The 60,948-nt window shown below is 37.8% G+C and overlaps 1 protein-coding gene across 1 annotated transcript; it reads left to right on the top strand.

Moving 5' to 3' along the window:
• The first annotated feature begins 31,540 nt into the window (after positions 1-31,540).
• Positions 31,541-57,683, top strand: LOC139195007 (uncharacterized). The gene is made up of 3 exons (XM_070820181.1): positions 31,541-32,288; positions 57,297-57,523; positions 57,672-57,683. The coding sequence occupies exons 1-3, from the start codon at positions 31,541-31,543 to the stop codon at positions 57,681-57,683; spliced, it is 987 nt and encodes a 328-aa protein (XP_070676282.1).
• The last annotated feature ends 3,265 nt before the right edge of the window (positions 57,684-60,948 follow it).

Consider the following 60,948-nt stretch of genomic DNA (forward strand, 5'->3'; position numbering starts at 1 on the left):
AATGTTTTGTCAAACAAAACATTCATCCATCTCTACTATAGTGACGGAATTAAATTCCTTAAAATTGGAATGTAAAGACAATCTTTGGTTTTTCCAATTTCTTTGGTAGTTCATATGAGGAAGTAAGTACCATCTGCTTTCGCAGAGATCTATATTTGATTCACTTTCCGAATGTGAAGTACTTTCTCTTCTCTCATACATCTTCTACTTCTTATTAGTCACACTTTTACAACAATTGTAAAACATAGTTACTAATACGGAATCAAGCATTCAAGTAGAAGAACCAACTGTTTTGAATTATTCAAGAACAATTTACAACACCTTTGAAAGGTGTGTTCTTGACACTTGCAAGACATTTCTTGCAAATACCCCTTCCAATGTCCATCCTTTCATAAAGAAAGTTTGTTCCCTTGGAGTTAATTTAATCTTCTTCATTTGACTTCTCCTTTGACTACAATAGTCATGGTCCCTAAACTCCCACTATCTCTCTTGAAACTTATTTCAATTGTGTTATACACATCAAATAATTTGGAGAGCGTGTGGTTATTGTTCACTATATAGTTTACAATAAACTTAGTGAACCATAAGGATAGGCACACAAAGGTGAAGTCCTTGCCTAGTTTCCGTCTCGTTAAGTGATTTATCACTTCAACACTCAATGATTCAAAATCATCATAAGTCCATGTTGATGGACTATTTTTGTCAACCAACCATTATGTTCTAAACATAATTACAAACTTTCAAGAGTTGTACAAGGCAACTCTCATTTCTTCATACAACAATTTGTAAGTGAAGAATCATGGCACATAAAGTGTCCATGCCATTGTGCTTTCTTCTTAAGTTCTTTGTTCATTTAACAAAGAAACAAGCACTAATGTTTGCATTGACTAAGGGTTGTTCAAAGCAACTCTTATTTCTTCATACAACGATTTGTAAGTGAAGAATTATGACATTAAAAGTGTTGTCCTCTTTATGATAGACCTTTTCTAACATATTCTTCTAATGATACATTATCAATAGGAAGATTGTGAGGAAAAGACTACTTAGGTACATTTATAAGCCATTAAAGACAATCTATGGTTTTGTAGTACCAAGTACGGAAACTAAAGCTTTCGGCTTTTATTTGTCAAGTGTTGGATAGCGTTTGCAAATATATTGGTAAACAAATACATAACGAGTGTAAATTGATTGATTTTAAGCCATTTGATTCGGGTCTTTAAATCAAAATAGCACCACCCACTATTTTTGGCAAATTCCATATCCCTCATTGGAATTCGAGAGTTTTGGATGAAACTCTTAGTAGGGTATGGGAGGCTCACTATTACCAAGTCCACCTCATAATTATATCATGTTGGCTAGCGTTAATAATAATGAGAGAGTACGCTTACTCATTTGCATCTCTTGCAAGTACCCATCTAATTTAGCCTCTAGAGAATGATGCCTCAGAATTATATCATGTTGGCGTCATTGCACTTAGTTAAGTCATTCCCACCATGCCTAGTTCGTGTAGGGGTTCAAGCATAGCCTCAGAATTATATCATGTTGGCTAAACTCGTTGCCTACCTCACTTCATCATGTATGTATATAGAACTCCTCCTGAGTGTAAACACGCACTTTGTACTCCCCCATTATAGGGTGAAGCCGATGTACGAGTCACATACGATTGGAGCCTACCACGGTGGAAGGCCACGAAAGAGTGTTCAAAGCACTCTCACGCTTATCAACTTAATAATGGTTTGGTTGAGGGTTTTAGGTCTCATCACATATAAACATACATTTTAATCTCTATTAAAACAATTTTGGTCCTATTACAACTATTGGTCCATATGATTGTTTTTAGTTGTATAGAATACTCCCACTATGCTTATAAAACGTTTTTAAAGCAAGAGTATTTGATATTACTAACATAACCTTTGCATTCATTTGATGGACTATATAGTTGCCTTAGGGCCTTAGGATGACTATGAACCTTTGTTTAGATTCAACACGAGCCTTGTGTTGAATCTCGGTCTAGGGATGGAGATTGATTTTAGTTACGCGTTTAATCACATTAAGGCGTGTTGTCTTAGGGGCGTTGGACCCAACTACTTCATTTTCATGCATATCATATAAAGCAAGAAATAAGTACTTCAAAGTAAAGGTGAGCTTATGCTCATTACAACATTTGCATAAAACAAATTACCTTCAAGTAAAGAAGGGCTTATGCCCTTTTACAACATTTGATCAAATCAAATTACAACCAAAATCTAATCTACACATTCCCATGGTTCAAACAAATTTGAAACGGCCTTTCACATAGCTCAATTATATTAGGCTTAGGTTCATAATCACCATTTCTTTAATCAATTAACGCTTTAACCAATTAAATAGAATGCAACATTTTCATTTGGTCTTTGTATCCATAAAATTGATTTAAATGGAGCTAAACAAAATGAAAATCCAATTCTCATTTAAAGAGACAAAACAATTTTGTTCTCTACTTAATTTGGGCCAATATGCAATAACCATAACTTTTTGGGCCATAAAGCAATTAACCTCAACTTTTGGGCTATATTGCAAAACTTTTGGGGTCACTTTGTAAAGACACAAAAGTCCACTACTTCATGTAATTACACTAGAACCCAAAATTTAATCAATGCAAAAACTTCATTAAAGGAGCAAAACAATTTGTCCTTTAGCGTTTTTGGACCTAAACGTAAAAACGTAAACTTTTGGGCCAAAGTGCAAATACACAAAAGTATCAAAACTTTATGTTATTGCATAAAAGACCCAAAAGTACTCCCATTGTGGGAGGGCCGGTTTTTAGAGAGGGAAAGGGAGTGGAGATAAGTCCACAAAAATTTGGAAATTTTTCAACAATTTCATAAAGCCTTGCAAGTGGAATTTGTGACATAAATTCATGCAAGTGGTATGTGACTTAAAGTCATGCAAGTGGTGTGTGTGTAAGAGAAGTACTTCTTACACACCTATCACCATTTCCATCACCTTACACAATTTCTATCACATTAAAACATTTGATAAAGCACAAAACAAAGACTTTATGAAATAAATCAAAACTTTGAATCAAAACACAAACCTTTTTGTTCTTGGCAAAAATGTCAAGAACAATGAAGAACACTCATGAAAAAACTCAAAATTTTCCATGAACATTTTTCACCCAAAAACATTCCAAAACCATTCAAACTTTAGGGAAATAACATCTAACCAAACTAGGGTACATAGGGGTTCCAAAAGTCACTTGAAAACACTTTTAACAAGTCAAACAAGAACCCAAAAATCCACCCTTTGGATTTGGCCGAAAATCCCCAAAGTCATGGCACCAAATTTTAGCTCCAATATTCATGCTCATATGAACTACATCTACAACATTTGAGATGGCAAATTTTCTAACAAAATTTACATTCAAAGAAACAAGAATAAAGCTTGTAACATATTACAACTTTTAAATCACAAACTATGAACTACAAAACCCAAAAGGATTCACCACCTACTAGACCTAGGCTCTGATACCACTTGAAGGAATATTTTGTGAAAACATGTTCATTTAAGCAACATCAATAAGCATGCAATTAACAATTAAAGGCGGAATCATGCTTGCATGCACTTAAAAACAAAACATTAACCATGAAATTCAAAGCCTAGTAGATTGGTGAACCAAGACTCAACTCAAATCAAAGTGAGTTGAGAAATATACCTTTGTAGATTCCTCTTTGCATAAGCAAAGGCTAATCACCCAAAGAGAGGGCCTTCATTCCTTGCATATTAAATCTATGGATTTGGATGGAAGAATAGGATTCTCCAAGTTCCCAAAATAGAGAACCTCTAAGTATCTTCACCAAGGTTAGATTGGAGAAGAAATGAGTGACCTTGGAGTAGTGGGATTGCTAGATGCACCCTCCAAGGGGCCGGCCTCTTTAGAGAGAAATGGAGAGACATGTTCTCTCCAATTTTCTCTAAAAAAAAAAAAAAACCCTAAATGAATTTTGGCTATAAAGTCATATTTATACCTTTATTCATTTGAGTGGCAAACTTGTAAATAAGTCCAAGTTCACTACCCTTAACCATATGGACGGCCTTAGGGTGTTGTTTGGGCTTTTGGGCTTTTGTGAATTAAGTTGTCATACAACTTAAGTCAATGGGCTTGACGTTCGAAGCCCATTGGGCCTAAACGTCCAAAACTATCCCGAGGTCTTTAACGAACTTATTCGTTTGATTAATTAACATATTAATTAATCCTTGCCATAAATAATTAAACCATTTAATTATTCTTACTCATCTCCATTGTTTCTTCAATCTCCACCTTACACGGTGTACGATCCATTAGGTTCCTTTTAGCGAGGCAATGGGCGATTCAAACTCTTTCAAATCGATTGTGAATTGAAACTTACTTTCAATTCTCCCTTTAGTGATTATACACGTTTAGGGCTTCCACAAACCACGAGTGACACCTAGCAGCATATCATGGTTACCCAAGCTAATCAGAAGAGGTGGAGAACCTATTCAGTTTAGGATTACAAATGCAATACGGTCTTTCTCTAATACAATGCTCTTGACCACATTGTTTGGTTTGATAGTTTATTTATTCATGTCTACTATTCAATGTGATTCGTGTGCTTATATGATTACCTTGAATGTGATTTGGAACGCATTCCTAAATCTCATTCATACTCTGGCCAGAGATTCTAATCATATCATAGAGTATTCTCCCTCAAACAGTTTGAAGGTTAAAGATCCCTTGTTGCGCATTCACTTGCCTCCATGGCTAAGTGGCTTAACCCCAACGATGCCGTGGACACTCCAATGGAATGATGTTTGACATAATCAAAGATCAAGGACTTAACCACAAGACAACGATGATGCCTCAGGTCAAAGGACTACTTTGCATTATCCCAACCATGAGTTCTCATGTGACATGAATATGAGAACTCTTCGTTGATCGTGTTCAGTGAACTCATTCTCTATTGAGCACCTACGTACTTGTCTTGATGTCACACACACCAATGACTCGAGACTAGTCACTCTCCCTGAGAGAAGACACAGTACGTACTGATCTTAACGGACTGTCAATGCCCAATTGGCAATCCTATGATCAGGAACATTTAGGATGTGTCTATGAAAGAATGGTCTCATGAATCTAACTTCATTAGATCGCATTCTCCCTATCACATATTCCTTGGACTTTATCGTTTAAGTATATAACATTTATATGAGACGGCTCAAACAATAATCTTTGCCTTTTATAGTTAAACTAGATTAGTTTAACATGTGAAATGCCCGTAAAGTATCATCATATGATTGGCTTTAGGGCACATTTCCAACATAAACTCCCCCATGATAGGGTGAAGGCGGTGTATGAGTCATACACAATTGGAGCCTACCATGGTGGAAGGCCACGAAGAAGTGTTCAAAGCACCTCTCCGCTTTCAACTTAATATTAGATGTTGGTTGAGGGATTTTAAGGTTTCATCATTTTATTTATTTAATCAAAGTATAATAAATTGTGTCCTATTACAACTACTAGTCCAAAGTAAATGAAATTAGTAGCATATGATATCTCCACTATTCGTTTTCATAAAACAAATCAATATCAAAACAATTTTTCAAAATATTGGAGATATATATCACTATTAATTGTGTTCATTTTAGTTTAGTAGTGTATGATACTCCCACTATTTGTTTTGAGAAAAAAAAATCAATATCAAAAATCGAATTTTTCAAATATTGGAAGTAACTACTACTACTAAGGTTTTTTCATTCCTTTAAATTTGGACTTTATAGTTATCTTAGGCTCTTTGGATGACTATGGACTTATTAGGTTGATTCAACAACGAGCCAACATTGTTGAATAAGATCTAAGGAGGAATGTATCGTTTTAATTACGCGCTTTCAATCCAATTAAAACATTTTTCATTGAGCCATTAGAAACGAAAGACAATCATTCATTGCTAATTAGGGCATTGGACCCAACAAATCTTTAATCTCATGGAAACCCCTTTTAATATGTTTCCTTACCAATAGTTAAAGAAACTCTAGTCTAATACTAGAGGGAATCAACTAATTGAAAGAGATAAAGAAGTAATAAGAATTACAAACCGATTTGTACTAATTCCTACAAATTACATATACTAAGAGGGAGAGAAAGATTAATGTCTAACATGTTGAGGTCCAATTGAAATAACAATTAAAACACATTCCCAAGGTTCAAACCATTTGAATTTAGCGGCCTTTCTCATAGCTCAATTATCGTTTAAGGCACAAGTCCATAGTCAACCATTTTACTAACTACTTAATCACATTAAATAATTAAATTGGAATGCAACATAATCAATTAGATTTAGTACATATGAGCATAATTATATGATGAGTTTAAGCTACAATCAATTAGATTTAGTACATATGGGCATAATTATATGATGAGTTTAAGCTACAAACAAAATTAAAATCATAATATTTTAATCTCATAAAGAGGTGGGGCCGAAATGCAATTATGAAAAGTTAGGGGTCAAACCGCAAATACTAGAGAGTATAATCAACTTTTAAAATTTCAAAATAAAGCAAAAGCCCTAGCTTTCCTTGTCACCACTTGTGCAAGTTGGCTTGAAAGGAATGATGGGTGAAAGGTCTCCTAGTCAAGTCTAGGATGGAGTCAATCAATGGAATGCTATTGATGGCAAGTTAATCACCCAAATTCAAAAAAACAAAGTATGAACACTAAAACAAAACCTTTTACACCAAAATCAAACCCATGAACACCAAGAACAAAACCATGAAAACAGTTTCAAGATTTGTACTTTCTTGGTGATTTTTCAAACCAAAAAACAAAAGTGACAAGGTCTCTACTTTCTTAGCTTCAAAGTGTGTGTGTGTGACTTAAAATAAAACACAAACACAAGCCAAAAAATCCCCCAAAAACTGTGCCCTCCCATATGGTACATAAGCCCCAAATTTTGTTCACAAAACTCACTCTTCATTCATGCATCCAAAACACTTTTTGCATACATATCTTTTTCAACTCTTGAAACACATTTTTCAACCTTTGAAAAAACAAAAGATAAACATATTTTGAATAAAGAAATAATATGTCAAACATAAAATTAAAACCCATATGCATAAAATCCAAAAAGGACACATCAAATATAAACATTTGGCTCTGATACCACTTGAAGGGAAATAATGAGATTTATGTGGGATTTCTAGTGACTAGCATGCATATACAATTCAAAATTTATATACATTAGCAATGGAAGCATGTTATCATAGAATATCAAAGTTATAGTCATGCAAATCCCCTTCAAGAAGCATAGGTTCATATATGATGCATCTAAGAATATATTGAAGAACAAAGTGAAGGTTTAGTTTTATACCTCTTGATCTAGACTTGAGACCAAGGATGGACCACCTCCAAGCTCTTTGTTCTTGGAACTCCTTGAATCTAGCCTCCCTCCTAGCTTCCTCCACCTTGAAAGATGTAGAGCTCCTTTCTCCTTTAGTCTCCAAAGTAGAAGACCTTTAAAGATCCACACCCACTAGTGTAGTGAGATGGATAATGGAATAACCAAAAGGAGGAGAGATGATTAGCTTTCCCTCCTCTTGGTGGCCGGCTATAAGTGTGTTGAGAGAGAGAGACTTGTTTTTCTCTTTTGTAAAAAAGAACACACAAAACCCTAATGAAACTTTTCATTAAACTTTCTTTATAAATGTCAAAGAAGTGAGTGAACAACTTGACTCTCTCTCTCTCTCTCTCTCTTTTTGGCCGGCCCCTTTGTGTTGTTTGGGCTTTGGGCTTTTATCAATTCAAGTCATCATATGCTTAAATAAAAGCCCAATGGGTTTGGGCTTATGGGCCCATATGAACCCGAACTTTTCTTTAAGTCCAAAACGATCTTTCATCGCTTCTATGATTTCTTTAGACTTTCTAATTAATCATAACACTTAATTAATCCAATTAATTTATTCCATCATCCTTTAGTTGTCTCACCACAAGAGTGTTTCGGTGTACAATAATTTTAGGTTCTAATTAGCAAGGCAGTGAGGTGATTGGCACCAATCCAATTTATTTGTATTAATCCAATCACTGAGTGAATTAAAACTTACTTTCAATTCTCATTCTTCTTTGATGACTACTTATTTAATCATCTATAAGAATTCACAAGCCATGAGTGACATCTAACCATATATCATGGCTACCCAAGCTAATGTAGAATTTGTTCGGAGAACCTATTAAGTTGGAATTACAATGTAATTCGATCCTTCTCTAATACAATACTCACAATCACATTACTAGGGTATGGATATTTAATGTCAAACCCCCAACGTGATTATATCAAGTTATATGATTCTATTGAGTCGTATAGGAACGCTTTCCATCATTACGCTCGATACTTCGGCCGAAGATTCCTTAATCATATCTTAGATTATTCATCCTCTCATAACGAGGATTAGAGATCCCTTGTTGATCATTCACATGCCTTTGAGAATAAATCACTGACCCCAACAATGCATAGAACACATCCAAGTTGAGATATGGTCACGTCTCATTATCAAAAGATCAGCAACGTATCCCCAAGACAACTATGATGTCTGAGGTCAAATGATTACTTACATTATTCCAACTAGTAGAGTTACTTACTTGACATGTGAGTAGACCTCCATGCAAGTACTCTCGTTTGATTATGTTCAGTGAACTCATTCCCATAATGAGCACCTACATACTTGTCTTAGTGTCACTACACGAATGGCATGAGACTTTCCATCCTTCCCATTGGAAGGGGACATAGTATGTACTGATCTATGTATTGTCAGTATCCCTTCAACAATCCTATGACCAGGAACCTTTTTGGACATCATGGTTATGTGAAGAAGGTCTCTGCAATCTAACATCATTAGATTACTTCTTCCATCGATCCATTGTCCATGGATTCACCTTTTAGGATGTATATCGTTTATTGAGATAGTCCTAATGAGTGATTTTGCCTTTTGATGTATTAGAGTTTTCCATACATATAGACATTGTCCTGAAAGGTTTCTTCCAAAGATTGACTTTCAGGGCATATCTCCAACATTTGCGAAGTGGAAAACAAGTTGGATCTGATCCCCAACCGTCCAATTCACGTTCCAATGAGGTTGAAGAGTTGATAATGGAAGAGGAGGAGCAAAGCACCCCCACGGCAAGGGTGGAAACACCTTTGCCGCAGGCCCCAAAAGCTCCTAAACCATCCAATTCGGCCAACAAAGGTAAGGAAGTTCCAATTTTGATTAATTCTAACGTTGTTCCTCCAAATGTACCCTTTCCTCGTAGGTTTATGCAATCAAAGAAGGAGGAGGCTGAAAAGGATATTTTGGAAATGTTTAGAAAAGTTCAAGTCAATATACCACTTTTGGATGAAATTAAGCAAGTTCCAAGGTATGCCAAGTTTTTAAAAGAACTTTGCACAACTAGGAAGAGAATTTCGAGCAAGGAGGTTGTCAAGGTAAGTGAAAATGTCTCAGTTGTTTTACAACGTAAACTGCCCACTAAATGCAAGGATCCGGGTAGTTTTACCATTCCTTGTGTAATTGGTAATACTCGTTTTGAATCTGCCATGTTAGACTTAGGTGCATCTATAAATGTCATGCCTTATTCAATCTATGCATCTATGCACTTAGGCGAATTGAAAAATAATGGTGTGATTATACAATTGGCCAATCGATCTAATGCCTATCCATTTCTACGTGCTTGAAATGGACGAGTCAGACCATTCCCCTAAATTGCCCATCCTCCTTGGACGGCCATTCATGAAAACTGCCTATACTAAGATTGATGTGTTTAATGGTACTTTGACGATGGAATTTGATGGGGAAGTTATCAATTTCAATCTTTCGGATTCTATCAAGTATCATAGTGAGGATCACTCATGTTTTTCTATTGATGTATTTGCTTCTTTGGCGCAGGACCATTTTGAACAATTGAATGACGATGCACTGGAATTGGTCATTGAACGAGGAATGGACATTCAAAACAATGAAGCAGTGATAGGAGCATATTTATGCGACTTAATTGGCTTGTTCTCGTGCATTTATGTTATGTTTCGTTAGCTATTTTAGTGTTTAAAGTTACTTTTGTGTGTTTTCAGATTCTAAAGGCAAAGTATGCATTTTGGAGCCTTTTGGAGCAAAATGGAGCTTGGAATGATTATCTAAATTAGGATTCCTAATCAACGAAGGATTCCTAATTGAAGATGGATTCCTAATCACATGAGGATTCCTAGAAGAACAAGGATTCCTACTCCAAGAAGGATTCCTACTTGAAATAGGAAAGTTAAGCCAAGGTTTCCTACTTTGGTTTGACCTTTCCTAAATGTTCCTAAGGTTTATCAACTTTGATGGTCTCCTAAGCATTCTAGAGCATCAAATACACATTCCTTGCACAAAACCATACTTTGCCGCACCCCCTTAATCTTTCCTCTTCCTTGCCGTGCAAGGGAGAGGGTCCTTTCCTGATTTCAAGCATTAAAACACATTCCTAATGTGTTTTAGGACGTTGCCGCATATCCCCTTGCCTTTCCTTTAATTTTCTGATTTGATTTCCTATTTCTAGAAGCTTTTGACTTAATTTCTGATTACCTAAATAGCCTAGGGTTTTTAATTTCCTAATCCCTTTAAATAAACATCCTTGTGCAGCCACAAGGATCCCCATTCACTCCCATTCACGCCAGAAACACCATCCCACTCTCTGCCGCACCTTTCCTTCACCATTCACCATATTTTCTGACCCAAAACCACCCTAGCCGTCCCATACACCTATCCCAGCCATAAACCCATCGTTCTACACCATCCATAACCCCCAAAACTCACCCATTCGTGTGTCGTAGCAAGGAGAAAGAAGGAAGGACTCTTGGAGGCTCAAGCTTCATCGTTGGTGCATTCTAGGTGTAATTCGTTTTATGATTTCAATGTTTAATTTCTTTTCCTTTCGTTTTGCTATGAACATGAGTGGCTAAACCCCTATTGGTTAGGGGTGATTTCGAAGCCATGACTATGTGTGCAATTTGATTTGATAAATTCCAGTTATGAGTTCTTGAATCGTGAATGCAATTGGCTTAACTGTGCGAGTAATGACTTATTTGTGTTTGTTAATTAGGGGTCGACACTTAATTGGCTTGCATGAATATGATGCTAGAATATAAGGTTGTTTCACATAATCGTCACATACTTATATTCATATGTAGTGAAGGTCGCTAGTCACGATCGCGTTAAGTCCAATTCCTAGCATGAGTGACATGATGTCATAGTTGCAAATGCTTTGTCAATGCTTATAGTTTTCATTGAACGTAATGATCTTTGATTGTATCTTTATTATGATGTCATGTAGGGAACTTTCGAGGAATGCTTTGGGTTGTCGAATGATGTCATCCAATCCAATAACACAAGGAAAACTTGAGAATTAACTAGTGATGTCACGGTTAATTTGGGGCATTGTCATTCATAATTCAATGAAGGAATAACTGGAAATCGAGTCGGTTGCATACTTGTCATGTGTGGAGAAAGAGCCTCTAACTAATCCATCATCCATTTAAAACCCCAAAATCGTTTGCAAATCTGTTTTTACTTTGCAATCTGTTTTGTTAGTTTATTTTCGTCCAAATCAAACCCCCATTTATTTTGAAGTCCTAGATTAGTTAGAAAGTGTTTTGGTTTATGTTTTTAGGTGTTTTGGTACAAGTTAAAACCCAAATTCGTCCAATTTGGTGCTTTGTGTTCAAAACTGCCCAGAAAGTGTTTTTAAGGCAATTTTGAGTCTTTTGGTTGCTGTTTTGAGTTTTTGGTTTGTTTTAGTGTTTTAAACTTTAGTTTTGCATTCTTTGAGTCTAATTTAGTGTTTTAAACTTTGTTTTTACTTTTCTAAGTCAGTTTTCAAGTGTTTAGCAATCCCTCCTAATCCCCGGTCGAGAACGATCCCTACTTACATACTTTACTACAATTGACAAAAAGAGGGTTTAATTTGTGTGCTTATATATTTCGCATCAAGCAGTAACCATGCACCCTCACGACATGAATGATTTTTCCCTTGCCGTGCCCTCTAATGAAGACGTGCTTGAGATGGTGGCTGCCCTTGAATCATTGCCGCTACAATCTGGTAAATTTTTGGACCCAATTTCCATTTCAGTTTCGGCTAATAAGTTACTTCCCTCAGTTGTGCAGCCACCTACACTTGAACTTAAGCCATTGCCAAGCCATTTAAAGTACGTTTTCTTGGGCGATGATGAGACATTGTCCGTCATCATCTCAAGCACACTCAGGCACAAGAGGAGGACAAGTTGGTAAGGGTGCTAAAGGAGTACAAAACAGCAATTGGGTGGACATTGGCCGACATAAAAGGAATCAGTCCCACCACTTACATGCATCGCATACTTTTAGAGGAGGGGTCTAAAACGTCTCGGGAGGCTCAACGCCAACTCAACCTTCTGATGATGGAAATTGTGAAGAATGAAATAATCAAGCTTTTATATTGTTGAGTGATCTATCCTATTTTCGGTAGTCGTTGGGTTTCGCCCGTTCAATGTGTTCCAAAGAAATCTGGAGTAACTGTGGTGATAAATGCTGAAAATGATCTTATGCCTACTCGAATCCAAACAGGTTGGAGGGTGTGTATCGATTATAGGAAGCTCAACGCCACCACTAGGTAGGACCACTTCCTTTTGCCATTCATTGATCAAATGCTTGAGAGGTTAGCAGGTTATGCTTTCTATTGTTTTCTTGATGGTTATTTTGGTTATAATCAAATTGTCATAACACCCTGAAGACCAAGAAAAAACCACTTTCACATGCCCCTTTGGTACATTTGCTTATCGTCGCATGCCATTTGGTTTATGTAACGCACCTGCCATATTTCAAAGATGCATGATGAGCATATGTTGAGAAAATTATTGAAGTTTTTATGGATGATTTCAACGTTTTTGGTGATTCATTTGATGGCTGTTTGCATAATCTCAGTTTGATCTAAAACGATGTGTTGAAACTAACCTTGTTCTCAATTAGGAAAAATGTCATTTCATGGTTAAACAAGGCATAGTTTTAGGACATATCATCTCTAAAAAAGGAATGGAGGTTGATAAATCAAAAATCGATCTTGTACGTCACTTACCCTTTCCTACTTCGGTTAGAGAGGTTCGTTCTTTTCTTGGACATGCAGGTTTCTATCGAAGATTTATCAAAGATTTCTCAAAGGTTTCCCAACCTCTTTACCGTCTCCTTCAAAAAGATGTGGCGTTTGACTTCAATAAGGAGTGCACGGCATCCTTCAAACAACTTAAGGAGTTGCTGACCACGGCTCCCATTATTGTTCCACCGGATTGGAGCCTTCCTTTTGAGCTCATGTGTGACGCATTCGATTATGCTTTAGGGGCTGTTTTAGGACAAAGGAAGGATAAGAGGTCGCATGTCATCTACTATGCGTCACGGACGTTGAATGATGCCCAATTAAACTATTCCACAACAGAAAAAAGAACTTTTTGTTGTTGTCTTTGCTTTAGATAAATTTCGATCATATTTAATTGGTACTAAAGTAATTGTTTTCACTGATCATGTAGCTCTAAAGTATTTGCTCTCCAAGAAGGAAGCCAAGCCAAGGCTAATTCGATGGATATTGCTTCTTCAAGAGTTTGATATTGAGATTCGAGATAAAAAGGGAAGTGAAAACATGGTGGCTAACCACCTAAGCCGTATGATTCATAATGAGGATTCCCTACCCATTGCTGAAACGTTTTCTGATGCACAATTGATGTCCATTAAGGTAAGTGAACCTTGGTATGCTGATTTGGTAAACTTTTTGGTGTCTAAACAAATTCCAAGCACTCTCACTAAACACCAACGTGATAAGCTCAGAAATGAAGCACGGTTTTATGTGTGGGATGATCCATATTTGTGGAAATATTGCCCGATCAGATTATTCGTCGATGTGTGCATGATTCTGAGTTTCATTCCATTTTAAGCTTTTGTCATACATATGCATGTGGTGGTCAATTTGGCACACAAAGAACAGCACTTAAGTTGTTATAATGTGGGTTCTATTGGCCTAATATCTTTAAGGATGCTAGAATGTTTTGCTTAACATGTGATAAATGCCAAAGAACAAGAAATATAAGTGCAATGGTGATGCGAAATATATAAGCACACAAATTAAACCCTCTTTTTGACAATTGTAGTATAGATGTAAGTAGGGTATCGTTCTAGGCCGGGGATTAGGAGGGATTGCTAATCTATTCTAAATTAATTTAAAAATATTAAATAAGACTCAAGGACACAAAACTAGGCTAAAAACTCTAATAACTCGAAACACACTTAAAATGACTCAAAATAATGAAAACAATTAAATTAAACACTAGGAACTGAAATGGACGGAAATTAAATTAAAAGACTAACAATAAAGAAAACTAACTAAATAATATAATTTAATAATGGATGGGTGTTTGGTTTTGATGAAAAGTAAATTAAACTTAATTAAATTACAGAATTGACAAAAACATAAAATTAAGGTAAAAGGATAAATGACGGACTAGCTAGAGGGTTCTTCTCCACACATGACACATATGCAACCTAAATTGATTTTCAGTTGTTCTTTCAATAAATTGTGAATCTCAACACTTCAGATTAACCATGAACAGCACTTTTTTAATCTTCAAGTTTTCCTTAAGTTATTGAATTGGACGGGAAAACGCATACAACAATTCAAAACATTCTTCAAAAGTCCCCTACGTGAAAAGCACAATAGAGATACAATCAAAGATCATTAAACTTTGTGAAAACTATAAGCATTGACGAGTCATTCGTAACTATGAAAAGCATGATACTCTTGCCAAGAATTTACTTAACGTGATTGTGACTAGCAACCTTTACTACTTGTGAAAATAAGTTCATAACGATTAGGTGAAATTCACTTATATTCTAGCATCAAATTCATGCATGTAAATTAAGCGTGCACTCTCAACCAACATACACAAATCAGTTTTTATACGAACGGATAAGTAAATTGAAATCACAACTTATGAAATCACAACCGAAGGTAATCAATTCATATTACAAATATATTCATGGTTTCGAATTAACCTCTAGCCAAAATAAAATTAATTACACATTATTAAAATAAAAATAAAATAGGAGTTTGGAAAGATTAAACCGAAAGAAAGGATCTGCTGCTTGGACTCTGAACTGCATGGACTTTGAACTGCATTTTCATGCTGACCTCCTGTCCTCCTCACCACTGACTTCCCTTCTCTCCGCAGCTTCACGCTGCCCAAAGGGCAGCCCTCTGCCTTCCACCAATTCCCCCCCTTATTCTCTCTTCTGCCAATCCCGTCTATATCCTCATGCTCCTGACCTCCTCCTTATTTCTTTTTTTTCTATTTTATTTTTTTCTGTTGCTGTCCACCACATTCTCTGCGCCTACTGCGCTCCCAGCTGTCTTTCCTGCTTTCCACTGACTTTTCCCGCTCCCACTTCTCTCTATCCTCTTTCTGCTGCCGCAAGGCAGCTGTCTGCTTGCTGCTTCTCTCTCCCTTTTTCTGCTTGTTTATATTTTTTTTTTCTTCTTTTCCTTTTCCTTCTTTTCCTTTTCCTTTCTTTTTCTTTTCTTTCTTTTTCTTTTCTTCTTTGCCGTTCCTTTCTTCTTCTACAAAACATGAATCATGATGATGTTTCAAACATCATCATGACTTGTTATTATTATTATTATATATATATTTATTTTTAATTTTATTTAAAAGCTGATCTACACAGACAGTTTTGACGAATTTATTACATAAAATTTCACTTGTTCTATTTTTATTTTCTTTGCATAACAAATCCTATAAACACAAAAATAACGTAAATAGCTCAAAAATATAAGGAACTAACTAAGAAAAGACGAGTGAATTCGAAGTAAAAATATATATAAATATCATCCGATCAAATACCCCCACACTTAACTTTTGCTAGTCCTCGAGCAAAACAAAGAAAACTAGAACAAGAAGTAACAAGAAAAACATTAGCTTCCCCCTATGTGACCCTCATAGAATTTCATTCGAGAAAACAAATCATCAAGAACCATAGCTAGCATCAAGGAAATAATCCAAGTTCATCTTCCTTATTCAAATATTAGCAGTAATCTTTAAATCATCCTTGAAGTGTAGTGTGTGAGATAGCCATGCTAATGCAATTTCAAGTTTTTATTTTTAAAATCATCATATGCAAACTAGCGACCTTCTCACGGGATATGCACTCAATCACACATGTGTTTAGTTTTAATGTGTTTCGCTCAAAGAATCAAATGTGAAATTTCTACCATAAGCTTGCATAAAGATCACTTCTCCACAGTCATAATTGCAAAACTTAAATCAAGAGGACTTTTATTGGATGTAATGAGGCTTAGGGATAGGGTTATTGAAATGAAAGAATAGGAAAACACAAGTTCCAAGCTATATTGCAAGCAATTCTTTTGTTTAGATTTATAAGAACTCAATTTTTTCAGCGATTCTTCTAGCACCTCCAACCATACCCTTAAACTGAAACTTTAAAAACTTTTTATTTTCTTTGTATACAATCTTTCTTTTTCTTTTCTTTTTTTCTTTTTTTTTTTTTTATTTTTTATTTTTTATTTTTTTATACAAACATGAAATACCCCCACACTTATTCTTTTGCCAAACACCTTCAAAGTACTTCACAAACATTTCTCATAAGACAATCTCACATTGCTCACTTGGAAAGGGTAAGGAAAAAATGTTTCAGGCATAAGGGTAGACATATCTGGTGATAAGAAATAAAAGGCTCAACATACACGGCTCAAATTGGCAATCTAATGATATCATTTTTCTTTGGGAAACATAGTTATTTGGGCCATAGTGGTAAACCTAATGCCTCTATCATTTCCAAGTTCATGCAATCAATGACAAACATTTCGAAAGATCGTTACGCAAGTTCTAGAGATGTATCTCACATAAGTTCATCACACATGAAAGAATAGGAGTGTATGAAAAATGCACACTTTCAATAGGCTCAAAAACTCACATAGGATGTATATGGTCACTAAATTCACATATGAAGCTTTAAGTCATACTTTAGTTTCACATTAACAAGGCTATGTGCATTTGGTTTTTCAAAGATGGTCAAACATGTACAAAACTAACAAGAGAATTAGGAATTTCACCAAACACATGTTAACTAAGTTCTTGATGATCATGGCTCAAATTTTTGATCCAATTATATCATTGGGTCGGGAAACTAACAAAAATCTGATTCAGAACAATAAGGGAAACAAGACAATATTTTTGGATTTTTAAATTTTTCGATTTATTTTTTTTATTTTTTTATTTTTATTTTTTAAGAAAACAAAAACTAACAACACAGAAACAAATGAAATTCTAGAGATTTCTACCCCCACACTTAAACTTGACATTGTCCCCAATGTCAGAAAACACTATAACGCAAATAAAAATAAAATAAATAAATAAATAATAAGAAACAAAATAAAACAATGGGACTGAAAACTTCCCTAATTTGCAGTAAAATCAAGCGATGACCCCCAAGCTAAAATTCTGCAATCAACTTCAAGGGTGGAAATAACCAAAAGTTCCTGCAAAGAAAAGAAATAATTCAGTTAAGTACGCAAGAAAATTAATTAAAAAAAAAAAATTGCAAACGAAAAATTGAAAATTACGATAAAAGATAATGAATAAAACTAATAAGTAATCATTGGTCGTGCTTGTTGACTTTCCACAGCTTTCCTCTTGAACAGGGTGACACTTAGCTTTTTACTATTTGATGATATTGTATGGCGGAGCTTTGCTCTTTGGGAATGTTGCAGTTCCTTATTTGTTCTCCAAGCAGATGTGGCAGCTTCTCTAGTTCCTCAGTTCGGACTCCTTCCGCTGGGATGATTGTGCAAGCTGCATTCTTCTCTGCTTGTTTCTTCTGCACAACGGGCAGGCACGAGGGAAAGGTGTTGGTCCTTATTTCTTTCTTCAATCTTTCCAAGTGCCCACCTCTTGCTTTCTTTCTCCTTGTCCCTAGCTGAATTGTCTCCACATGCTTCGAGGTATCATTTTCACTTCCCTTACTGTCCCCCAGGCAGATGTGGTAGACGAAGAGAAAGCATAAAATGATGAAGATGAGTACTCGAGAGCAAGGCTAGGTAAGCAATCAGGAAAGGGTTCCAGGCAGTTGGCTCCAGATTGGAAGATTGATACCAAATGCTGGCTGATTGCTCTCTTTCTCCTTGTCGGAAAACAAAGACAAGGAGAAGGACATGGAGAAAGCATGATATGAGATACTCTTGCTTTCAACCTTTATGATATGAAATACTTTTGCTTTGAATGGGTTGTTCGCAGGAGTATCCCAAGGAATGAGGAACACAGAGTGACTCGAGAGGATTCTTTGGGAATGCATTTTCGGAGATGAAGAGGTGTTGAGAGGGTGTGCTGAGAGAGTGTACTTTTGCTGTGGAAGGCGAAGGTAGAAACTTATAGGACTTGTCTTCACAACCGGAACTGTTCTCTCACTTAGTGTCGGCAGCCGGTGGATGGGTGAAGAATACAAATTACGCGCTTTCTGACAAAGCTGCCCGTAATTTCCGCAAAGCTGCCAGTTGCATGTGACAAGTGCTGACTAGGCTGAGAGAGACAGATGGTTGGAATCGGCACTTCGACAGACTGCCCGTGATTTTCGCAGAGCTGAGTTTGCGTGTGACGGGTGACAACACGTCTGGACGAATTGATCTTGCGAAATCCGGGGTTCGGCTCGTGGTTTCTGAGCAAGCCCAACTTTTAAGAAATGAACGCCTCTTTTGAGAAAAGAATCCGGCTTTTGAGAACGGAAACTCCTCTTTTGAGAAAAGAATCCGGCTTTTGAGAAAGGAGCCCTGACTCTTCGATTTGCGAGAGGACGCTTCTCTGAGGAGCGCCTCTTTGATTTCTTCTTTTTATAGAGGCGTTAATTTTGTTCCACAACACACTTGAGTACCCTCCTGTAAACACTCCCATCTTGCACTTGTTTAATCTTGATCAGTCCAACTCTCTTCTTTCTTTACCACCTCTGAAAAATGTCTGGCCCTTCTGATCGTCGTTTTGACTTGAACATTGGTGAAGAGGCAGCTCCGCCTTCACCAGACAACATATGGCGGCCATCCTTCATATCCCCTACCGGTCCCCTTACCGTGGGGGATTCGATGATGAAAAATGACATGACCGCTGCGGTGGTGGCCCGAAACCTTGTCACTCCCAGAGATAACAGACTGCTCGCAAGGCGGTCTGATGAATTGGCGGTCAAGGAGTCTCTGGCTCTCAGTGTGCAGTGTGCGGGTTCCGTATCCAACATGGCCCAACGCCTATATGCCCGAACCCGTCACGTTGAATCCTTGGTGGCTGAAATACAAAGTCTCAAGCAAGAGATTAAAGGGCTCAAGCATGAGAATAAGGAATTGCACAAGCTCGCACACAGCTATGCCACCAGCATGAAGAGGAAGATTGACCAGATGCAGGACACCGATGGTCAAATTTTACTTGATCATCGGAGGTTTGTGGGTTTGTTCCAACAACATCTGCCTTCGTCTTCTGGAGCGGCACCGCGTAGTGAAGCTCCAACTGATCAACCTCTGCCGCCTCCTCCTTCTGTGGCCCCGCCGACTGCTGAAGCCCCGCCTACTACTGAAGCACCACCCGACCAATGAATACTATTAGTTTACATCATTGTAAAATATTTGTACTTTTTTTTTTTTTTTTTTTTTTTTTTTTTTTTTTTATAAATGTAAATTAATGTAAAGAGACTTTGGTTAACCTTCCCCCATGATGCGAAATATATAAGCACACAAATTAAACCCTCTTTTTGACAATTGTAGTAAAGTATGTAAGTAGGGATCGTTCTAAACCGGGGATTAGGAGGGCTTGCTAAAACCTCTAAACTAACTCAAAAACATAAAAACAAAGTTAAAAACGTTTGAATAGACTTAAAGAACTCAAAACAGGTTCACAAGACTCAAAATAACTTAAAGACACTCAAAACTGCCTAAAAACACAAACTAGGCAGTTTCTGACTCTAGCACAACTTTGGACGAAATTTGGGTTTTGACTTGACTCAAAACACTCTAAAACACAAACAAACAAATTTTAAACACTTTGAAACAAGAAAGTAAAAGGGGGATTTTAGTTTTGATGAATTTGAAACAAACAAACAAGTTATAAAACTAGGAAGATTGTAAAACAAATTTAAGAAATAAGATGATGGATGGATTAGTTAGAGGTCCGTTCTTCACACATGACACACTTGTATATGAATTGATTTCCAATTGCTTTTCAATAAACTATGAAACTCAACACCCCAGATTAACCGTGATGCACTAATTAATCCTCAGATTTTCCTTGATTTATTGAATTGGATGAATGCATACGACAATCCAAATTATTCTCCAAAAGTCCTCTACATGAATGCATAATAGAGATACAATCAAAGATCATTACGTTCTATGAAAATCATAAGTGTTAACGAGGCATTCGTAACTATGAATGCATGATACGTTTGCCAAGAATTCAATTAACGCGATTGTGACTAGCAACCTTCACTACCAATGAATATAAACTTGTAACGATTAGGTGAAACTCATTTATATTCTAGCATCTAATTCATGCATGAAAACTAAGTATGCATCCTTAATAAACATACAAGAATTAGTTATGAATAAAATAGATAATTGAATTGCAATCACAACTTATCAAATCACAATTGGAAGAAATCAATTTAAATCTTAAGCATGTTCATGGCTTCAAACTTCCCCCTAACTAAATAGGGGTTTAGCCACTCATACTTACAAAGCAAAGATAAACAAATTTAAACATTGAAAACAAAAGAAAGAAAACACCTAAAAACGCTCCAACAATCCAATTTGAATGGCAAGCACGTCCAAGATCCTTCTTCTTCTCTTTGTAGCGGCACAAGGTGTGGTTTGATGGATGAGTGGTAAATTATGGTGGTGGATGGATATAGGTGGGTTATGGTGAAGGGTGGATGGGTGGATTGTGTTCTCTTTGGTTTTCTTCCTTTGCACATGACATGTGCTGTCCATGTTTAGATCCCCTTTGCATTTGCACACACTTGCTTCATCATTTCAACCACAAAACACACCATTTCCTTCCCCTTTGCCGTGTATGTCCCTTTCACTTTGCATGTGGGCTTCTTTGCATGTGTTTTCTCCCTCTCTTGCCTTGAGTTTGCATGTGGGCTTCTTTGCATGTGTTTATCCTTGCAATTACACACACACACTTGCACACACAAAAGCCCAAAACGTCCATCCTCATGTCTCCATGTTTGCACCATCCAATCTTAGCCCAAAAATGCTCCAAAATGCTCCAAAATGCATCTTCTTGCATCCTTGGCCCATAGAACCTACAAACACACAAAAATGGCTTAAACTACTAACATAACTAAGAACTAAGAACATAAATGCACGAAAACAAACATACTAAGTCGCATAAATATGCTCCTATCAAATTCCCCCACACTTAGCTTTTGCTAGTCCTCGAGCAAAACAAAGAAACAAAACATAAGAACAAAACAAAACCTAAACCTTCCAATATTTACCTTAGGGATTTTCAATGCAACATGACATGCAAAAGATCATCATAACCACATATGTTGGCCTTCCCTACCCTTGAGCACATACTTAATCATAGTCACCACATACTAGTTCACATATAACCAATTAAAACTATGTTTTGAATGTAGTAACATGCCTTAGAGAATCTGCTCAATTCCTTACAAGATACACTCTTATTTTCACTCCGATTTTCTGACTACACACCCTACACTAGGTGTATGTGAGAAGAGTGATGTAAACATGAAAACGAACACTCACATATGTTTATAGCAAAGAAAGCAATTTCTGGAGTTATTAAGCATGTATAGATATGATCTCATGACTGGAATGCTACTACTTAGATGCGAGAACCAGGGACACCATATGCTCGTACCAATCCCAAACTCCACATATTGAAACGCATAACACTCAAGATTGAAGTTAAGGGTTGTAACGGGGTTAGGGGTGATTGGCTAACAATGAAAGGTAAGGAAACAAACGTTTTTAAAGCATAATAAGCAAAGTAATGAAATTGATGCTTAGAATTCCCTTTGAATGCAGCAACTAACTTTAAACACAATGGGGTTATTCATTCAACTTTTTAGGGCCGATTTCAACTATAAACAACACTTGTGAGTCTTTCCTCACTTATTTCAAACTCTTTTTCTTTTCTTTTTTTCTTTTTCTTTTCTAACCCGTGCCTTATTACTTTCTTTTGGCACACAAAACACAAAAATCTCATTCCCCCATACTTGTTTTCTGCATAAGGACAATCAAAAGGAATTCATTTTAAGTCATGCTTCATTATGCTTTAAAAACAAGGGTATGGATAGTCCTAATCTAGGCTAGGTAAGGGAAATGTGGTTTAACAAAGAAAACAGGCTAAACAAGGCTCAATGGGGTTAAACTTAAACAAATATGCACGGGATAAGCTTTTTGGCTCTAGTTCACTACACAACTTCATCTTGAATATGTGTTATGCAAATCAATGTCATGCTTTGAATGGAACGGGCATAAGTTCTAGTATTTGGAACTAAATGATGAAACGCCTTCTAAGTAGCAACCCAGCAAAGAATGATGAGATCATGCAACGACTTTAGAAAACAAAAATGCACAGATTAATAACTCTCCAAAGAACGTATTAGGCTCAAGTCTCTCAAGGTTGTAGTGTTAGTTTGAGTTCCTTCCTTCAAGCATGTTACAAAAACTGATTTTTTTTCTTTGTGATTACATGTGAATTCGTAAACTATAACTATAACCAAGCATAAATCAAGAGCATATCAAACTTTCATCCATGTTTATAACTTTCTTTAACAGTCATGCAATTAACAAACCAAATCCTCATTATTGTGTTGGAAGGTATCCTAAGACACAAACAAACACACAAAAACAACTCTTTTTGGCTTTTTCAAAACAATTTTTTTTTTCAAACTTTTGTCAAATTTTCGGATTTTTATGTCAAAACATACTAACATGCTTAAAAACACACTAAAAACACTTAAAACAGCAAGAAACAACATTGTAAGTGATAGGTGAATAAAATCCCACGAAAATCATGCAACAACAACTTGTTTACCCCCCCCACACTTAAATCTAACATTGTCCTCAATGTTTCAAACATAAACTCACACAAAAGCAAACAAACAAACAATGAGGAAACATGATAAACATGGCAAAGTAAAAGCAACAGAGAGGAGGGTTAAAGAACGCAAACACCTGGTTTTGGAGTCGGAAATTCCTAGGTCTTCTTTATTTCCATGGGTTGCCTCCATCACTAATGAGAACTCTAGACATGCCAAACCTAGCAAAGATATTAGTTTTCACAAAATCTAGCAACAACCTTTGAATCGTTAGTCCGGGTGGTTTTGGCTTCCACCCATTTGGAAACATAATCAACAGCTAGCAAGATATAAGTGAAACCAAAAGATGGAGGGAAAGGACCCATGAAATCTATACCCCAATGTCAGAAAACACTATAATGCAAATAAAAATAAAATAAATAAATAATAAGAAACAAAATAAAGCAATTGGACTGAAAACTTCCCTAGTTTGCAGTAAAACCAAGCGATGACCCCCCAAGCTAAAATTCTGCAATCAACTTCAAGGGTGGAAATAACCAAAAATTCCTGCAAAGAAAAGAAATAATTCAGTTAAGTAACGCAAGAAAATGTAAAAAAAAAAAAAAAATTGCAAACGAAAAATTGAAAATCACGATAAAAGACAATGAATGGAACTAATAAGTGATCATTGGTCGTGCTTGTTGACTTTCCACAGCTTTCCTCTTGAACAGGGTGACACTTAGCTTTTTACTTGCAAGTGATGATTTGATGATATTGTACGGCGAAGCTTTGCTCTTTGGTGATGTTGCAGTTCCTTATTTGTTCTCCAAGCAGATGTGGCAGCTTCTCTAGTTCTTCAGCTCGGACTCCTTCCGCTGGGATGATTGTGCAAGCTGCATTCTTCTCTGCTTGTTTCTTCTGTACGTTGTCTCCACATGCTGTTGGTATCATTTTCGCTTGCCTTATCTGTTCTTCAGGTAGATGTGGCAGCTTCTTTGGAAGTACATCAGCAGTGGAAGACGAGTACTCGAGAGCAATTTCTCCATGTCCTGCAGGTTAGAACAAAGACAAGGAAAAGGACATGGAGAATGCATGATATGAGATACTCTTGCTTTCAACCATTATGATATGAAATACTTTTGCTCTGGATGGGTTGTTTGCAGGGGTATCCCAGGGAATGAGGAATACAGAGTGACTCGAGAGGGTTCTTTGGGAATGCATTCTCGGAGATGAAGAAGTGCTGAGAGGGTGTGCCTTTGTTGTGGAAGGCGAAGGTAAATACTTGTAGGACTTTTCTTCACAACCGGAACTATTCTCTCACTCATTGTCGGCAGCCGGTGGATGGATGAATAGTACAAATTACGCGCTTTCTGACAAAGCTGCCCGTAATTTCCGCAAAGCAGATTCCTCATTGATATCTGGAATCGGCGCTTCGAGCTCTGAGCATCGTCGATTGTAGAGGTAGCATGTGACACGTGCGGATAAATCTGGAAAAGAAGATTTGCCCGTGGGTTGAAGCCCAGCTTTTGAGAAAGCTAGCATGTCTTTGACTGTTGAATTTCCCTCTTCGATTTCTGAATTGGTGCTTCGACAAACTGCCCGAGAATTTCGCAAAGCAATTTGCGTGTGACAAATGACGACACGTCAGGACAAATTGATCTTTTGAAATCCGGGGTTCGGCTCGTGGTTTCTGAGCAAGCCCAGCCTTTAAGAAATGAAACGCCTCTTTTGAGAAAAGAATCCGGCTTTTTGAGAAAGGAGCCCCGACTCTTCGATTTGCGAGAGGACGCTTCTCTGAGGAGCGTCTCTTTGATTTCTTCTTTTTATAGAGGCGTTAATTTTGTTCCATAACACACTTGAGCTCCCTCCTGTAAACACTCCCTCCTGTAAACTTCCAAAATCTTAATCAGTCTGATCTCTTCTTTCTCAACACTTTCAGAAAATGTCTGGCCCTTCCGATCGCCGTTTTGACTTGAACCGTGGTGAAGAGGCAGCCCCGCCTTCACCAGACAACATATGGCGCCCATCCTTCATATCCCCTACCGGTCCCCTTACTGTGGGGGATTCGGTGATGAAAAATGACATGACCGCTGCGGTGGTGGCCCGAAACCTTGTCACCCCCAGAGATAACAGACTGCTCGCTAGACGATCTGATGAATTGGCGGTTAAGGAGTCTCTGGCTCTTAGCGTGCAGTGTGCCGGTTCCGTGTCCAACATGGCCCAACGCCTATTTGCCCGAACCCGTCATGTTGAATCGTTGGTGGCTGAAATACAGAGTCTCAAAGAGGAGATTAAAGGACTCAAGCATGAAAATAAACAATTGCACAAGCTCGCACACAGCTATGCCACCAGCATGAAGAGGAAGATTGACCAGATGCAGGACACCGATGGTCAAATTTTACTTGATCATCGGAGGTTTGTGGGTTTGTTCCAACAACATCTGCCTTCGTCTTCTGGAGCGGCACCGCGTAGTGAAGCTCCAACTGATCAACCTCTGCCGCCTCCTCCTTCTGTGGCCCCGCCGACTGCTGAAGCACCACCCGACCAATGAATACTATTAGTTTACATCATTGTAAAATATTTGTACTTTTTTTTTTTGTTTTTTTTTATTTTTTTATTTTTTTTTATTTTTTTTTATTTTTTTATTTTTTTATTTTTTTTAATATGTAAATTAATGTAGAAAGACTTTGGTTAACCTTCCCCCACACTTAAACTAAATAACACAAACTCACAGAAATCAACCAAATAACACAACTAACTAAACAAAACAAAATGAAAGCAGTAAAGATAAGGGTATAAGAATTCAAATCTGATTTGGTTAGCGATTCCAAAGTCTCCCTTCGTTGAATGCTTGGGTTGCCTCCCAAGAAGCGCTTGATTTAACGTCTTTAGCCGGACGAAACTTTCCTTTAAACTCCCCTCGGCTCCAAAGCATGGAATTTATCTTTTAATGGGAGGTGATACTTGAAATGATTCGGCAATGGTTTAAATTCAAGAGTGGGTGCCTGAATCATCAAAATTAGAAACATGTTAGTATAAATTAAAATTGAAATTGGAGAAAATGGCTTATTTTCTTTTTTCGACACAAACTCAATGACAAACACCACATTTGTGAACATTTCCGGGACTTTGAACTCGGCCAGGTTTACTATAATGGTTGTGGCTTGTCCCGTGTCATCAAATCCAACTGCTTTGGGTTTGATTGTCTCATGCACAGCCTCTTGGATGTATTCTTGATCTGCTTCAACCACTTCATTCTCTTGAATCCCTTTTCTTGGTGTGCAAGGTTCTTTGAACATTTCAATACCATCGGGAACTTGTTTTGGTGCACCAAGAATTGGGATATCACTTTGCACCTTTGGAAGAGCTTCCACAATGTCTTTTTCACTCTCTTTGATATTTGGAATCAAAAACCTGCAAGGACAAAGGACATTCGGTGGAATAATGTTAGAATGAAGTGAATTTAGACTTTCCTCACCTGAGTTAGATGACATAGGGATTTGAGGAGTTTGCAGCAAGAATTCTTCTAAACTGCCCAGGTCGTCCTCCTCCTCTTCTGCTTGCAGCAGCAATTCATCCATGTTCGGGCTGTGTTTGGATGGTTCTGGGACAGCTTCATCCTTCATGTCACCTTCCAAGGTGGTGGCTTCATCGATCTCACTTTCTGCCTTTGAATTTGCAATGTTTGAGTTAGAAAATTCACTTTGATCTTGAATCTGTGCCATGAATTCCACAATCTGCCCAACTTGCATTTCCAATTCGTCCACTCTTTTGACTCGGTCTTGCATCTCCTGGTTTTGATTTTCTACTCCCTGATTCAAAGAGGTGAGTAACTTATTAAGTGTATCATTATCCAAGGACGTACCTGAATTGAATTGGGTTGATTGTTGTGGTGGCTGTGACGGTTCATATGGCCACTGATAGAACTCTTCCGATGGCGGCAATTGTTCTTCTTTTCGTAAACCCTGCGCTACAGAAATTAGTCCTTCAAGAATTTCATTATAATTCATGGGCATACTTTGATTTGATTGGAATTGTTGTGGGGAATGCTGTGGTGGCTGCATAGGTCTTGAATAGAACTCGTCTTGCTGCCAATATCCACCTTGTTGAAATTGTTGAGGTTCATCCCACATATAATCTGAATTACCTCTCCAATCTGAATTGTAAGCGTTGGAAAAAATGTTGCCCCTCGATTGGTTATGGCCTTGATATCCCCAAACATCTTCATTTGCATAAAATTGAGGACTTTGATAACCTTGCCCATAGGGCACATCAAATGTAGGGACACTTGGCATTGTGGTCCGTTCGGCATTATGAGTCAATTGAGCAGTGAGCTGTGCCAATTGAGCTTGAATGGTCGCAAGTGCCATGTCTCGCTCCATTTGTACCTAAAATCAAAGAAAGAAAAATAAATCAAATATCAAAAGTAACACAAAACAAGGAAAACAAAACTAAGTCAGAAACTAAAACAAAAACAAACTAAACAAAAAGAAAAGAACCAAGGGATTAGCAAAGTTTGCTAATCCCCGGCAACGGCGCCAAAATTTGATGCGAAATATATAAGCACACAAATTAAACCCTCTTTTTGACAATTGTAGTAAAGTATGTAAGTAGGGATCGTTCTAAACCGGGGATTAGGAGGGCTTGCTAAAACCTCTAAACTAACTCAAAAACATAAAAACAAAGTTAAAAACGTTTGAATAGACTTAAAGAACTCAAAACAGGTTCACAAGACTCAAAATAACTTAAAGACACTCAAAACTGCCTAAAAACACAAACTAGGCAGTTTCTGACTCTAGCACAACTTTGGACGAAATTTGGGTTTTGACTTGACTCAAAACACTCTAAAACACAAACAAACAAATTTTAAACACTTTGAAACAAGAAAGTAAAAGGGGGATTTTAGTTTTGATGAATTTGAAACAAACAAACAAGTTATAAAACTAGGAAGATTGTAAAACAAATTTAAGAAATAAGATGATGGATGGATTAGTTAGAGGTCCGTTCTTCACACATGACACACTTGTATATGAATTGATTTCCAATTGCTTTTCAATAAACTATGAAACTCAACACCCCAGATTAACCGTGATGCACTAATTAATCCTCAGATTTTCCTTGATTTATTGAATTGGATGAATGCATACGACAATCCAAATTATTCTCCAAAAGTCCTCTACATGAATGCATAATAGAGATACAATCAAAGATCATTACGTTCTATGAAAATCATAAGTGTTAACGAGGCATTCGTAACTATGAATGCATGATACGTTTGCCAAGAATTCAATTAACGCGATTGTGACTAGCAACCTTCACTACCAATGAATATAAACTTGTAACGATTAGGTGAAACTCATTTATATTCTAGCATCTAATTCATGCATGAAAACTAAGTATGCATCCTTAATAAACATACAAGAATTAGTTATGAATAAAATAGATAATTGAATTGCAATCACAACTTATCAAATCACAATTGGAAGAAATCAATTTAAATCTCAAGCATGTTCATGGCTTCAAACTTCCCCCTAACTAAATAGGGGTTTAGCCACTCATACTTACAAAGCAAAGATAAACAAATTTAAACATTGAAAACAAAAGAAAGAAAACACCTAAAAACGCTCCAACAATCCAATTTGAATGGCAAGCACGTCCAAGATCCTTCTTCTTCTCTTTGTAGCGGCACAAGGTGTGGTTTGATGGATGAGTGGTAAATTATGGTGGTGGATGGATATAGGTGGGTTATGGTGAAGGGTGGATGGGTGGATTGTGTTCTCTTTGGTTTTCTTCCTTTGCACATGACATGTGCTGTCCATGTTTAGATCCCCTTTGCATTTGCACACACTTGCTTCATCATTTCAACCACAAAACACACCATTTCCTTCCCCTTTGCCGTGTATGTCCCTTTCACTTTGCATGTGGGCTTCTTTGCATGTGTTTTCTCCCTCTCTTGCCTTGAGTTTGCATGTGGGCTTCTTTGCATGTGTTTATCCTTGCAATTACACACACACACTTGCACACACAAAAGCCCAAAACGTCCATCCTCATGTCTCCATGTTTGCACCATCCAATCTTAGCCCAAAAATGCTCCAAAATGCTCCAAAATGCATCTTCTTGCATCCTTGGCCCATAGAACCTACAAACACACAAAAATGGCTTAAACTACTAACATAACTAAGAACTAAGAACATAAATGCACGAAAACAAACATACTAAGTCGCATAAATATGCTCCTATCACCCCACACTTAAACTAAATAACACAAACTCACAGAAATCAAACAAATAACACAACTAACTAAACAAGACAAAATGAAAGCATTAAAGATAAGGGTGTAAAAATGCAAATCTGATTGGGTTAGCGATTCCAAAGTCTCCCTTCGTTGAATGCTTGGGTTGCCTCCCAAGAAGCGCTTGATTTAACGTCTTCAGCCGGACGCATCTTTCCTTTAAATTTCCCTCAGCTCCATTTGTGCCTAAAATCAAAGAAAGAAAAATAAATCAAATATCAAAAGTAAAATACACAAACACCAATATAAACATAAACAAAAACAAAAATAAAAGGATTAGCAAAGTTACTAATCCCCGGCAACGGCGCCAAAATTTGATGCGAAATATATAAGCACACAAATTAAACCCTCTTTTTGACAATTGTAGTATAGATGTAAGTAGGGTATCGTTCTAGGCCGGGGATTAGGAGGGATTGCTAATCTATTCTAAATTAATTTAAAAATATTAAATAAGACTCAAGGACACAAAACTAGGCTAAAAACTCTAATAACTCGAAACACACTTAAAATGACTCAAAATAATGAAAACAATTAAATTAAACACTAGGAACTGAAATGGACGGAAATTAAATTAAAAGACTAACAATAAAGAAAACTAACTAAATAATATAATTTAATAATGGATGGGTGTTTGGTTTTGATGAAAAGTAAATTAAACTTAATTAAATTACAGAATTGACAAAAACATAAAATTAAGGTAAAAGGATAAATGACGGACTAGCTAGAGGGTTCTTCTCCACACATGACACATATGCAACCTAAATTGATTTTCAGTTGTTCTTTCAATAAATTGTGAATCTCAACACTTCAGATTAACCATGAACAGCACTTTTTTAATCTTCAAGTTTTCCTTAAGTTATTGAATTGGACGGGAAAACGCATACAACAATTCAAAACATTCTTCAAAAGTCCCCTACGTGAAAAGCACAATAGAGATACAATCAAAGATCATTAAACTTTGTGAAAACTATAAGCATTGACGAGTCATTCGTAACTATGAAAAGCATGATACTCTTGCCAAGAATTTACTTAACGTGATTGTGACTAGCAACCTTTACTACTTGTGAAAATAAGTTCATAACGATTAGGTGAAATTCACTTATATTCTAGCATCAAATTCATGCATGTAAATTAAGCGTGCACTCTCAACCAACATACACAAATCAGTTTTTATACGAACGGATAAGTAAATTGAAATCACAACTTATGAAATCACAACCGAAGGTAATCAATTCATATTACAAATATATTCATGGTTTCGAATTAACCTCTAGCCAAAATAAAATTAATTACACATTATTAAAATAAAAATAAAATAGGAGTTTGGAAAGATTAAACCGAAAGAAAGGATCTGCTGCTTGGACTCTGAACTGCATGGACTTTGAACTGCATTTTCATGCTGACCTCCTGTCCTCCTCACCACTGACTTCCCTTCTCTCCGCAGCTTCACGCTGCCCAAAGGGCAGCCCTCTGCCTTCCACCAATTCCCCCCCTTATTCTCTCTTCTGCCAATCCCGTCTATATCCTCATGCTCCTGACCTCCTCCTTATTTCTTTTTTTTCTATTTTATTTTTTTCTGTTGCTGTCCACCACATTCTCTGCGCCTACTGCGCTCCCAGCTGTCTTTCCTGCTTTCCACTGACTTTTCCCGCTCCCACTTCTCTCTATCCTCTTTCTGCTGCCGCAAGGCAGCTGTCTGCTTGCTGCTTCTCTCTCCCTTTTTCTGCTTGTTTATATTTTTTTTTTCTTCTTTTCCTTTTCCTTCTTTTCCTTTTCCTTTCTTTTTCTTTTCTTTCTTTTTCTTTTCTTCTTTGCCGTTCCTTTCTTCTTCTACAAAACATGAATCATGATGATGTTTCAAACATCATCATGACTTGTTATTATTATTATATATATATTTATTTTTAATTTTATTTAAAAGCTGATCTACACAGACAGTTTTGACGAATTTATTACATAAAATTTCACTTGTTCTATTTTTATTTTCTTTGCATAACAAATCCTATAAACACAAAAATAACGTAAATAGCTCAAAAATATAAGGAACTAACTAAGAAAAGACGAGTGAATTCGAAGTAAAAATATATATAAATATCATCCGATCAAATGGATCAAATGCCGCAGGTTTCCATCGTCAATGTTGAAATTTTTGACGTTTGGGGTATTGATTTTATGGGTCCTTTTCCTTCCTCACATGGCTTCCTTTATATCTTACTTGCTATGGATTATGTGTCAAAATGGGTGGAAGCAAAAGCCGCCCGAACTAATGATTCTCGAGTGGTTGCTGATTTCATTAGAATTAACCTATTTGCAAGGTTTGGAATGCCAAGAGTAATCATAGGTGATGGAGGTTCTCACTTTTACAATCGAACCATTGAGGCGCTATTGAGGAAGTACAATGTCAAACATAAGGTTTCAACGCCTTCTCATCCTCAAACCAATGGGCAAGCCGAGGTGTCTAATAGGGAGATCAAGCAGATTCTAGAGAAGACCATTAGGCCAACAAGGAAGGATTGGAGCTTGCGTTTGGAGGATGCATTGTGGGGATATCGTACGGCATATAAAACACCTTTTGGCATGTCCCCATTTCGGCTCATTAATGGCAAACCATGCCATCTTCCCGTAGAATTGGAGCATAAGGCGCATTGGGCCGTCAAAACATTCAACATGGACCTTGATGCTGCTGGAATTCATAGAAAGCTCCAATTAAATGAACTTGAAAAGATTAAGCATGAGGCTTATGAAAACGCCCAAATTTACAAGAAGAAGACGAATGCTTTCCATGACAAGATGATTCGAGGCAAATCATTCTCCATTAGGCAGAAAATGTTACTCTTTAATTCTCACCTTCGCTTGTTTCCTGGTAAGTTGCGTTCCAAATGGATTGGTCCTTTTGTGGTTACTAATGTTTTTTCTCATGGTGCAATCTAAATACAAAGTTTGAAGACACAACAAGAATTCAAGGTAAATGGGCACCATTTGAAGCCCTATTATGAGGCCTTTGATGAGCATGTCATGGAGAATGTACCCTTCCATGTCGTGGGCCCTGTTCAAGCTTAAATAGAGGTATTGTCCGGCTGGAAGACATTAAACCAAGCGTTTCTTGGGAGCCAACCCATGTATTCAAATAAGGAAGATTTTTGAATCACTCCACAATCAGTTTTGCGTTTCTAAAAACCTTCCATTTTCTGCATTTTTATTTTTCCATGATTGTCATTTTTATTTGTTGCATATTTAATTATTTTTGGGTGTGGGTTTATTTTTGAGACATTGACAGATATGCAAGGTATTTTCACATTCAAATTCATGGAAAAAAAATAGGAGATAGAAAAATACAAAAGGGAGCCTTCACAAAGGCTGTTTGGGAGAAGTCTCAGTAGTCAGTGGAGCCTCAGCAGTCGACGGAGCCTCAGCAGTCGACGGAGCCACAGAAAGAGGAGGTATCGCAGGTTGATCATTTGGAGCTTCACTACGCGGTACAACCCTAGAAGACGAAGGCAAATGTTGTTGGAACAAACCTACAAACCTCTGATGATCAAGTAAAATCTGACCATCAGATTCTTGCATCTGGTCAAACTTCCTCTTCATGTTTGTAGCATAGTTATATGCGAGCCTGTGCAACTGTTTATTCTCATGTTTAAGCCCTCTAATCTCCTGCTTGAGACTCATCACTTCAGCCGCCAATGATTCAACTTAACGGGTTCGAGTAAATAGGCGTTGGGCCATATTAGATACAGAACCTGCACACTGCACAATAAGAGCCAGAGAATCCTTAACAGCCAACGTATCAATCCGTTTGGAAAGTAGTCTGTTATCATTGGGAGTGACAAGGTTCCGGGCCACCACCGCAGTGGTCATATCATTCTTCATCACCGAATCCCCAACGGTAAGAGGACCAGTATGGGATATGAAGGATGGGCGCCATATGTTATCTAGAGAAGGCATGGCTACATCTTCACCAAGGTTCAAATCAAAACGACGGTCGGAAGGGCCAGACATTTTCAACGGTGTTGAAGAAAGAAGAGGTCGGACAAGTCAAGATTGTAGAAGTGTAAGAAGGGAGTTTCTACAAGTAGAAATTCAAGTGTGCTCTAAAACGTACTACGTGCCTCTATAAAAATCAGCACTCGATGGGATTTTAGAGATCGAAAAGGCGAGCACAGAAATCAAAGAGGCCAATTCAAAAATCGAAGAGACGCTAGCTTTCTCAAAAGTTGGGCTTGCTAAGAAACCACGGGCCAATCTTCTTTTCTAGATTTATCCGCAATTGTCACATGCAACCTCTGCACTCCACAGAGCTCTGAACTTGAAGAGGCAAGCTCAGAAATCAGAGAGGTATCTGCTTTTCCAGACGTGTCAGCATCTGTTACATGCACACTCAGCTTTGGGGAAATCATGGGCAGTTTGTCGAAGCGCCGATTCCAGATATCGAAGAGGCACTTGCTTTTCTAGACGTGTCAACGCCTGTCACATGCACACTCAGCTTCGTGAAAATTATGGGTAATTTGTCGAAGATCTCTTGTGAAGTAGAAAGCACGTGAAGTTTACTGTTAAATCATCCAACGGTTGCTGATAAGAGTGAAAGAATAGTACTGGTTATTAATTCCTATAAATGTCAACCTTCACCCTCTATTGCAAGGCAGACATACATAACCTTTCTTCATCTCTGAGAATGCTTTCCCAACGAAGCCTCTCGAGTCACTCAGTGTTCTTTATTCCTTAGGGTATCTCTGCAAGCAACTTATCCCAAGCAAAAGTATTTCATATCATGAAGGTTCAAAGCAAAAGTATCTCATATCATGCTTTCTCCCTATCCTTCTCCTTGTCGTTGTTTTCATCTGCAGGACAAGAAAAAAGAGAGCAATCAGCCAGCACTTGGTATCAATCTTCCGATCTGAAACCAACTGCCTGGAACCCCTTCTTGATTACTTACCTGGCCCTGCTTTCGAGTACTCATCTTCATCATCTTATGCTTCCTCTTCGTCTACCACATCTGCCTGGGGAACAGATAAGGGAAGTGAAAATGATAACTCGAAGCATGTAGAGACAATGTGCTAATTCATCATCAGCTAGGGACAAGGAGAAAGAAAGCAAATGGTAGGCACTTGGAAAGATTGAAAAAAGGAACAGACCATCACCTCTACCTCGTGCCTGCCTGTCATGCAGAAGAAACAAGCAGAAAAGAATGCAGACTGCACAATCAAATCAACCTAGCAGAAGAAGTCTGATTTGAAACCAAGGAACTCTGATATTCCTCGCTCAGAATTCCAAACCAGTTCGAGATCAAAGTTGTGGAAAGTCAACAAGATCATTTATCTCCAAAACTAGATTTGCGTTCTTAAACTCTACTCTGTCTGGTTTTTACTTTGCCATACTTGTCATGTTTATTCATTGTTTGTTTGTTTGCTTGTTTTTGTGTGAGTTTATGCTTGAAACATTGAGGACAATGTTTGATTTAAGTGTGGGGGGGTAACCAAGTTGTTTCGCATGAAATTCGTAGGAGTTTATCACCCATTACTTCTAGTGTTGTTCCTTGTTGTTTTTAAGTGTTTTTAAGCTATTTTGGAGTGTTTTAGTGTGTTTTGACATAAAAATCCGAAAATCTCATAAAAATTTGACAAATTGTTTTGAAAAACCCAAAAAGAGTTTTTTTGTGTGTTTATTTGTGTCTTAGGGTACCTTCCAACACAATGATGAGGATTTGGTTTTTAAGTACATGATTGTTAAAGAAAGTTATAAACATGGATGAAAATTTGATTTCCTCTTTGGTGTATGCTTGGTTGTGGTTATAATTTATGAATTCACATGCAATCATAAAGGAAAAATCAGTTTTTGTAACATGCTTGAAGGAAGGAACTCAAATGAACGCTACAACCTTGTGAGACTTGAGCCTAAACGTTTATTTGGAGAGTTAATAATCTGTGCATCATTGTTTTCTCAAGTTGTTGCATGATCTCATTATTCTTTGCTTGGTTACTACTTAGAAGGCGTTTCATCATTAAGTTCCAAATGCTAGAACTTATGCCTATTTCATTCAAAGCATGCTATTGATTTGCATAACACATATTCAAGATGAAGTTGTGTAGTAACCACCAAAGCCAAATTGTCGTGCCCTTATTTCATTATGTGTTTAAGTTTAACCCCATTGAGCCTTGTTAAGCCTATGTTTTTTGTTAACCCACACTATCCTTACCTAGCCTAGTTTTAGGACCATCGATACCCTTGTTCTTGAAGCATAGTAAAGCATGACCTAAAATGAACTCCTCTTTGATCAATGTATTGCAGAAAGTAAGTGTTGGGGGAAGTGATTCTTGTGTGTGTGTGCCAAAGTCCTTAATAAGGCACGGGTAGAGAAAAGAAAAAAGAAAAAAAAAAGAGTATGGAAAAGAGCTCTAAAGTGTTGTTTGTTAAAAAAAGGGTCCAAAACATTGAATTCGGCCCTAAGTGTTGCATGAATCTCCCCTTTGTATGTAAAAGTTGATTCTGCATTCTAAAATGAATTCCAAGTGTCTATTTCATTGCTTTGCTTGCTATCGCTGTAAGAACGTTTGTTATTCCTATCCTTTCTTTGTTAGCCATTACCTCCAAGCCCTGTTACAACCCTTGACTTCAATCTTGAGTGTTGTGTGTTTCAATTTGTGGAGTTCAAAATTGGTATGAGCATATGGTGTCACTGGTTCTCGCATCTAAGTAGTAGCATACCATTCATGAGATCATATCTAAACATGATTAATAACTCCAGAAAATTGCTTCCTTTGTTATAACATATGTGAGTCTCAGTCTCTAGTGTAGGGTGTGTAGTTAGAAAATGTGTGTGAAAATAGAGAGTAGAATTGAGCAAATTCTCTAAGGCATGTTACTACATTCAAAACATTGTTTTAATTGTTTAATTGTGAACTACTAAGTAGTGACTGTGATTAAGTTTGTGCTCAAGTGTGAAGATAACCAAAATTTGTGGGAATGATGATTTTTAACATGTCATTTGCATTGGAAATCCCTGAGGCAAATGTTGGAAGGTTAGGTTGTGTTTTGTTTGTTTTGTTTCGTTTTGTTTCTTTTGTTTTGCTTGAGGACTAGCAAAAGCTAAGTGTGGGGGAATTTGATAGGAGCATATTTATGCAACTTAGTTAGCTTGTTTCTTGGCATTTACTTAGTTTAATTCTAGTAATTTTAGTACTTTAAGCTATTTTCGTGTGTTTGTAGGTTCAAATAACAAAGTTGGCAACAAAGTGCTATTTGGAGCATTTTGGAGCATTTTTGGGCCAAGATTAGATAGTGCAAGCATGGAGACATGAGGATGGACGTTTTTGAACATTAGAAGGCTAGAAATCAGCATGTGTGTGTGCAAGTGTAACAGCTTGTACATGTGAAAATGATGAGTACATAGACAACACACACATGGGAAAGAAAGGCAAAGCATGGGCAGAAAAAGTGTTGATTTGTGGCTAAAATGAGGAAGAGCATGTGTGTGTGCAAGTGTAACAGCTTGTACATGTGGAAATGATGATTAGGTGACGGCAAACACACATGAAAAGATGGAAGAATGCATGGCATGGGCATAAAATGGGTTGATTTGTGGCTGTTCCATCCCTTGCCGTGAGCTCCATCCACTACACCCATTACATCCACTCATTACCACAACACTCACCCACTACACCCATTACATCCACTCATTACCACAACACTCACCCTTGTCCCCTTCATTATTTTTGTTTTCATGCACCATTACATTGAATCATTGCACTCAATTGGTGCATATCCCTTGTCCCCTTCACCCATCAGACTTCATTCACTTTTACCTCCACTACATCCACTCATTGGTGCACCACTCCTTCACTTTCCTTGCCCATGCCGTGCATCATGAATCAACCTGCACCTATGACTCATTTATGCACCATTCCACCTCCCTTCCCTTTATCTACCATGTGCACAATCATTCATGTTCCCTACTTGCATTCATAGCTGCAACACCACTCCATTTTACCCCCCATGCTTTGCATCATTATGTCACTTTCACCTTTGAATCATTGCTCACACCACCATTCATCCCTCTATGCCGTGCACTTCTTCTATAAAAGGAAGTGTATGTGGCAGCCATTACAGTAAGTTTTTGCTTGAGAATTCATCCCCATTTCAATACAACTTTCATCCAAACACATCCATTCATCTTCACATTCATTCCTCCATACAACAAAACCTTCAAAGACTCACCAACACCTTGTGCCGTAGCAAGGGAAGGGAAGGAAAGTGCTTGGACGTGCATGTTGTCCAACTTGGATCGTTAGAGCGTTTAGGTGTCTTCTTTCTTTTGTTTTCAATGTCTAAATTTGTTTATTGTTGCTTTGTAAGTATGAGGAACTAAACCCTTTTAGCTAGGGGGAATTCGAAACCATGTTCATGCTTGCAATATGATTTGATTACTTTCAGTTGTGATTCATAAGTTGTGAATTCAATTTACTTATCCAATTGAATTAAAACTGATTTGTGTATGTTGGTTGAGAGTGCACGCTTAATTTTCATGCATAAATCTGATGTGAGGATATAAGGAAGTTTCACCTAATCGTTATGAACTTATATTCACAAGTAGTAAAGGTTGCTCGTCACAACCGTGTTAAGTAAATTCTTGGCATACGTTTCATGCAATTCATAGTTACAAGTGTTTCGTCAATGCTTATGATTTTCATAGAACTTAATGATTCTTGCTTGTATCTCTATTATGCAATTCATGTAGGGAACTTGTGGGGAATGCTTTGGGTTGTTGTATGCAATCATCCAATTGAATGAAATGAGGAAAATCTGAGGGTTAATTAGTGCAATTCACAGTTAATCTGGGGCGTTGAGAATTCGTAGTTTATTGAAAAGCAACTGGAAATCATTTTGTTTGCAAGTGTGTCATGTGTGGAGAAGAACCTCCTAGCTAGCCTTCCATCCATTCAATCTACTCAAATTCGTGCAGATTTCATTAGTTCTTTAATTTACTTGTTTTGTTCTTTAATTTACTTGTTTTGTTTCCAAATTCGTCAAAACTAAAACCCCATTTACCTTGTTGAGTCATATTAGTTAGAAACTTATTTAGTTTGTGTTTTTAAGTGTTTCGAACCAAGTTAAAACCAAAATTCGTCCAAAAGTGTGTTTAGAGTCCAAATCTGCCCAGTTTGTGTTTTTAGGCAGATTTGAGCGTTTTTAGCTTGTTTTGAGTCTTTGGAGTTTGTTTTGAGTTCTTTGAATCTAGTTTAGTGTTTTTAACTTTGTTTTTATGTTTTTAAGTTAGTTTAGAGGTTATTAGCAAGCCCTCCTAATCCCCGGTCCAGAACGATCCCTACTTACATTCTTTACTACAATTGATACAAGAGGGTTAATTTGTGTGTTAAGTTAATTTTCACATCAAACAGCCCAAAGGCTTGGGAAAACCGGCCATATAGAGAAGGGTAGTGAACTTGGCTTAATTGCAAGTTTGCCACTCCATTATGAGGTGGTATGAAGGCAACTTTATAGCCATTTCATCCTTAGGGTTTCTTTTGGGAGAAAAGATGAGAACACAAGCTCCCTTTTCTCTCTAAGAGGCCGGCCACCCTAGAGGATTTTAGCTAGCAATCTTACTTCTTCTAGGTCACTCATCTCTTCTTCAAGTCCTACCTTGGTGTGGAGACATAGAGGTTATCAACTTTGGGAACTTGGAGAATCCTTTCAACCATCCTCATCCAAGAAATCCATGGAGCTAAGAAGCAAGGAATGAAGGCCCTCTCCTTGGGTGATTAGCCTTTGCTTATGCAAAGAGGAATCAACAAAGGTATAAAATTTCTCAACTCACTTTGTTCTTGAGTTGAGTCTTGTTTCACATAACTACTAGGCTTTGAATTTCATGGGTAATGTTTTGTTTTGAGTGCATACAAGCATGATTCCGCCTTTAAATGTTAATTGCATGCCATAGATGTTGCTCAAATGAACATGTTTTTCACAAAATTTTCTTCAAGTGGTATCAAGAGCCTAGGTCTAGTAGTTGGTGAATCCTTTTGGATTTTGTATTTTCATAGTCTATGATTTGAATATTGTAATTGTTACAAGGTTTATTCTTGCTTCTTTGAATGTAAATTTTGTTAGAAAATTTGTCATCTCAAATGTTGTAGATGTAGTTCATATGAGCATGAATTTTAGAGCTAAAATTTGGTGCCATGTTTTTGGGGAAATTCGGCCAAATCCAAAGGGTGGATTTTTGGGTTCATGTTTGTCTTGTTAAAAGTGTTTTAAAGTGACATTAGGAACCCCTAAGTTCCCTAGTATGGTAATATGTTTTTTCCCTTAAGTTTGAGAGTTTTTGGGGTGTCTTGGGGTGAAAAATGTTCATGGAGCTCTTATGGGTTTTCATGGATGTTCTTCATTGTTCTTGTTATGTTCTAACCAAGAACAAAAAGGTTTGGTGTTTTGATTCAAAGTGTTTGACGTTTTTCATAAAGTTTTGTTTATGGTGGTTGGTGTGACTTTATTGTAATAAATGGTATGACATGATTTGTCCTTTTTCAATCAACACCATACCAATCACTTACACCTTTTCCTTGTTTCAAGAAACCATGTTTTATGGAAATCACTTTTTCAAACCTACCCATCACCTTTCACTTTTGTTGAAAAATTCAAAAGTTTTATGACACCATCTCTCATCCAAAACTGGCCACCCTATTAAATAGGGTACTTTTGGGGCTTTTATGCAATTACATAAAGTTTTGATACTTTTGTGTATTTGTACTTTGACTCGAAAGTTTACATTTTTACGTAAAGGCCCAAAATCACTAAAGGACAAAATGTTTGCTCCTTTAATGAAGTTTTTGTATTTTGATGAAATTTTTGGGTTCTAGTTGTAGTTACATGAAGTAGTGGACTTTTGTGTTTTTACAAAGTGACCTCAAAAGTTTGTGTTTTGCAATATAGCCCAATAGTTGAGGTTATTGTTTTTTGGCCCAAATTAGTTGAGAACAAAATAGTTTTGTATCTTTAAATGAGAATTGGATTTTCATTAAATTTAGCTCCATTTAAATCAATTCTATGGATACAAAGACCAAACGAAAATGTTGCATTCAAGTTTAATTAGTTAAAGCGTTAATTAATTAAAGAAAGGGTGATTATGAACCTAAGCCTACGATAATTGAGCTATGTAAAAGGCCGTCTCAAATTTGTTTGAACCATGGGAATGTATAGATTAGATTTTGGTTGTAATTTGATATGATCAAATATTGTAAAAGAGCATAAGCTCTTCTTTACTTTAAAGTAATTTGTTTTGATCAAATGTTGTAAAAGAGCATAAGCTCTTCTTTACTTTGAAGTACTTCTTTCTTGCTTTATTTGATATGCATGAAAATGAAGTAGAGGGTCCAACGCCCAATAAGAAAACATGCCTTAATGTGATTAAACGCTTAACTAAAATCAATCACCATCCCTAGACCGAGATTCAACACTAGGCTTGTGTTGGATCGAATCAAAGGTTCATAGTCATCCTAATGCCCTAAGACAACTATATAGTCCATCAATGAATGCAAACCTTATGTTAGTAGTACCATATACTCTTACTTTAAAAACCGTTTTACAAGCATAGTGGGAGTATCATATACAACTAAATCAATCACATGGACCAATAGTTGTAATAGGACCAAATTGTTTTAATAAGATTAAAATGCATGCTTATATGTGATGAGACCTAAAACCCTTAACCAAACCATTATTAAGTTGATAAATGTTAGAGTGCTTTGAACACTCTTTCATGGCCTTCCACCATGGTAGGCTCCGATCGTTTATGACTCGTACACCGACTTCACCCTATCATGGGGGAGTACAAAGTGCGTGCTTACACTCAGGAGGAGTTCTATATGCATACATGATGTTATGAAGGTAGGCAACGAGAATGATCAACATCATATCATTGTGAGGTTGTTCTTGAACCCCTACTCGAACTTGCATGGTAGGTATGACTTAACTAAGTGCAATGGAGCCAACATCATATCATTGTGAGGATTCATTCTCTAGAGGCCAAATAAGATGGGTACTTGCAAGAGATGCAAATCAGTAAGCGTACTCTCTCATTATTATTGATGCTAGTCAACATTATATCATTGTGAGGTGGGCTTGGTAATGGTGAGTCTCCCATACCCTACTAAGAGTTTCCTCCAAAACTCTCGAATTCCGATAAGGGATATGGAATTTGCCAAAAATAGTGGATGGTGCTATTTGATTTAAAGACCCGGATCAAATGACTTAAAATCAATCAATTTATATTTGTTATGTATTTGTTTACCGATATATTTGCAAACGCTATCCAAAACTTGACAAAAAGAGCCGAATACTTTAGTTTCCGGACTTGGTACCACAATCCCATAGATTATCTTAAATGGATTGTATATGTACCTAAGTAGTCTCATCCTCAAAATCTTCCTATTGAAAATGTATCATTGGAAGAACATGTTAGATAAGTCTATCATAAAGAGGACAACACAAACAACCAATGCTTATTCCTTCGTTATATGAACAAAGGAACTTATGAAGATAAGCATAAAGACAAGAACACTTTTAGTGTCATAGTTCTTCACTTACAAATCATTGTATGAAGAAGTAAGAGTTGCTTCGAACAACTCTTAGTTAATGCAAACATTAGTGCTTGTTTCTTTGTTACATGAACAAGGAACTTGAGAAGAAAGCACAAGGGCATGGACACTTGATAAGAGCATATTTATGCGACTTAATTGGCTTGTTCTCGTGCATTTACGTTGTGTTTCTTTAGTTATTTTAGTGTTTAAAGTCACTTTTGTGTGTTTTCAGATTCCAAAGCCGAAGTGTGCAAAATGATGTAATTTGGAGCCTTTTGGAGCAAAAGGAATGGATGAATTGAAGACTTGAAGAAATTAGGATTCCTAATCAACGAAGGATTCCTAATCGACGAAGGATTCCTAATCGACGAAGGATTCCTAATTGAAGATGGATTCCTAATCACATGAGGATTCCTAGAAGAAGATGGATTCCTAATCACATGAGGATTCCTAGAAGAACAAGGATTCCTACTCCAACAAGGATTCCTAATTGAAGTAGGAAAGTTAAGCCAAAGTTTCCTATTTTGGTTTAACCTTTCCTAAGTCTAAAAGCACTTATGTTCCAGCCACTTTGAAGACCTCATACGCACTTTAGGACATAAAACAAAGATTCCTTGCACCATTCAAGGTAGTGCCGCACCTCACATACCCTTTCCTTCCCTTTCCTTGCCGTGAGTCCCCTTTCCCTTTCTTTTTAGGACACTATCCCTTTCCCAAACATCCAGCCGCACCACCCTTACCTTTCCTCTTCCTTGCCGTGCAAGGGAGAGGGTCATTTCCTAGTTCTTTGCAATTAAAACACATTCCCCTTTGGTTTTAAACCCTAGCCGCACCTCCTAGCCTAATTCCCTTTAGTTTTCTGATTCTATTTCCTATTTAGATAAGTTTTAGACTTAATTTCTGTTTACCTAATTAACCTAGGGTTTTAATTTCCAAAATCCCTTTAAATAAACATCCTTGTGCAGCCACAAACATGGCCATTCATCCAGAAACTCACCATTCACGCCAGAAACTAAACACCACATTCAGCCGCATGATAGGAGCATATTTATGCTACTTAATTGGCTTGTTCTCGTGCATGTAAGTTGTGTTTACTTAGCTATTTTAGTGTTTAAAGTCACTTTTGTGTGTTTTCAGGTTCTAAGGCCAAAGTGTGCAAAAAGAAGCAAATTGGAGCCTTTTGGAGCAAAAGGAATGCATGAATTGAAGTCTTGAAGAAAGTTGGTTTCCTAATCAACAAAGGATTCCTAATTGAAGAAGGATTCTTACTCATTCAAGGATTCCTACTCCAACAAAGGATTCCTACTTGAAGTAGGAAAGTTAAGCCAAGGTTTCCTATTTTGGTTGACCTTCCCTATTCCTAAATGTCCTTAATTTCCAGCCACTTTGAATACCTTTTAAACACTTTGGGACACCAAACAAAGGCCCTAAACCACTCTAGGACCTTTGCCACACCTTTCCCTTAATCCCTCTTCCTTGCCGTGCAAGGGATCCTATTTCCCTTTAGTTTTAGGACATGTTCCCTTTCTTAAAACATGAGCCGCACCTCCCTCATCCTTTCCTCTTCCTTGCCGTGTAAGGGAGAGGGTTTCTTTCCCAAAATCTGACCTAAAACACATTCCTTTTGTGTTTTAAGTAATTGCCGCATATCCCTGCCTATTTCCTTTAAGTTTCTGATCTTATTTCCTAATTCTAGAATCCTTAGACTTAATTTCTGATTTCCTAATCAACCTAGGGTTTTAATTTCTATTTTCCTTTAAATAAACCTCCTTGTTGCAGCCACAAAACATTCCACACACACCCATTCACATCCATTCACGCCAGAAACCTTTCCCCTACCTTTGCCGTGCCCAACCTTCACCCAAATCCATATTTTCTGACCCCAAACCTTCCTAGCGTGCCATACACCATCCTAGACACCTTCCCACCATTCTCCATCATCCAAAACCTATCAAACCATCTCCATACCTTGTGCCGCAGGAAGAAGGAAGAAAGAGTGCTCTTGAATGTGCTTGTTAGTCTATTGCAGATTGCTGGAACTTTTAGGTGTAATCTTTCTTATGTTTTCAATGTTTCAATTCAATAAACTTTGTGTTGTGAGTATGAGGAACTAAACCCCCTTAGTTGGGGGGTGATTCGAAACCATGTACATGCTTGCAATATGATTTGATTACATTCAGTTGTTATTTCATAAGTTGTGGATTCAATTCGTTCATCTACTTGATTGATAACTTATTTGTGTATGTTGATTGAGAGTGCATGCTTAGTTTTAATGCATGAATATGATGCTAGATTATGAGGGAGTTTCACCTGATAGTTACAATCTTATAATCACAAGTAGTGAAGGTCGCTTGAAAACGATCGCGTTGAATGAGTTCTTGGCACGAGTTTCATACTAATCATAGTAACGAATGCCTCGTCAACACTTATAGTTCTCATTGTGCTTCATGATTCTTGATTGTATCTTTCTTGTGCTCATCACGTAAGGAACCTTTGAGGAATGCTTTGAATTGTTGTATGCGCTTTCCCATCCAATTCATTAACTTAAGGAGAACTTGAAGGTTAATTTAAGCGTATCTAATTAACTTGGGGTGTTGAGTTTCATAATTTATTGGAAGAACAACTGAAAATCATTTTGTTTGCAAGTGTGTCATGTGTGGAGAAGAACCTCCTAACTAGCCTTTTATCCATCCTTTTCATCCGAAACGTTTTACAATCTGTTTTGTTTTAAAGTTTCTGTTTTGTTTTCAATTTTCGTCCAAAACAAATCCCCCTTTATTTTGAAGTCTTAGATTAGTTAGAAAGTGTTTTGATTTGTGTTTTTAAGTGTTTTGAGTCAAGTTATAACATATATTCGTCCAAATTTGTGTTAGTACTCAAAACTGCCCAGATTGTGCTTCTAAGGCAGTTTTGAGTGTTTATTTGCTGTTTTGGTTCCTTTGCTTTGTTTTGGTGTTTTAACATTTAATTTTACATTCTTTGAGTCTAGTTTAGTGTTTTAAACTTTGTTTTTACATTATTGAGTTAGTTTTCAAGAGTTTAGCAATCTCTCCTAATCCCCGGTTTAGAACGATCCCTACTTACATCTTTACTACAATTTGACAAAGGAGGGTTTAATTTGTGTGTTTAGTATTTTACGCATCAAATTTTTGGCGCCGTTGCCGGGGATTAGCAATTTTGCTAATCCCTTGGATTGTTTTTGTTTCTTTTATTTTACTTTGCTTCAGATTTTATTTTAGTTTCTGACCTATTTTGTCTCTTGTTTCTTAGGTACTAGTTTATGACTAGAAGTTCTCAAAAGGTTCGTGAGAACATCTTGGACTTTGACGACGACTTTGAGAGGAATTTGAGAAGAACTAGAAATCAACAAGAGCCAATTCCTGAACCTGACCTTGAAGAAGAGGTCCTAGAAGAGGAGGAGGAGCCCACGGCACAAGTGGGTGAAGAGGATCAAGGCATGGCGGTGGACAACCGTACACTCAAAGAGCTCTCGGCTTCGGGATTGGATAATGCCGCACCCTTGTGCATCCAATACCCCACGGCTGCCCAAGGTAAGACGGAAGAGTTTGAATTAAAGTCAAGTTTGCTTCATCATATTCCTAAATACCATGGCTTGTCCATGGAAGATCCTAACAAACATTTGAAAGAATTTGAAGTAGTTTGCTCTAGTATGACTCCCGTCAATGTTGACGGAAGTATTTTGAAGATGAAGGCTTTTCCATTCTCTTTGATGGATAAAGCCAAGGATTGGTTATACGAGTTAGCTCCTGGCACTGTCACATCTTGGGAGAGTATGAAGAGAGCGTTCTTGGAGAAGTTCTTTCCAACTTCTCGCATCATCCTCCTACGCAAAAAGATAAGCGGAATCCAACAAGAAGAAGGTGAGTCTTTTCCTACGTATTATGAACGATTTAAATCACTTGTTGCTTCTTGTCCACAGCATCAGATGAAGGAGGAGTTGCTTTTGCAATACTTCTACGAGGGTCTCCTACCTCTAGAACGTCAAATGCTTGATGCTTCAGCAGGGGGAGCATTGGTGGACAAAACACCCATGGCTGCCAAGATCTTGATCTCTAATCGAGCGTTGAACGCTCAACAATACGAAGGAGTAGGCCAAAGGGGACCCCCACGGCACCAAGTACATGAGGTAAGTTCAACTTCCGATCTTCATTCACAATTGGCTAATCTTACTTATATTGTGTCTCAGATGGCCGAGGGCATGAAGATGCAAGGACCAATTGTATGTGGCGTATGTTCCATCCAAGGACATGCTTCTGAAAAGTGTCCACAGTTGATTGAAAATGGTGGATGGGAAAGCGCCCATGCAATTGGGTTTCAAGGTCAAAACCAACCAAGGAACGATCCATATTCAAACACATATAATCCCGGTTGGAGAGACCACCCAAATTTCAAGTGGAGGGAGCCCCAGCAACCTCAAAACCAAGGAGGCTTTAGGCAACAACCCCCGGGGTTCTTCACCAAGCCGTACACACCCAATCAAAACCAACCACAATCTGACCCAAATGCTTCAGGTACGTCCCTAGACAATGATGCACTTCTTAAGATACTAACCAAGTTGACTCATGGGCAGGAAAAGCAAACCCAAGCAATGCAAAGCACGAACATTAGGGTAGATCAATTGGAGAAGCAAATTGGGCAGATTGCGGAGTTTGTTGGGCAGTTTAGAGAACAAGGAAAGCTTCCTAGTTCAACCATTGCAAATCCAAAAGGAGGCTTTGAAACCGTAAATGCAATCATGCTAAGGAGTGGAAAAGAAGTTGGGGCAGGTCCTACACCACCAAAATCAGGTCCCAAAGAGGATGAAACGTTGAAATCTGAAAAGGAGACACCAAGTCCACTCACGGCAAAGGTAGCACCACCTTTGCCGCAAGCACCCATGGCCCTTAAGCCATCCAATCCGTCCACCCTAGGTAAGATGAGTCCAAGTTTGGTTAATTCTAACATTATTCCACCCAATGTGCCCTTTCCTAGCAGATTTTTGCAATTCAAGAATGAAGAGGAGGAAAAAGATGTTCTAGAGACATTTAGGAAGGTTCAAGTTAACATACCTCTCTTGGATGCAATCAAGCAAATCCCGAAGTACGCCAAGTGTTTGAAGAAGCTTTGTACGACAAAGAAACGTTTTCAGGAGAAAGAAGTGGTACAGGTAAGTGAGAATGTGTCTGCCATGATACAACGTAAACTACCTCCTAAATGCAAAGATCCGGATAGTTTCACCATTCCTTGTGTCATTGGTAATACTAGGTTCAAATCTGCCATGTTAGACTTAGGTGTATCCATAAATGTTATGCCATATTCAATTTATGCATCTATGAACCTAGGCAAGTTAAAAAATGATGGTGTAATCATACAATTGGCCGATACATCTAATGCCTATCCAAAGGGAGTTGTGGAAGATGTTTTGGTGCAGGTTAATCATTTGATCTTTCCGGCGGATTTCTATGCTCTTGAGATGGATGAATCGGATCATGCTCCTTCATTGCCCATTCTCCTTGGAAGGCCATTCATGAAAACGGCTCAAACGAAGATTGATGTGGCCAAAGGATTAGTCACTATGGCATTTAGTGGTGACATGATTAGTTTTAAAATTTCTGAATCCATTGAGACTCCTAATGTTGTTCATTCTTGTTGTGCCATTGGTAAAATTGAAAAGATAGGACCGGACCATTCAGCACCAAGCACGAAGGATGCATCAAGAACCATGCAAGAAGAGGGAATTGGAGTGGAGTACAAGGACCATACAGCCACTGCCCTCAAAGTGCTCAAAGTGGCCGAAAGCACCATGGGGAAGAATGTTCACCTTGCTGCCACTTCATCACATCACATAGGTAAGCCACCTAATCCAAATCTAATTCCCATTAAAGTTGATAGGTGGTTGCCTTCTTTGGTGCAGGTACCTAAGCAAATCCCCGATGGTGGGCGCATGAACATGAACCTTAGGCAACATAACGCACCCATCAACAAACATCACTATCCATTTCCGTTCAAGGATGCAATGTACAAGAACTTTGTGCGGCAGGTGGTGGGGGAGATCCCATTCCATGCCGTGGGCTCCAATGGGGTCTGATTGTGTTCTTCGTCCGGCTTCAAGACGTTAAAGAAAGCGCTACTTGGGAGGCAACCCATGCAATTCAACAAAGGAAGCCCTAGGAATCACTCCAATTCCAGATTTGCGTTCCTAAAACCCTTCACTTTGTTGCTTGTTTCTAATCTGCCCAGTTTTGTTATTTACTTGCTGTTTGTGTGTTTCATTTTGTTTAGTGTGGTTTTATGCTTGAAACATTGAGGACAATGTTTGATTGAAGTGTGGGGGGGGGGTAACTAAGTGTTTTAGATGCAAATTCGTGGGATTTTATCACCCTTAACTTGGAGACTTGTTCCTTGCTGTTTTTAAGTGTTTTTAAGCAGTTTTGGTGTGTTTTAGTGTGTGTTAACATAAAAATCCGAAAATCACATAAAAATTTGAAAAATATGTTTTAAAAACCCAAAAAGAGTTGTTTTTGTGTGTTTGTTTGTGTCTTATGGTACCTTCCAACACAATGATGAGGATTCGGTTTGTAATTACATGGCTGTTAAAGAGAGTGATATTCATGGATGAAAGTTTGATCCAAATGCTAGAACTCATGCCCATTTCATTCAAAGCATGTTATTGATTTGCATAACACATATTCAAGATGAAGTTGTGTAGTGACCACCACCTTAGCCAAATGCCGTGTGCCCTATGTCATTATGTTTTGTAGGTTTTTAACCCCGTTGAGCCTTGTTAGCCTTCATTATTTGTTAACCCATGTTTTCCTCACCTAGCCTAGTTTAGGACCATCCATACCCTTGTTCTTAAAGCATTGCAAAGCATGATTCAATTTGAATTCCTTTTGATTAATGTATGGCAGAAAACAAGTGTGGGGGAAGTGTTCTCATGTGAATTAGTGTGCCATAGGCACGGCATTGAAAGAAGAAAAAAAAAAGAAAAGTGTGAAAAGTATGAAAAAAAAAGGTTGAAAAGTTGAGAAAAAGAGTTCCAAAGTATTGTTTGTTGAAGTGAGGGTCCAAAACAATGAATTCGGCCCTAAGGAGTTGTTTAAGTCTCCCCCTTGTGTGTTCAAGTTAATTTCTGCAATTTAAGTGAATTCTAAGTCTCAATTTCATTGCTTTGCTTACTATCGCTTGAAGAACGTTTGTTTTCCCCTATCCTTTCCTTGTTAACCAACACCCCAAGCCCCATTACAACCCTTAACTTCTATCTTGAGTGTTATGTGTTTCAATTTGTAGAGTTTGAATTTAGTATGAGCATATGGTGTCACTGGTTCTCGCATCTAAGTAGTAGCATTCCATTCATGAGATCATATCTAAACATGCTTCTTAACTCTAGAAATTGCGTTCTTTGTGAAACATATATGTGAGCATTCGTTTTCATATCTACATCAATCTTCTCACATATGACTAGTGTAGGGTGTGGAGTTAGAAAATCTGAGTGAAAATAGAGTGTACATCTTGTAAGGAATTGAGGGAATTCTCTAAGGCATGTTACTACATTCAAAGCATTGTTTTAATTGATTACTTGTGAACTAGTAAGTAATGGCTTTAATTAAGTATGTGCTTACGAGTAAAGAAAACTCAAATCTGTGGGGATAACAATCTTTAACATGTCATGTGCATTGGAAATCCCTGAGGCAAATGTTGGAAGGTTTAGGTTTTGTTTTGGTTAGTTTGTTTCGTTTTGTTTCCTTTCTTTTGTTTGTTTTGCTCGAGGACTAGCAAAAGCTAAGTGTGGGGGAATTTGACAGGAGCATATTTATGCTACTTAATTGGCTTGTTCTCGTGCATGTAAGTTGTGTTTACTTAGCTATTTTAGTGTTTAAAGTCACTTTTGTGTGTTTTCAGGTTCTAAGGCCAAAGTGTGCAAAAAGAAGCAAATTGGAGCCTTTTGGAACAAAAGGAATGGATGAATTGAAGTCTTGAAGAAAGTTAGTTTCCTAATCCAAGAAGGATTCCTAATCAACAAAGGATTCCTAATTGAAGAAGGATTCCTACTCATTCAAGGATTCCTACTCCAACAAAGGATTCCTACTTGAAGTAGGAAAGTTAAGCCAAGGTTTCCTATTTTGGTTGACCTTCCCTATTCCTAAATGTCCTTAATTTCCAGCCACTTGAATACCTTTTAAGCACTTTGGGACACCAAACAAAGGCCCTAAACCACTCTAGGACCTTTGCCGCACCTTTCCCTTAATCCCCCTTCCTTGCCGTGCAAGGGATCCTATTTCCCTTTAGTTTTAGGACATGTTCCCTTTCTTAAAACATGAGCCGCACCTCCCTCATCCTTTCCTGGTTTCTTTCCCAAAATCTGACCTAAAACACATTCCTTTTGTGTTTTAAGTAATTGCCGCATATCCTTGCCTATTTCCTTTAAGTTTATGATTTTATTTCCTAATTCTAGAATCCTTAGACTTAATTTCTGATTTCCTAATCAACCTAGGGTTTTAATTTCTGTTTTCCTTTAAATAAACCTCCTTGTTGCAGCCACAAAACATTCCACACACACCCATTCACATCCATTCACGCCAGAAACCTTTCCCCTACCTTTGCCGTGCCCAACCTTCACCCAAATCCATATTTTCTGACCCCAAACCTTCCTAGCGTGCCATACACCATCCTAGACACCTTCCCACCATTCTCCATCATCCAAAACCCATCCAAACCATCTCTATACCTTGTGCCGCAGCAAGAAGGAAGAAGGAGTGCTCTTAAATGTGTTTGCTAGTCTATTGCAGATTGCTGGAACTTTTAGGTGTAATCTTTCTTATGTTTTCAATGTTTCAATTCAATAAACTTTGTGGTGTGAGTATGAGGAAATAAACCCCCTTAGTTGGGGGGTGATTCGAAACCATGTACATGCTTGCAATATGATTTGATTACATTCAGTTGTTATTTCATAAGTTGTGGATTCAATTCGTTCATCTACTTGATTGATAACTTATTTGTGTATGTTGATTGAGAGTGCACGCTTAGTTTTCATGCATGAATATGATGCTAGATTATGAGGGAGTTTCACCAAATAGTTACAATCTTATAATCACAAGTAGTGAAGGTCGCTTGAAAACGATCGCGTTGAATGAGTTCTTGGCACGAGTTTCATGCTAATCATAGTAACGAATGCCTCGTCAACACTTATAGTTCTCATTGTGCTTCATGATTCTTGATTGTATCTTTCTTGTGCTCATCACGTAAGGAACCTTTGAGGAATGCTTTGAATTGTTGTATGCGCTTTCCCATCCAATTCATTAACTTAAGGAGAACTTGAAGGTTAATTTAAGCGTATCTAATTAACTTGGGGTGTTGAGTTTCATAATTTATTGGAAGAACAACTGAAAATCATTTTGTTTGCAAGTGTGTCATGTGTGGAGAAGAACCTCCTAACTAGCCTTTTATCCATCCTTTTCATCCGAAACGTTTTACAATCTGTTTTGTTTTCAATTTTCGTCCAAAACAAATCCCCCTTTATTTTGAAGTCTTAGATTAGTTAGAAAGTGTTTTGATTTGTGTTTTTAAGTGTTTTGAGTCAAGTTATAACATATATTCGTCCAAATTTGTGTTAGTACTCAAAACTGCCCAGATTGTGCTTCTAAGGCAGTTTTGAGTGTTTATTTGCTGTTTTGGTTCCTTTGCTTTGTTTTGGTGTTTTAACTTTTAATTTTACATTCTTTGAGTCTAGTTTAGTGTTCTAAACTTTGTTTTTACATTATTGAGTTAGTTTTCAAGAGTTTAGCAATCCCTCCTAATCCCCGGTTTAGAACGATCCCTACTTACATCTTTACTACAATTTGACAAAAGAGGGTTTAATTTGTGTGTTTAGTATTTTACGCATCACCGCACCATTCTACCACCATTCACCCAAATTTCTGCCACCAATCACCCCTAGCCGCACCACCCATCAACCCTAAACACTTCCATACGTCCCCCATCCATTGTACATCATTCAATAACCCAAAAACCTGCCCATAGTCTCTGTGCCGCAGCAAAGGAGAGGAAGAAGAAGTACTTGAAGATTCTAGCCGTTCAACATCGAATCGTTGGAATTTTAGGTGTTCTCTTTCTTATATTTACAATGTATAAATCTGTTTTCCTTTGTTTTGTGAACATGAGGAGCTAAGCCTTTTGGCTAGGGGGTTTTTCAATACCATGATTATGCTTGCAAGATGAATTGATTATGTCTAATTGTTATTTCATGAATTGTGAATGCAATTTGCTTAACCGTTTGATTAATGACTTATTTTTGTATGTTAATTAAGGTGGCCAACTTAGTTTTCATACAGGAATTTGAAGCTAAAACATAAGGAAGTTTCACCTAATAGTTACAACTTTATGTTTGCAAGTAGTGGAGGTCGCTTATAAACGATCGCGTTAAGTGAATTTTTGGCAAACGTTTCATGCTTTTCATAGTAACAATTGCCTCATCAATGCTTATAGTTTTCATGAAGCTTAATGATCTTTGATTGTATTTTTATTGTGCTTTTCACGTAAGGGACTTTTAGAGAATGTTTTGAGTTGTTGCATGTGCATTCCCATCCAATTCACTAACTTTAGGAAAACTTGAAGGTTAAAAAAGTGCTATCACAGTTAACCTAGGGCGTTGAGATTCATAATTCATTGAAAGAAGCAATTGGAAATCAAAGTTGAATGCAAGTGTATCATGTGTGGAGAAGAACCCTCTAGTTGATCTATCACCCATCAATTTACTTAACTTTGTCTAAAAATCTATTTACTTTGTTCTTGTTTTGTTTTAATTAATTTCGTCCAAAATCAACCCCACCTTATTTCTTTGAGTCATATTACTTAGAACTTGTCTTAGAATATATTTTTAGGTGTTTTAGGTCATTAGAAAACCAAAAATTCGTCCAAGTTGTGTTAGAGTCCCAAAACTGCCCAGAAAGTGGTTTTTAGGCAGTTTTGAGTGTTTGTTTGCTATTTTGAGTCTTTTGGTTCGTCTTAGTGTTTTAGAGTTTAGTTTTGCATTCTTTGAGTCTAGTTTCGTATTTTAAACTTTGTTTTACAGATTTGAGTCAGTTTAGAGTGTTTTAGCAATCCTTCCTAATCCCCGGTTTAAGAACGATCCCTACTTATCCATACTACAATTGTCAACAAGAGGGTTAATTTGTGTGTTAAGTTATTTTACGCACCAAATTTTGGCGCCGTTGCCGGGGATTAGCAACTTTGCTAATCCCTCGTTCTTTTTGTTTATTATTTATTTTCGTTTGTTTTCTATTGCAGATTGCTAACTTATTTTGTTTCTTTGTTTTTAGGTACTAGTGCATGACTCGATGTTCCAAACCTGTTCGTGAGCATATTTTGGACTTCGACGACGATTTCGAGCGAACTTTGAGAAGAAAGAGGAACCAACAAGAGTCTAACCCACCTAGCCCGGAACCTGACCTTGAAGAACAAGTTCTAGAAGAAGAGAAGGATCCCACGGCACAAGTGGGTGGAGAAGTTCAAGGCATGGCTATGGACAACCGTACACTCAAGGAGCTTTCCGCCTCGGGTTTGGATAATGCCGCACCATTGTGTATCCAATATCCCATGGTTGCCCAAGGTAAAACCGAAGAGTTCGAGTTAAAGTCAAGTTTGCTCCACCACATTCCAAAGTTCCATGGGCTGTCCATGGAGGATCCAAACAAACATTTGAAAGAATTTGAAGTGGTGTACTGAAGTATGACTCCGGTTAACGTTGACGGAAGTATTTTAAAGATGAAGGCTTTTCCATTCTCTTTAATGGACAAGGCCAAGGATTGGTTATACAAGTTGGCTCCCGGAACAGTTACGTCTTGGGAGAGTATGAAGAGGGCATTTTTGGAGAAGTTCTTCCCAACTTCTCGAATCATCCTTCTTCGTAAAAAGATAAGCGGTATTCAGCAAGAGGAAGGTGAGTCTTTTCCTACTTATTATGAACGGTTTAAATCACTTGTTGCTTCTTGTCCACAGCATCAGATGAAGGAGGAACTACTTCTCCAATACTTTTATGAGGGGCTCCTACCACTTGAACGTCAAATGCTCGATGCTTCGGCGGGTGGAGCATTGGTGGACAAAATGCCCATGGCTGCAAAAATCTTGATTGCTAATCGAGCGTTGAACGCTCAACAATACGAGGGTGTAGGCCAAAGAGAACCCCCACGGCAACAAGTTCATGAGGTAAGTTCCACATCCAATATTCAATCTCAGTTAGCTAATCTTACTTCTATTGTTTCACAGATGGCCGAGGGAATGAAGATTCAAGGACCCATGGTGTGTGGCGTATGTTCTATCCAAGGATATGCTTCCGAAAAGTGTCCTCAACTTATCGAGAATGGTGGATGGGAGAGCGCTAATGCCATTGGGTTTCAAAGCCAAAATCAGCCAAGACATGATCCATACTCCAACACGTATAATCCGGGGTAGAGAGACCATCCAAACTTCAAATGGAGAGAGCCACAACAATCCCAACCACAATGAGGCTTTAGGCAACAACCTCCGGGCTTCTACACCAAACCATACGCACCCCCTCAAATCCAACCACAATCTGCCCCAAATATTTCAGGTAATGCTTTGGATAATGATACACTTGTTAAGTTACTAACCACTTTGACTCAGGGGCAAGAAAATCAAAACAAAAGGGTGGACCAACTAGAGAAACAAATGGGGCAGATTGCCGAAGTTGTTGGGCAGATTAGAGACCAAGGAAGGCTTTCTAGTTCTACCATTCCAAATCCAAAGGGAGGGTTTGAATCAGCCAAAGCAATCACCCTAAGAAGTGGTAAGGAGGTTGGAGCAGGTTCTTCATCAAAAACAGGTCACAAAGAGGATGAAAAACTTCAATTTGAGGAGGAGGAACCAAGCCCACCCACGACAAAGGTGGACACACCTATGCCGCAAGGGTAAGAATGTGTCAAATTCAGTTTCTACTAATGTTGTGCCTTCGAATGTTCCTTTTCCTAGCAGGTTTGTGCAAACAAAGAAGGAAGAAGCTGAAAAGGACATCCTTGAGACACTTAGGAAAGTTCAAGTCAACATACCCTTGTTGGATGCCATTAAGCAAGTCCCGAGATACGCTAAGTTTTTAAAGGAGCTGTGCACCACTAGGAAGAGGATTTCAACCAAGGAGGTTGTGAAGGTAGGTGAAAATGTCTCCGCCATCTTGCAACGCAAACTACCCCCCAAATGCAAAGATCCGGATAGCTTTACAATTCCGTGCGTCATTGGTAACACCCGTTTCAAATCTGCCATGCTAGATTTAGGAGCCTCTATAAATGTTATGCCATACTCCATTTATGTATCTTTGAACTTAGGTGAGTTGAAACATGATGGTGTAATCATACAATTGGCCGATAGATCTAACGCTTATCCAAAGGGAGTTTTGGAAGACGTTTTGGTGCAGGTTGATCATTTAGTCTTCCCAGCAGATTTTTATGTGCTCGAAATGGATGAATCGGATCATGTTCCTTCATTGCCCATCCTCCTTGGAAGGCCATTCATGAAAACGGCCCGAACGAAGATTGACGTGTATAGTGGAACTTTGTCCATGGAATTTGATGGGGAAGTTGTTAATTTTAATCTTTCTGATTCCATTAAGTACCCTAGTGAGGACCATTCATGTTTCTCTATTGATATAATTGATTCTTTGGCACAGGGATATCTTGAAGATTTGAATGACGATGCGCTTGAAAAAGTCATTACACGAGGCATGGAACTCAAAACCAAGGGGGCAGATTCTAGTGTAACCCACGACATACATGAACTAGGCCATGCCGTGCCTTTTAGTCAGGAAGTTATTGAGTTGGTTGCTGCCCTTGAGTCATTACCTAAGCATGGTGGTAAGTCTCCTAACTTTGATTCAATTCCAATTTCGACTAACAAGTTGCTTTCATCCATCGTTCAGGCACCCATACTTGATCTCAAACCCTTACCAAGCCATTTGAAGTATATTTTCTTGGGGGAAAACGAGACCTTACCTGCCATCATCTCCTCATCCCTCACGGCACAAGAGGAAGAGAAGCTAGTGCGTGTGTTGAAGGAATTCAAATCTGCCCTAGGATGGACCTTGGCCGATATCAAAGGTATAAGTCCTACAACATGTATGCATCACATATTTCTTGAGGAGGGGGCCAAGCCAACTAGAGAGGCTCAACGCCGTCTTAACCCTCCGATGATGGAAGTTGTGAAAAATGAGATAATCAAGCTCCTTGATTGTGGTGTGATTTATCCCATCTCTGATAGCCGTTGGGTTTCACCTATCCAATGTGTGCCCAAGAAATCTGGAGTGACGGTTGTCGAGAATGCGGAGAATGAGCTTGTGCCCACCCGAATTCAAACCGGTTGGCGAGTGTGCATTGATTATAGGAAGCTAAACGCAACCACAAGGAAAGATCACTTCCCATTGCCGTTCCTAGATCAAATGCTCGAAAGGTTAGCAAGTCATTCCTTTTATTGCTTTCTTGATGGATACTCTGGTTATAATCAAATTGTTATTGCCCCGGATGATCAAGAAAAGACCACTTTTACTTGTCCCTTTGGAACGTTTGCATATCGACGCATGCCATTCGATTTGTGCAATGCTCCTGCCACGTTTCAAAGGTGTATGGTTAGCATCTTTTCTGATTATGTTGAGAGGATTATTGAGATATTCATGGATGATTTTAGTATGTTTGGTAATTCATTTGATAATTGTTTGGATAATCTCACTTTAATCTTGAAACGTTGTGTTGAAACAAACCTTGTGTTAAATTGGGAGAAATGCCATTTTATGGTTAAACAAGGTATTGTTTTGGGTCATATAATCTCTGAACGAGGAATTGAAGTTGATAAGTCTAAAATAGATCTTGTACGCTACTTACCCTCTCCCACTTCGGTGAGAGAGGTTCGTTCTTTTCTTGGTCATGCAGGATTCTACCGACGATTTATCAAGGACTTTTCCAAGATTGCACAGCCCCTATGCCGTCTCCTACAAAAGGAAGTGCCTTTCGAGTTCAACGAGGCGTGTGAGCAAGCATTCAAGCATCTCAAGGACCTCCTCACCACGGCACCCATCATAACTCCCCCGGATTGGTCCATTCCCTTTGAATTGATGTGTGATTCATCGGATTATGCACTTGGAGTTGTTTTGGGTCAAAGAAAAAATAAATAGCCACATGTTATTTATTATGCTTCACGCACTTTGAATGATGCTCAATTGAATTATTCTACAACCAAAAAAGAACTTTTGGCGGTTGTATTTGCTTTAGATAAATTTAGATCATATCTAATTGGTACTAAAGTCATTGTTTTCACTGACCATGCAACCTTGAAGTATCTTTTCATCAAAAAGGAGGCCAAACTGAGACTCATTCGTTGGATGCTTCTACTTCAAGAATTTGACATCGAAATCAAGGACAAGAAGGGGAGTGATAATGTTGTTGCCGACCACCTAAGCAAGTTGGTGCGTGAAGAAGAGGTTCTTCCCATCTCCGAAACGTTTCCGAATGAACAACTCTTGTCCATTCAGGTAAGTGCTCCTTGGTACGCAGATTTGGTGAATTATTTGGTGACTAAACAAGTTCCTAGCACCCTAAACAAATTCCAACGTGATAAACTTAAAAAGGATGCTAGATTTTATGTTTGGGATGACCCATACTTGTGGAAATATTGTTCAGATCAGGTTATAAGAAGATGTGTGCATGAATCAGATTTTCACTCAATTTTAAGTTTTTGTCACACATATGTATGTAGGGGTCACTTTGGCACCCAAAGGACAGCTTTTAAGGTTCTTGAATGTGGTTTTTATTGGCCTACTTTGTTTAAAGATGCTAGAATCTTTTGTTTAACATGTGATCGCTGCCAAAGGAAGGTAATATAGGCCAAAAAGATCAAATGTCGCAGGTACCCATCTTTGTTGTTGAAATCTTTGATGTTTGGGGTATCGATTTTATGGGTCATTTTCCTTCATCTTTTGGTTTCACTTACATATTACTTGCCGTTGATTATGTTTCCAAGTGGGTGGAAGCGAAAGCCACTCGAATTAACGATTATAAAGTTGTGGCAGATTTTGTGAAAACTAATATCTTTTCTAGATTTGGGATGCCTAGAGTGCTAATAAGTGATGGAGGGTCTCATTTTTTGCAACCGTACCATTGAGGCATTACTCAAGAAGTACCATGTGACGCATAAGGTTTCCACACCTTACCACCCCCAAACCAATGGCCAAGCCGAGGTGTCTAATCGTGAGATCAAACAAATTTTGGAGAAGACCGTTGGGCCAAATAGAAAAGATTGGAGCTTGCGGTTGGATGATGCACTATGGGCGTATCGAACGGCTTACAAGACCCCCATTGGTATGTCTCCTTTTCGACTTGTGTATGGAAAGCCTTGCCATCTTCCCATGGAATTAGAACATAGAGCTTATTGGGCCATCAAGACCTTCAATTTGAATGTGGACCAAGCTGGAATTCATCGAAAGCTTCAATTGAGTGAAGTTGATGAGATAAGGCATGAAGCTTATGAGAATGCTAGAATTTACAAAGAGAAGACCACGGCATTCCATGATAAGATGCTTCGAGGCAAGACTTTCGAAATTGGGCAGAAAGGGTTGTTCTTCGTCTATTCCCTGGTAAGTTACGTTCCAAGTGGGTTGGCCCGTTTGTTGTTACTAATCTTTTTGTGCATGGTGTAGTCCAAATTAAGAGCTTGAGAACCGGGCAAGAATTCAAGGTGAATGGACATCGCTTGAAGCCGTATTACGAGAACTTTGTGAAGCATGTTGTGGAGGAGATCCCACTGCATGCCGTGGGCTCCAATGAGAGCTGAATGAGCTCTTCGTCCAGCTGCAAGACGTAAAAGAAAGCGCTACGTGGGAGGCAACCCATGCGTACAACAAAGGAAGCCCTAGGAATCACTCCAATTCCAGATTTATGTTCCTAAAACCCTTCTCTTTGTTGTTGTTTCTAATCTGCCAGTTTATTTGTTTAGTTGCTGTTTGTGTGTTTAATTTTGTTTGGTGTGATTTTATGCTTGAAACATTGAGGACAATGTTTGATTTAAGTGTAGGGGGGGTAACTAAGTATTTTTTATGCAAATTCGTGGGATTGTACCACCCATTACTTAGAGACTTGTTATTTGCTGTTTTTTAAGTGTTTTTAAGCAGTTTTGGTGTGTTTTGGTGTGTGTTAACATAAAACTCCGAAAATCACATAAAAATTTGAAAAAAGTGTTTTGAAAAGCCTAAAAAGAGTGTTTTGAGTCGTTTTTGTGTGTTTGTGTCTAGGGTACCTTCCAACACAATGATGAGGATTCGGTTTGTAATTGCATGGCTGTTAGAGAAAGTTATTAACATGATGAAAGTTTGAATTACTCTTTGTTTATGCTTGGTTGTGGTTATAGCTTATGAATTCACATGCAATCACAAAGGATAAAAATTAGTTTTTGTAACATGCTTGAAGGAAGGAACTCAAACAAACGTTACAACCTTGTGAGACTTGAGCCTAAATGTTTATTTGGACAGTTAAAATCTGTGCATTATTGTTTTCTAAAGTCGTTGCATGATCTCATTATTCCTTGCTTGGTTGCTACTTAGAAGGCGTTTCATCATTTAGTTCCAAATGCTAGAACTCATGCCCATTTCATTCAAAGCATGCTATTGATTTGCATAACACATATTCAAGATGAAGTTGTGTAGTTACCACCACCTTAGCCAAAATGCCGTGTACCCTACTTCATTTTTTATGTTTAAGTTAACCCCATTGAGCCTTGTTAACCTACGTTCTTTGTTAACCACATTAACCTCACCTAGCCTAGATTAGGACCATCCTTACCCTTGTTCTTGAAGCATAGTAAAGCATGATTCAAATTGAATTCCTTTTGATTTATATATGGCAGAAAACAAGTGTGGGGGAAAGGTTTCAATTTGAGTATTTTGGGTGCCATAGAACACGGCAAGAAAAGAAAAGAAAAGAAAAGAAAAGAAATAAATGAAATTCATGAAAAAAGAATGAAAAAGAGTTGAAAAGATGTGAAAAAAGAGTTCTAAAGTATTGTTTGTTGAAGAAGGGGTCCAAAACTTTGAATTCGGCCCTAAATGTTGCTTAAATCTTCCCTTCCTGTTTAAAAGTTGATTTCTGCAATCTAAGTGAATTCTAAGTTTCAAGTTCATTACTTTGCTTGCTATTGCTTTAAGAACGTTTGTTTTCCCTATCCTTCGTTTGTTAGCCAACACCCCAAGCCCCGTTACAACCCTTGACTTCAATCTTGAGTGTTAGGTGTTTCAATTTGTGGAGTTTGAATTTGGTATGAGCATATGGTATCACTGGTTCTCGCATCTAAGTAGTAGTATTCCATTCATGAGATCATATCTAAACATGCTTATTAACTCCAGAAATTGCGTTCTTTGTTATACATGTATGTGAGCATTCGTTTTCATATCTACATCAATCTTCTCACATATAACTAGTATAGGGTGTGTAGTTAGAAAATCTGAGTGAAAATTGAGTGCATATCTTGTAAGGAATTGAGTGATTTCTCTAAGGCATGTTACTACATTCAAAACATTGTTTTAATTGATTAATTGTGAACTAGTAAGTGGTGACTATGTTTAAGCATGTGCTTAAGTGTAAAGATGACTAAAATATGTGGGGAATAACGATTTTTAACATGTCATGTGCATTGGAAATCCCTGAGGCAAATGTTGGAAGGTTTAGGTTGTGTTTTATTTGTTTTGTTTTGTTTTATTTCTTTGTTTTGCTCGAGGACTAGCAAAAGCTAAGTGTGGGGGAATTTGATAAGAGCATATTTATGCGACTTAATTGGCTTGTTCTCGTGCATTTACGTTGTGTTTCTTTAGTTATTTTAGTGTTTAAAGTCACTTTTGTGTGTTTTCAGATTCCAAAGCCGAAGTGTGCAAAAGGACACTATCCCTTTCCCAAACATCCAGCCGCACCA

Source organism: Malus domestica, chromosome 04 (assembly GCF_042453785.1).
Source record: "Malus domestica chromosome 04, GDT2T_hap1".
NCBI classification, from domain to species: domain Eukaryota; kingdom Viridiplantae; phylum Streptophyta; class Magnoliopsida; order Rosales; family Rosaceae; genus Malus; species Malus domestica.

Coding starts and splice junctions, on each gene's coding strand:
- LOC139195007 (XM_070820181.1), top strand. CDS start 31,541: ATGCCGCAGGTTTCCATCGTCAATGTTGAAATTTTTGACGTTTGGGGT. Junction 32,289..57,296: donor TCACCTTCGCTTGTTTCCTG/GTAAGTTGCGTT, acceptor TTGGTACTAAAG/TCATTGTTTTCACTGACCAT.